Genomic DNA, 72,089 nt, shown 5'->3' on the forward strand with positions numbered 1-72,089 from the left:
AGTCATTCTGCTCGAGCTGCCAACCCTTCCCTGTGGCTATTAATGATGACAGCTCATTCATTACTTTATGAGAATACAGAAACATTTCCATCTCCATCCTACATATTTCTCCATCCCCCAAGATTGGCAATTTAGAAAGCCACTTCCACACTACCGGAGCTAACTGCCTGCATTCCCTTCCCTGGCAAGCATTTCCAACATCGCCATACAAATGCAGAATTAATGGTCATCGGTTCAATGGATTTTGATCACTTTCTCCCCTGCTCCTTACCTTTTGACATAGGTGGCGCGCGCGCGCGCACACACACACACACACACACACACACACACAGAAATCCGGGCATCGATTATGATTCATAGAACATCAAATACAACAACCCCAAACTTAATTCCTTCTTAAAAGCCACATCATGGGGATAAGTCTCGCTGTGCAAATGAGAACCCATGACGCAGAGCAGCAGCCTCTTGACATGGCCTGAGAAATCACTCAGGTCTAGAATCACAGGTGACTCACACGATAATAACCTCTCATTTTAAGGATGAGTAAAATCACCCTCTTTCTAAGCCTTTGGCTACAGTGTAAATGGAGGAAATAGTCTCCTATTTCATAAAAGGCTAGTGTCCAAGACCTATAAAGAAGTTACCAAACTTGACACCCAATAAAACAAAAAATTCAGCCAAGAAATGGGCAGAAGACATGAACAGACATTTCTCCAAAGAAGACCTGCAGATGCCCAACGGATGCATGAAAAGATGCTCAACATCACTTGCCATCAAGAAAAAGCAAATCAGCGCAGCCCCGGTGGCCCAGTGGTTTAGCACTGTTTTCAGCCCGGGGTTTCCAAATTAATAATTCAGAGAGAAAAATTGTGAGTATCGTCACAGGCTCTGAAAAGATATATGTGAATTTCATCATTATTTTTTATTTTATTTATTTATTTTTTCATCATTATTTTTTAATAAAAAAAATAAAATATGAGACATTCTCATAAAACATAACTTATTTAAAAACGTTCCCCATCACACGATGAAGATAGTTATGGATACAGTAACTAAGGCAATTTAATATAAGAAACATAAATTTTGGGATCCCTGGGTGGCGCAGCTGTTTGGCGCCTGCCTTTGGCCCAGGGCGCGATCCTGGAGACCCGGGATCAAATCCCACGTTGGGCTCCCGGTGCATGGAGCCTGCTTCTCCCTCTGCCTGTGTCTCTGCCTCTTTCTCTCTCTCTGTGACTATCTAAAAATAAAAATTAAAATTAAAAAAAAAAAGAAAGAAACATAAATTTTTAAAAAAGAAAAGAAACATAAACTAAAGCAATGTAATATAAGAAAGATGTCTGCCACTTAGGAAAATAAATATATACTTAGGTATATATATATTCATGTAGTGAAAAATTCCATAACTACCTGAAATTATCCTTTGGTGATAGCAAAGAAATTTGTGACATTTTTAACTGCAAAATTAATATATTATTCTGCATTAGTACATTCTATCTCTGTATTTATATAGTCTTAAACATAAATGAAGATGAGGTAAAATTTAATAATACAAGGATCTCATCATCATCCTTACAAGAAAAATATAAAGATACCAGTTAGTGAACATGCTATTAGGCTATTTTCCTGCTGAATTGGAGGACCCTTCTTTAATCAAAATGTATCCTCGTTTCCTCTTTTGGCCTCTTCCTCCTCTTTCAATGATCATAAATGCAAATAGGGCTTCATTGATACCCATTTATATCTCAAAGAAATGTCAATTTTTGATGGCCACAAGGACGGGCTACATACAAGGAGAGAGAAATTCAACAGATATTTAACAGGATTGGGAGAGCGGGTGTTGGGGTGGGGTCATGGCCAATGAGCCCTGTGCCTTAAGGCAAGGCACGTTGAAAGGGATATAAGTCATTCCCTCCCCATCCCACTGTGATACATGAAAACAAAGTATGGTGACATGTTGGTTCTATGGGGCCAATTATTAATCATGGCAGAGGTTGGGTGTTTGGCTTCATGGTGTCCCCTGTTTCCTGTTCCTCATCACCCCCTGCAATTCCCATCCTGGCTCTGCCTTTACACAAAGCCGCTGGGCTAGTTCTCATCGGCGTGCTTTGGGCAAGGCCATTGGGCGCCATTGGCGTGCTCTGTGGACCTGCCCTCTCCTTCATCCTGTCCAATAGCAGAATGCCAACACCCCGGGTGACCTCCCTCAACCTGCCTTGGGCAAGTTAAGCCCCTCTTCGTCTCTAAGGCAGCACCCAGTGTGGGGAACTACCCATGGTGTAGACCGTGGGGTGAGCAAGAAACCACAAGGTTAGCATGACCATGATGTCAGCAGGATTCTTGTTGGGTGAAGTTGTGGCCACTTGAGGTTGTTTCCACAGCAGACACCGCAATGGGCAGACCCACATCCATAACTCAACACTGATGTAAACCGTGTCCACATGGGAATTCAACATACCCACTGTTTTAAAGACACTGGGAGACTTCTAGCCTCTCACCTGTTGTGCGAAGCCTTTGAGACAATCTGTGACAAGGAGAGGAGGACCGTTATTTCAAAACCCTTTAACTTGCTAAATAAATAATTAGTTCCGGGGTGGACAGAGTCTTCGTCTTCTCCATGACACGACCAGGCTCTCAGTCAAATATTCTCCGACAGTTGCTTCCTGTTGACGTTTAAAACTCCTTCATTTTCCTGTGCATTTGGCCTTTTTCCTTACATGCCCAGAAGGCAAGAAAACCATAAAAAAAGGTTAAACGAATATTAAGGTGACTGTTTCACAGGATAGAATAATTTCATTTAATGAAAATAAACTCCACTGAACTTGTTTCTTTGGGCCACATAGATTAGCGCTCAGGAAAAGGTCAACTTGATATTTTTTATTGTTTAGATGACTTTTTCTTTCTGTCCCTCCAAACACCTGGCGTTTGGTTAAATGAAAACAAAGGACAGCCAGGCTCACCACTCAACATTCTTCTTCTTCCACGTTCCAGATGATTTTTTTCTTTTTCTAAAATCTAAAGTTTTTGCCACGCTTGTGAAGCAAAGCATCATTCCTGGGCTCGCATGGAAGAAACTTCTTAGCAATTTTTGTGTGCTCATGAAGCGAACACCACGTGTGGGTTTCCTCCCTCTTTTCAAACCTGGCAAAAAAAGTCTGAAGAGAACCCAAGGATACACCTGCCTTGATGGGGTCACTGAGAAATGAGATGTTCGTGGTGTGACCACTTGGTGCTATGACGTCCTTCCCAATAAAACACGTTTTTTTAGGGGATACATCTTTGTCCGGTCCTTATGATTTAAAGGAAGCAGATGTCAACCTCAAGGGAAAAAAAAATTAAAAAAGATCGAAGCACCTGCCATCACGAAAATTTAAACGTGAAAAGAAGAATACATTGTCGGTTTTCCTACCTCGAGACAGTAGTATGTGCTAATTTTTGAACATGCGAGGCAACGTTATTAAGCATTTCTCAGGCTGGTGAGCCAAGTTGTGACATACAGTCCATTGCTGAGCATGGATGTCAGCATGCAGACAGGTTTCTACTGACCACAGGTCATTTCTGTATTTCTATGGACATTCCTGAGAACACCGTCAGGCGTCCATATACTGATGGATACAGTTGTAGGCACCCTGGCTTGATCCTCCATGGAATTATGCTAAATTCCATTGATACGAAATTTCCAGAATAGGCAAATCTGAAGACAGCAGCTGAGAAAGATGGGGAAGTACGGAGCGAGGGGTTAATGTCTCTGGTGTTGCCTTCAGGACCGATACAGATATTCTGGGATTACGCAGTGGTGACGCTTGCACACCAGTGTGAACATACTCAATGCCACTGAGTTGCACGCTTTCAATGGTTAATTTTAAATGAATTCTGCTTCAATTTAAAAGAGTGCACTTGCATGTTCTGGGCTGTGAGGCAGCCAGTGTGCAGGGCTGACTCAAAGCTCCTGATTCTCCGTGAAGATGCTCAAGACCTGGCACCTGTGCATTTGTCACTTGAATGAGCTGGAAGGAAACATTGCTCGGCTCCTCATTGGCTATTGTAGCTGCTCCCTCCCTGCAGAGCTCAGCATCCCAGCCCCCCAAGCCCACAGGGCTCCCCATTCTTGAAGAAAAGAGCTGCACATGGCTGGCACGCCGCTCATCACCAACTGCGTGTGTGCTCTTCTGTTGCTCCCTCCCCAAAATGCAACATGAGGAGTGACTCTGATTGGCAGAGATGTTTGGTTCAGGGACCCTGGTTGTCTGGCAACTCCTTCCTTTTTGACCTGCATCGTGCTTGGTCAAGGAGCCTGTGTCCTTTGCACTGACATGCTGACATTTAATTTTCCACGTGCAGCTGCAATGCACAGTATGCTTTGCATACTACGGTTGATTGTGGGGAAAGCCTTGCTCTAATGGGCGTCTGCTATTTTAGAGTCTGCTGCAAGGTTCCTCTGTCTCATCAGGTCTGTCTCTAGAGTCATCACCCCCGTGGCTGGGAGCCAAGTTCCAAAGAGCGACCTTAAGGCAGCGATGGGAGACCTCCGTTGCCTGTCAATTCTGAGACAGTATCTCCCTGCTTTGGGAACTGTGCCTGGGATTATGGCAGCAAATGCATTTTTTGCATTTACATAAAGAGAAATTCTCCAAGGCCATCCATTTAAAAGGACTGATGGAGTTTTCGTACGATGTCAAATGCTTACCTGAGTGTCTCAGCATGCCCTTTTATTAGTGTCTCGACCAAAGTATAAACCGTAAACTTGGAAGCGCATCTCACTGGTTCAATTCACAGGCTCCTAATTGATTCTCAAGATTGGATTCAATGGGAAAACGTATTTGATCATTAGAAGCCCTTGCTCCTTTTGTCATCACTTTGATTGAAGTCTTGCGATGCATCTTTAGCACCAACACAACAGTTGGGGATACTGTGTGGTCTCTAAGGAGACAGATATCTGCAAACCTCATGTCCAGATGCAAATTATCTTTGATTAAAATCTTGCAATGCGTCTTTAGCCTCAACACAACAGTTGGGGGATATGGAGATGTCTGTGAACCCCAAGGTCAAAAGCAAATCATCTTTGAAATCTTGCAATGCGTCTTTAGCATCAACACAACAGTTGGGGATACTGTGTGGTCTCTAAGGAGACACATGTCTGCGAACCCCGTGTCCAAATGCAAATTATCTTTGATTAAAATCTTGCAATGCATTTTTAGCACTAACACAACAGTTGGGGGTGACAGAGATGTTTGCGAACCCCAAGATCAAATGCAAATCATCTACCCATCCTGGAGGAGAATGGCCACACATTAAGTCATTCATTTTCAATATCTCATGCACTAACTAAATTCTTTTTATTTATTTATTTTTTTTACTAACTAAATTCTGTATTTATACATAAACCTCTGGGAAGGGGCTAATTAAAAAATTATGGGGCAGCCCGAGTGGCTCAGTGGTTTAGCACTGCCTTTGGCCTAGGGCGTGACCCTGGAGACTCGGGATCGAGCCCCACATCGGGCTCCCTGCATGGAGCCTGCTTCTCCCTCTGCCTGTGTCTCTGCCTCTCTTTCTTTCTGTATCTCCCATGAATAATTAAATAAAATATTTAAAAAACTTTATGGTATCCACAATGACCAGGAGCAATGAATCGGGTGAGTCACAAAGCCAAGTTGTGCAGCCACTGGTAAAACAGGGTATGCTAACACAGTTGAGCAACCTGCTCTTGAATATTTCACGATTCACAATGGAAATAATAGCAGTGATATCTAGAGTGGAGGTCAGATAGTTTATGATACCGCATACTTTTTCTAAATGCATGGAATTTTGTAAAATTTTCCAATGCACACACTACTTCGTCATGTAATGTTTTTTATCAGCCGTATATGAAATGTCTAAAATATACCATACATGTGCTAGACACTGTAGATATGAAAACATTAAAAAAAAAAAAACCGGGATCCCTGGGTGGCTCAGCGGTTTGGCGCCTGCCTTTAGCCCAGGGCGCGATCCTGGAGTCCCGGGATCGAGTCCCGCATCGGGGTCCCGGCATGGAGCCTGCTTCTCCCTCCTCCTGTGTCTCTGCCTCTCTCTCTCTCTATGTCTATCATAATAAATAAATAAATATTAAAAAAAAAAACACCTGCCTTCAGGGCAATGACTGGTCCTATGTTTGTGTTCATTTCTCCATCTTCAAAACTAGGAATTTGATGAGATACAGTCCACGTTTGACATTTTAGGAAATGCAAAACGATGGAGATGGTTCATAGACCTGGGGTCTCTAGGGGTTGGGGGGCAGCAAGGGATGAACAGGTGGAGCACAGGATTTTCAGGGCTGTGGAACTATGCTGTACCATGCTGTTAAGGCAGATACCTGTCCTATAATTGTGCGAAGCCACATGGTGCACAGCACTGATCCCAAATCCTAAGGTAAACTGTGGACTTGGGGTAGTATCATGTGTCAATATAGGTTCATCCCTGGTTAAATAAAGAAAAGCACCATCTGGTGAGTGATGCTGTGTGTTGGGGAGGAGGGGGCATAGGGCACAGGGGGCCTGCCTCTCAATTTTTCTGTCCATCGCTTTAAAACGAAAAACTTCAGTCTTAAACACACACATATATACACAATGGGAAGACTCATTTTAAGAAATGTAGACTCCAACTTGCACAGTAGCACAGAAAGAAGATAACCTGAGGGACACCGGGGTGGCTCAGTGATTGAGCATCTGCCTTTGGCCCAGGGCGTGACCCCGGGGTCCTGGGATCGAGTCCCACAGGGAGCCTGCTTCTCCCTCTGCCTGTGTCTCTGCCCTCTCTGTGTGTCTCTCATGAATAAATAAATAAAATATTTTTTAAAAAAGAAAAAGGTAACCAGAAAACATAAGAGTGGGGAGCCCTGTCAGATTACTCACTGTCACGTCCCCAGGACCCAATAGAGCCGTTCCTCAATGGTATCTGCCCATTTTTATCTTCCTTTGAGAGAGACAGACAGTCACCGCTTCTTTTTTGAGCCTCCCGGCATGATGATGGGGGCTGGAATCAGCTCCCGGTCAGAAAGTTCCAGATCCTCACCAGTTGTTGAACATCCACTTGAGCTTGAGCCCCGCTGGGCAGCAAGTTCACAGCTATGTCCCAGGAGGAGCCTTTCCTCATCCTGAGCCTCCACACTCCTGCAAGAATTCAGGGCAGCAAGCCAAACAGGAACATATTATGCTAGCGATTCAACTGTCTTAAAGCACATCCCAATATTTTATCTTCTCGCTCTCTTTTTTTTTTTTTTTTTTAACAACCAACACAGCTAAACCTTAGCGAATGTGCAACATCGTGCCCGCAGGCAAAGACTCCTGGAGATTCAGAATAATGTCCTCCTAGCTTGCTTCACAAGGATTCTGTTTGCAAACCGAGCTGCTGGCTGTTTCTCTACACGGCGGTTTTCTTTTTCCCAAGGTAAATGTTTGTAGGTTCAAAGAACATCGCTGCGTAAAACTCTCCAAGCCATGTCCTTCCGATACCAGAGGGCTCCTTTCTTCTTACTCAAAGCGTGGCTACGACATATGCTCTTGACATATTTCAAACTGTTAATTAGTAAGGAGGATGCTTTGAAGAAAAGAGAGGGAAGAGGTTTCTTTAGGAAGGTGGAGAAATCTTTCTCCCACAGCAAATTATACACACCAAAGTGGTTATTCCATTTACACGCAACGCCAATGGATACCTTCATGAAAGGAACCACCAGCAGTGCCTGCGGGGCTCCATTAGTTAAGCCAATGCCTTTTGCTCAAGTCATGATCTTGAGGTCCTGGGATGGAGTCCAGTGTTGGGCTCCCAGCTCAACGGGGAGTCACCCCTTCTTCTGCTCATGTCTTTCTCTCTCAAACAAATAAATAAAAATTTTAAAGCAAAAAAAAAAAGAGGGGGGGAGAAAAGGAAATTTTATTTCACACCCCAGAGATGCACACGCAGCCCATGGTTCTGTTCTGATACCCTGCCAATGAAGCCGGCATGCTCACAGGTGAACACGAACTCCTTTCAGATTGAAATAAACTTATTACCATTTATATTTGAAGAGTTTTGGGTAATTTGGGAGCCATTAGGGGGAAAAAAATGTTTGTGCACAATCCACAAAATCAAAACTTAAATCTTTTGGAAGATGGGTCTTGATGCAGATGTGAGCCACAGAGCTGGGTGGCACAAAGCCCAAACCCATCCCATGCAAATGAGGTCCGGGTTACAAAAGCAGCTAAACTATCATCCCGTTCCCCCTGCCGTGGCCACATCCCACCTCCAGGACTCCCGAGTGAAAAACCCCCATTGACAGTTTCATTTTCCATTTTCCAATCCCCCGGCTGAGATGAAAATGATTTCCCACCGCAAATTGCCTGCTGGAGCAAAAACGAACGGCTTTTCAGGCAAACACGTTAACATTCCCACCTGAAGATTTGCTTCTAAAAGGTTATATTTTTCCTCTTCGCTTTAAAGATTAAAATATCCAATTGAGCACAGAGTGGCTTTGAATTATGCAGCGGCGGGGAATGTGGATATAAATTTGTTCATTGTAAACAATCTCTTAGATTTCATACATCCTGGCACCTTTGGCATGAGGATGACACCAACTTTCTGCTTCACATGACCAGTCAAGGAACCGTTCTTTTCTACCTTCTGATGACAGTGAGGCTGGTGCACATATTACAATTTAATCCTCATAAAAACTGGCAGAAATAGAAAACTACTTAGGAATGTGACTCCAAGTCTTAATTTCTTAATGGTCGCCTCATCAGCATGTTTTCTGTTTATTGGTTTTTTTCTTTGAAGATTATACTGGATTTTGGCTTATTCCCCAAACTCTTACCACTTGAAGAATAATGCATAATATACACCAAAAATTTACCTAAGGTTAATGATATTTCTGTCTAAGATTTGTCTTTATGTTTAAAATTCCCTTTTTTGTAAGTCATATTGGATTAGAGTCGACCCAAGTGGAGAAGGCATTTTAGCATCATTCAGTCTGCAAAGACCCTATTTCCAAATAAAATTGTATTCACAAGGACTGAGGGTTAAGATGTCACACACCTCTTGGAGGGAGAACGTATTCCAACTGACAACACGTCCCCCAAATTAGCATCTGTTGTAATACGCCTTCCATTAATACTCCTTTCATTATATATATCTGCATGTATCTATCCATCCATTTGGGACCATTATACACTTTTATTTTATTTTTATTTTTATTTATATATATGGGATATATATATGTCATATATAAAAATGGGATATCCGTTCACTTGGGAGCAAAGTCAGTTATAATATCTAACACATAAATGACCTCTAACAATATTCCTCAACATGGTTAGGTGTAAAAAAAAAAAATAAATAAAACCCTTTATGGAAACCGATGCTCATTAGCATACACTCAAGTGTAACATTTTAAATTTAACATGACCAAATCAAGGATGGCAACAGTGAGCACGAGCCTCAGTCCAGGGTTCGCACTTGGGTACGGAGTGGATCAGAGAGGGTGGCTGAGGACAAAGTGTCTACAAAATCTTATAAATTAACAACCACAAAAGATAAATCAATCAACAATAGCAACAGTGAACACACACACACAAAAATGTCAAGAGCATAAGCTTACTAATATTCATTATGGGTGGTGTTTGTCTTATGAGTTTGCATTTGGGGTCATTTTGAGATTTCACCAAAGAAAGCCACAAATACGGTGAGCAGTGATGATTTATTTATAAACAAGATCATAACACGATAGGCTAAGAGATTTATCTGCCAGTTTATCCAATCTGTGGTTTGGATTCCTTGCTAGAGCCAAGGAGTGTTCCCTAATACAAATTTTGATGGAACACCAGGGAGCTGTGTCACGTTAAATTCAGCGTGTGTTAGAAACTCATCCTGCATGTTTCCGCCTCTGCGATCTCCTGTCACCCCCTGCCTCTGCTTCTGGGAGTAGCCCGGGTCTTGTAGAAATCTAATTTAGAAGCTGTACGTATGCCATTCAAATTTAGGATGAAGCCATAATCCACATGTGTAAATGAGTCAGAGATCTGCCCATGTTCTTAGTCACGTGATGTAAATCTTTAATATGCTCTTCCTTCCCTGCAATTTCAGGACTTCGTTTTTTCAAGCGTGCATTTAAATTAAAACCACAATGAGATGTGACTTTGGGAAGGCAAAACTCTGATGGTAGAAGAACACCGCCAAAGATAATAGCGTCCCTTTGCACTTGGGGCACTGTATGGAGTTTGATGGAGCGCCTGTTCACTAACCTCAGTCCATATGATCTCACCTTACGTTGTGTGCCTCACGACAGCGAAGGCATGATGCTCTTGAGCTCTTCTTTTGCAGGAATGAGCTCCACGGTCTCAGGGAGCATCTACTTAGGAAGTTGGCAGGAATCCTCTTAAATTGCAGTTAGTCTAATACACTTTCAGAGGGAGATGAGATGCCAGTGCTTTTGATGGCTCATGAGGCCACACCAACTCCATCCAGCAGCTATGGACTGGCGCCAAGAGAACCTCAGAGACAAATGACTCCCGTAAAGCCTGCTGTCACATAGGCCGTCCTGGCTGAAAACCAATGTGCTGTAAAATTGGACCGCTCGGCATCCCCACTTCCCAACAGGGTGTGCTAATCGTCTATCTCTCTTGCATGTCCGGAGCAACTTGGATCATTAAATAGGCACATCAGAAAAGACTCACAGCTCAGAAAGCTGTTACCCACACAAGCAATATTACTTCTCAGTATATTTTCTGGACCATTCATGTTCTGCTTCTCTCTCCTGTTAAGAAGGTTCATCCTTCACACTGCTGGGTGCGGGTTCCAAGAGCCTGTCTGTCTCCTTTCCTTCCGGGAGGGACATTCTGGTGCACTGTTAAGCTCTGTGCATCACAGACCAAAGTTACACATGTCAAAGGTAGGGAAACCGTTTTCCACCTACCTCACCCCTGAACGATTCTCAGCCAACTTCTATAAAACACCATGATGTGATGTGCACAAGACTCGGAGCAAGGATTCCATGGTGGATGAACAAAAATGCAAGGTCAATACTCGTATGCAAAGTGATGGTCCATTTTTATTGTTAAGTTTTTGAGATTTTATTTATTTACTTATTTAGAAAGAGAGACTGTGTGAGACAAGCGGAGAGAGGGGTTGAGGGTGAGAGAGAATCTGTGCTCAGCGTGTGGAGCCTGATTCAGGGCTCAATCTCAGGACCCTTAGATCGTTATTTCAGCCAAGATTAAGAGTCTGATGGTTAGCTGACTAAGCCATCCAGGAGTCCCTGTTCATTTTTAAATAATACCATATGAGGCATCTGGATGTCTCAGTTGAGCATCAGATGCTTGGTTTCAGGTCCGGTCATGTCAGGGTCATGAGATCCAGCCTCATGTCCGGCTTCGTGTGCTGAGTGCACAGTCTGCTTGAGATTCTCTTTCTCTCTCTGCCCCTCTCCCCATTTGCCTCACACTCTCTTTCTACATAAATGAAATCTTATAAGAATGAATAATAAAAATATAAATAGAATACCATAAAATAGTCCTACATTCCAGGGTTCAAAATAGTGTTCAGTCCATGTCCAAAACATACTTTCTCACACATTATATTTCCATCCCAGGACATTCTGTAAATATGCAAGCTGGTCTCCATGGTTCTATCCATACACATCTTGATTTTGCAGCTGTGTTAATAGACTCCACAGGTCCTCATGCACAATGCCTTGGTCACTCACTCATGTACCTTGGAGATGTTTCTATACATATATACCTCAGTCTCACATTCCTTTCCTACAACTGCATGGTGCAGTAACCCCTCGATAGAAGACGAAAGTCCATTGTGTCTTCCAGATGGCAGGGCACTCATGAGTTCTCCTATCCCCAACTTCCCTTTGCCAAATCTTCCCTAAATAGTTCCCAGGCATTATAAACCCAAAGGGTTGAACATAAAAGGTTCTGATGTTTTCCATTTCAATCAAGATCAAGACCATATCAACCCAACCTGAAGACTTTGGCACCATTTGTGACTTCCCAACTTAGGCTCAGTGTTTATGTCATGTTACTTACAAGACGTGTAAATGGTTACCCTCTCCCTTGCAATTCTCTGCAAAAAATATATATTGAGGTCATAACCCCCCAGTGCTTCAGAATATGACTTTATTGGGAAATAGGGCCATTGCAGATGGGATTTAAGACGAGGTCATATCACAGTAGGGTGGGCCCCTAATCCCATATGCCTGGTACCCTTATAAGAAGAGGAGACTAGGACACCGACCCACCAGGAAGGAGGCATTCTGACATTCTGAAAACTGACTCAGGTTGGAAAGAAGCATCCACAAGCCACCAGCAGCTGGAAGAGTCAGGAAGGACCCTTTGCCTATAGGTTTCATAGGGAGCAAGGCCCTGCTGCCATCTCAATTCCAGATGTCTGGCCTCCAGAATTATAACACCATAAATTTCTTTGCACAACTTCCCAGATGCCAATCCATACTGCCAATAAACACTATGTCTTGAAATACTTATCAATGTATGTTTCCTTACTTGAAACATTCATGCACCTGCTCATTGACCAGTGAGATTATATCTATCTTATCTATCTTGCGTTGGGTGATCGGTGTTTGATTGATTGATTAACTGATTGAGAAAGCATCCGTTGAGTACTTATTAGGTACCAGGAATTGCATATGAGAACTTACCCCCAATCTTATTCCTTTCTCATCGCTGGATATCTCCCTGAATCTCACTCCAGCATATAAAGTCCTACTTCTCTGACAAATAGCTTCTTTGTTCATGCTGCCTCCTGGGCCCAATCCCCCCTGACATTCTCAATCTCCAAAATTTATGTGAAGTCACATGTCTTCTTTGCTCAGGGATGGAACAAAAGGCTCTCATGCTAGATTACTTACTGATCAGAGATACCATGAGGGAGTCTTAATCACGTTTTACTTTTTTTTTTTTTTTTTTAATGAGTGAAGATGAGATTTAGACCCAATGAAGAGCCAGGGAAGAACAACAGAGGACTATTTGGAATGTGGTTTATGCTTCTAAATCTGTTTCCGGGGCACCCGGGTGGCTCAGTGGTTGGGTGTCTGTCTTTGGCTCAGGGCATGATCTCGGGGTCCTGGGATCGAGTCCCTGCATCAGGCTTCCCACAGAGAGCCTGCTTCTCCCTCTGCCTGTGTCTCTGCCTCCCTCTGTGTCTTTCATGAATAAATAAATAAAATCTTTTAAAAATTTTAAAAAATAAATCCATTCCTGTAGTATAGCCCATGCACCTGCACAGGAGAGGTCCCTGAGCTGAGGCCCATGCCATCAAAGTGTCTCCTTCATGACAAATACAGGTCAACCAATAAACCCAGAGGGTTAATAAGGGACACATGAGGCACTCTTGTGGGATCTAGGGCTTATCTCTTGCAGAGGGGAAATGCAGCCTGAGCTATCTGTTCCCACGACTGACACCTTTCATGTCCCAAGTACTGATTTTTCATCCTGAACTCAAAGGTGACTTGTCCCAATGCCCCAAAGGTCTGTGGGTTATACCCTTGCTCTTTATGAAGTGGGTGATGCTTTGAGGTGTGGACAAATTTGAGCTGCAGAATTGTTTAGGTGAGTGAAAAAATGCATTAATTTCTCCAACCCTACCACACAGAGGAAATGCAGAATAAGGGTCTGCAAGCCATGGCTAAGAATGGCTTTTCCATGGGCGGGTGATTATACTGTAAACCAATGGATAAGCACCTATGTAATAACCTCGATTTTACGTCCAAGATTGAAGCTGACCATATTTAATGTTGGGCTCCTTGCAGAAAAAGCTTGCCAAGCCCTGATGCAGCAGATTATTGAATAAAAATTAGCCTCTCCCAGCGCTGCCAAGCTCACACTCCTCCCTGCTGCCTATTTTCTAAAATGTGGTTCCAGATGTTCTCACTGACCACATGGTGCTCACGAAAGCTGACGTGGCCACTGAGAAAGGCGTTATACTAAGCATTATATAATATTATATAATATTTTTTAAAAATCATACATATAGTCCTATATATATTACATATAAATACTTCTGTGGGCAGTACTATACATATAAAATCATGTCGATATTTTAAAGAAGTATCGTTCACATCTATAGTTTGATACATATATGTACAATACATAATGATATATATACACGTATACTTGCATAATGCTACATAAATGAACATGTGCACGATGCTACATAAGGCTACATATGTGTATTGCATAATGATACATATATGAATACGTGTATAATGCTACATATATGGACATGTGCATAAGCTACATATATATGCATGCATAATGATACATGTATGTATCAAACTATAAAATGTTTTAAAAATATTGCTTGATATATATTTAAAGCATATATTATACATAATATATAATGTATATCATGTTACAATATAGATATATAATTTACATTAATATACAAAGTGCATATTTAGTATACTGCTAATATGCCTATATATGTAGTTCAATGCATTACATTGGGATTTTGGTTATCATTTCTTATTTTAGCCACCAGGCCAATGCTCAACAGTAGATCAAATTTCATTTTGAAAGCATAGATCGGAAGCCCTAAATGTACTTAAACAATTTAGGTAATAAGATTTGATATGTAGGAACTAGAATTTGTGTTATATTCTTTTAGTTCTAGGAGATTGTTATATACTTTAGGAGAAAAGCAACTTTTTGGAAATATGAGACATATCTTAATAATTTGATATTTTCTATGTATTGTATTGTATAAACTTTTCACACAATCACATTGCATTATTTAGTCTTTTAGAACAGGGTCAAACAAAGGAGGTTTAATTGCTGAAAATCATTACTGAAAAGCCAAAGGTCAACAGCCACAGAATTCCAATGTCCTCGAATTCACTATTTTCTGATTTTAAACATATTCCTTACCTTACTTTTTAATGTATATTGTAGCAAGATGAGACCTGTAAAGCAGTCTTCAGTAGAAGAACCAGAAATAAATTTACAGATCTCTGTTTCAAGCCAACCACGGACGCACTTCTCCGGGAAATATGCTAGTTTTCTTAGTGAAATGTGATGTGTGATGTGAAACATCAACTTTTCCATTGCCTTTTTTTCTGGATAAAACTTACCAGGCTGGTCAAGGGACACTTGGGAAGTCTCACCTACTAATAAGGTTCCTGGCCACTCACTGTGAGCCATCCTTTGTTTATCTGTGAAGGAAAGTCTTGAAATACTGTGTAGAGATTCTTACAGCATGCTCCATGTGCACCATTTTATTCCCCACAGATAATTTTAACAAGTTACAATTTGGGAAGACAAGGCAAGGAAGGTTTTCTGATCTCCTGCCATCTTTCTCTCGATCCTAAGAAATTGAGCAAACCTGGCCTTCCTTAATAAGGTTTCTATTGGAAGATGAATCATACCCCACTTCCTGGTGTCCCAAAGAGGAACAGTTTGAACTGCCCTCACTGTCAATCATTTCATGCACAAGTTGGAAGTCAGGTGAGCTTACTACTAATCAGACCTTGGTCATTGTCCTTGGTCATCGATGACACAAGAATGAGTCTTTGTCCTTATTTCCACATTAGGGGCTGAGAGAGACCAAGTTCACAACTGGCCACCACAGTCCAGATGTACAAAGCAAAAGAAATGTCACCAAATAAAAAGCTAATGGAGGCAACATCTGATTATTATTTAATGTAATTTTTAAAAAAATTTTTTTATTTATTCATGATAGGCACACAGTGAGAGAGAGAGAGGCAGAGACACAGGCAGAGGGAGAAGCAGGCTCCATGCACCGGGAGCCTGACGTGGGATTTGATCCCGGATCTCCAGGATCGCGCCCTGGGCCAAAGGCAGGCGCCAAACCGCTGCGCCACCCAGGGATCCCTATTTAATGTAATTTTGATTTGAAAAACTCCATGTCTGGTTTTCTTTTTAATGTTCTTTTTTTTTTTTTTTTTTTAGAGGGTGGAGATGGAGAAAGAAAATTTTAAGCAGGTTCCACACCCAATACAGAACCTGATATAGGGCTCAATTTCATGACCCTGAGCCAAAACCAAGGGTCAGATCCTTAACTGACTGAGTCACCTAGTCCTTTTAATTTTAATTTAATATCCCTTTTAATTTAAAACAATGTTTTTCCCTGGAATTAGCAGTGATGGTTGCACAGCATTGTGAGCAGACTTAATGCTACTAAATTGTACATTCTAAAGTGTCTATTTTATCATGCTAAGAAATAAACACACAAGCAAATACTTTAATCATTAAAATCACTTCAGCATTTTCATAATTACAATTCCATAATGTTATAACTATCCATTACATACGTATTCTCTAATATGTAGACTATTATATCAAAAAGATACTTTAATTAATATCAGTGAAATGACCAAATCTGTGAAGTAATAAGATTTTAATACTATCAATAATGAATGAGATATTAAAATTAATTTCAGATCAAATAATTAAAATCATTAAATAAGAAACAAATAACTGATATTACATTACTAAAAATTAACTATATGGATAGAAATTACTATTTAAACTTTTTAAGCTCTGTATTTCTGCCTTTTGGATTTCTGACTTAGTCACTCAGTAGCATCCAAAGAACATCAGTGAAAGTAGTCAAAGAGATCTCCAAATAACCAACTAAAATAAACATTTTTTTACTGAATAAAAAGTTCCTGTCAGGGACAGTTTTGTATGTTTTTTTTTTAAGATATTATGTATTTATTTGAGTGAACACAAGTGGGGCGTGAGGGGCAGAGAGAGAAGCAGACTCTCCGCTGAGCACAAAGTGTGACCTGAGGCTTGATCCCAGGACCCAGAGATCATGACCTGAGCCAAAGACAGATGGTTCACCAACTGACCCATCTAGGTGCCCTAGTTCTGTATATTTTTTATAGAAAATAAACACTATGTACCTGAGAGTCGCCAGACCTTGCTTCACTGGTGCAGTCCATACCCAGTGTGTGCAGGTGAATGCACCTGTCCAGCAGAAGAGGGATGCCCATGTCCCCACAGTCAGCTCTTCCTGTTAGGTCAGTGTTAAAATAGTGCCAGGGCATCTTAAAAAGCTCCTGGCCCCCCAAATAAATGAGTAAATCTTTTTTAAAAGGTTTGGGGTGGGCATCGGACTCTTGATTTTAGCTCAGGTCATGATCTCGGGGTCCTGGGATCAAGCGCCACGTTGGACTCTGCTTAGAGGGAGTCTCCTGGAGATTCTCTCTCTCCCTCTGCCTTTGCCCTTCCCACTGCTTGCAAGCTCTCTTTTTCTAAAATAAGTAAATCTTAAAATAATAAATAAATAAATGAATAAATAAATAAATAAATAAATAAATAAATAAAATTTTTTTAAAAAAGAAAAAAGATATTGGCCCCATGACATACAAATAGGATCTGTCGGTACGCAGCTTGCCTGTTCACATTCATAAAATGTGATTTTGAAAGTGACATTTAAGAAATTTTAATGAAGCCCCCCCACCTGGTATCATTTTTTTTTCTCTCCGGTTTGCATGAATCATGCATTTGCTGTGCTATCTAAAGCATCTTTGCCTACATGGAGGTCACCGTTTTGCTCCTATGTTTGCTTACAGAACGTTTGTAATTCGGTGTTTAACAAGTAGACCGGCGATCCCTTCCTAATTAGCTTTTGCACACGGTCAGAGTTCATTTTTGGTCTTTGCATATATTTGACTGTTAAGAAGACAAAGGAGCAAGAGCAGGTGGCAGCTGTCAATCAAACAGGGAAAAAAGAAGAACCCTAGGTTTGGGGGACTTGGTGATGCCGGCTGCCTTTGAGAAATAAAAATGGAGACATTGCAGAGACTGTCAACCACTCACGACCAGACGTCAGAGGAGAAATTGCATTTATAAATATTGAGTCATTAGAGAAAAACACATTTCTGTGAATGAAAGAAGAGTACCTATTCCAGAATGGAAGAGCCCCAAGGACTCATGACATGATAAGGCCAGGAGAACAGGAGAAATACACCAAGAGTGTGGCTTGCACACCAGGAGCAAGCAAGGAGATGGACTTTGTAGGGAATCTGACAGAAATGTTCAGTCCAAGAACAGAATAGTCATCCACAGGTTTGATGCTGCAAAACAAAACAAAACAAAAAACAAGATGCTTGATATGCATGCATTTTTACAATAGTTTTGATTTTATTAACAGAACGCGGTAGGTTGGGGGTATTCCAAAGCCACCTGGCTTTCAGGGAGCTTCTTAAAAATGTATAAAATAGATCATGAGAAAAAAGTAAATTAAATAAATAAAATAGGGCAGCCCCGGTGGCGCAGCGGTTTAGCGCCGCCTGCAGCCGAGGGCATGATCCTGGAGTCCCGGGATGGAGTCCCACGTCAGGCTCTCTGCATGGAGCCTGCTTCTCCCTCTGCCTGTGTCTCTGTCTCTCTCTCTCTCTGCATCTCTATGAATAAATAAATAAATAAAATTAAAAAAAAAATAAAATAATATAAAACGAAATAAAATAAAAATGTATCATGGCAGTGACATACGAAGAAAAACCCCACCCCAAATTCCAAGTAGCAACCAGCCCGAAATGCCTCAGCTCTTTCAAAAAGATGTGTTGGTGTGTTTTTGGTTCAATTAAAATGTGTATGGTACGTCTACCCATTTTTTAAAATTTTATTTAAATTCAGTTTGCTGGCATCTTGTGTCTCCATTTTGAATGATGTCCTGTCCTTTGGCTCAAAATGACGCTCTCCATTAATGGAGTGATTCCGGAGTCTAGAGCATCTCCAGGTGACATCACCTTCCATCGCCCCAATCAACAAATACAACATTTCCAACGGGACACGCGTCACCCAGACTTCCATTCAACCTGACAGGAAACTCGTTCTTGGATTGACCAATCTCACTTGTATGGTGACACCGCACGCTGTCCCATCCTGACAACTGCACACATTGACCTCCTTTGGAATACCCCATACTCTTTCCTCTTGGGTGTCCTGCAAACCCTACATCCTCCATGCTTCCCCATAATTATGGGCTTATATCACTTGCTCCCTCCCTGCGGTCTCCACGTGTTTTCGACTCCTACATGTTCCTTAACAGTTTCTATTCTCTTCATTTTTGCTCTTTCCACATGAGTTATACCAATTGATCTCCCTGAGCCAGAACCAAAGTGTTGTTTGCCCTGAAAACATGCCTCATAACTCTGCTATATCAACCATAGCATGAAGGAGAGTGTCGTGCACACAGGATGTGCTCCGTAATCCATCGATTCACGCTGTTATTCATTTTATTTATTTATTTTTTTGTTAGGAAAGCACAGATTCCACAAGCAACTGTAAACATTCTATGTTCCCAGCAAGAGGCTGGAAATGATCATCCCATTCTCTGCCTTCATTATCCACTGGGACAGTTCTACCCTCTTGAATATCCCAATTTGCAGGATCTGCTGTGAATTCAAACCCTCTACTGCACCCCAGCTCCCAGCCCTACCCACCAGTCTGCTTCATAAATCATCCTTTCTTGGGGCAGAAAAGCCTTCTGCTTTTCTCCATTTTTATCAATTTGTCTGTCCATGTATGGATACCATTGATCTTATTCCAGTGACTGGATAGTATGTATTGATGCAAGCTAAAGAAAATCTTATCCATCTCCAATAAAAACAGAAAAACAAGCAGGTGAGTGGCAGTGGGCATAGAAGGTACCAATGTTCCAGAATTCCTTTGGCTGGGAAACAAATTCAGCCTCACATTTTAGGGGAACAGAGGGAATAGCCGAGAATCCATATAAAGTCACAAAACTAGACATTACACATCTACATCATGTTACTCACCATTGAATGAAAAAAAAAATGGGTTTTAACTGTGTCTCCTGCATGGATGTCCATCCTATGGCTCGGTGGAAAATTCCAACAATGTGAATTGAGCAGCCCATGCTCATGCTCTCTCTCTGAAATAAATACATAAAATCTTTTTAAAAATGAAAAAACAAACTACCGTGTATGCAGCATACATGTAAATTTGAGGTAGAGAATCGTGCCTCATAGAGTCAAGACAAGAAGAATGATTGTGTGAGAATCTGATTGTGCGCTTTGCATTTGTAATGGCAAGAATCTATTTTACAGAGCAATTAAATTTATTAAATTTAGGACAAGTTCTCGAAAAACCTTGGGGATAGTCCCGTAGATCCGTAGATCCCACGTCTGGAGTCCAGCGATGTGTTACACCTTATGCATCCCTGCAAACATTTTGCAAATGTCTAAGCTTATATTTTCTATTCATCCACTTACTTATTTAGATCTTCATATTTGGAATATTTAGTTATGTGCAAAATAGGCTTTTTAACATGCTTTGATCCCTGAATCAAGTGGGAAGTTCACGCAAAAAAAAAATAAAAATAAACATAAAAATCTGCCACCATGTGATGTATGGGTTTTCCGGAACCCTGCTCAATTCACATTGTCGGAATTTCCCACCGAGCCTTAGGATGGATCAAAAGTCGCGCAACCAGAAAAGCAAACTTCCCTGTTGATAAGAATGATTTTCTCTCCTGTGTGCACGACCAAATCAGAGGCACAGGTTACTCTTTGCTTCTTTCCTGTTTTTTTTCCACCCAGGAGGGTGGGGGGCGAAACTTGACCTCTGGAAGGTTAATTGCAGATTGTGAAATCCCTCCCTAGACAAAGCAACTAGATAAAACAAAAACTTTGTGCATATGTTGCAGTTCTGAAAATACAACATAGTAAGAGTGAGGGGGTCACATGGTCTGAGTTCCCAGGTAGAAAAATGTAACAAGTTTGCAAGAGCTGAACAGATTCCTTACACTGTTTCCACATAATGACACTTTGAATCCTGCCTGATCCCTCTTGTGTATACATGTGGAGTTAATCTACCATTAAATTTCATCCCCTGGGGATCCCTGGGTGGCTCAGCCGTTGAGCATCTGCCTTCCGCACGGGGCCTGATCCTGAGGTCCGGGGATCGAGTCCCACATCGGGCTCCCTGCATGGAGCCTGCTTCTCCCTCTGCCTGTGTCTCTGCCTCTCTCTGTGTGTCTCTCATGAATAAATAATTAAAATCTTAAAAAAAAATTTCATGCCCTGATAAGGACCATCAACATCAAAATTGCTGGAAAACATACCTAACCACTTCTGGTCCTGCTAAATGGGGTCAAATTGGAAACAGGTGCAGGCACAGAAATCGATCATTTGCACAGAGCAGATCCGTCTGTTTCTTTGAAAGGGTGTTTACGCACCTTCTGGGGTTCCCACATCTTCATTTTCTGGGACTCAGCCGGGTCACCGTTTGGCAGCAACAAGCGCATCTCTGTAAAGACTTCAGACCTGGCCGGCGGTAAAGGCATCGTACCTGGCCCAGGTTCACTAAGCATTTCCATCTGCTGTGGACACAAGGAGTTTGGGAGTGAACAACATCCGTCGCTGGGGTAATTTGCCACTGATTCATTGCATTGACTGGCAGGGCCACGGTGTTAGTGGGTTAATATCTCCAGCGGGCAAATCCCCAGCACACTTATTTGCCATCGTGAGGCTCCCATTGGAATTGCCAGCAGCGCCGAGGTGAAGGCCATCCCTAACCCGCCACAGGCCGGTCTGTGCCGCCGCGTGGCCCCATTGGCCGTGTTTTCCACGAGCCCTCCCTGCTGACTCGTCTGTCAGCAGAGGAATGGGAACTGTGGTGGGAATTTTAATAACCCCCAGCAGGCGTGTGTGTCCAAAGGCATCACTTCTCGTTTATCCTCCTATCACCAGCTATTCATCGACATCTCAGCTCCAAAGGGGGAATCCGGGATTCTCCTCCATCGGGCCGACGGCTGAGCCCACATCCTCCTGGGACAACCGCCAACCTCTGCTTTCTGAGCTGAAAGCGAAGCGATCCCCCAAATAATATTTTCCTGACCTCTCTCCGAGGGATGGTGTTCCCTTAAAAGCAGCGGCTTTACTGGTAAGAAAGAGTTGTCTCTGCTCTATTTTTTTTTTTCTGCTGCTGGAAAATATTTCCTTATTATTGAATTCACTCTTATATTTAAACGTACTGGGATCCGTGGGTGGCTCAGCGGGTTAGCACCTGCCTTAGGGCCAGGGCGTGATCCTGGAGACCCGGGATCGAATCCCACGTCAGGCTCCCTGCATGAAGCCTGCTTCTCCCTCTGCCTGTGTCTCTGCCTCTCTCTCTGTCTCTGTCTCTCATGAATAAATAAAATAAAATCTAAAAAAAAAAATTAAAATAAGAGGGAAAGCAGAGTAAAATCATCCAAGACCTTTTGCATGACACGTTTTTTAATTTAATTTTTTGACCTGTTTTTTAAAAATGTGTTATTTTAGGGACACCTGGGTGGCTCAGTGGGATAAGCATCTGCCTTTGGCTCAGGTCATAGTCTCGGGGTCCTGGGATGGAGCCCTGGGTCAGCATCCCTGCTATGCGGAGAGTCTGCTTCTTCCTCTCCCTCTGCTCCTCCCCCTGCCCATGCTGTCTTGCCACCACCACCTCTATGCGGTTCCAAAATTTGTCACCCCCCAAAAAGACCTCATCTCCATTAGCAGCCATCCCATCCCCCTCCCCAGCCCCTGGCGATCATGAATCTGCTGTGCATCCCTGTGGATTTTTTACAAGTTCTGCATCTTTTATATCAATGAGGTCACACACTGGGTATCCTTGGCCGTGTGAGTTCTCTCACTGAGCATCCCATACTCAGGGGCCTTGCATATGGTGGCAGGTGTCAGAGCTTCATTCCTTCTTCTGTGTGTACAGACCACATTTGGTGGATGCTGTCAGCCAGCCACGGGCATTTGGGTGGTTTCCAGGGTTTGGAATATCATGAATATTGCTGCTTCTGAATACATGCTCATCCAAGTTCTGGTTGGTACCTGTTCCCAGGTCTCCCTGGGCACGAACACAGTCCTGCGGTTGCCGGGTTATCCTACCACCAGAGGTTTAACATTTCCAGGAAAGGCTAAACGGTTTTCCGCAGCAGCTGACCTACTTTACATCTCTGCCAACAGTATCCAAAAGTTACAGTGTTCCCAACCCTGGAAATACTTGTTACTTTCCATTTTACTGGTTATGGCCATCCCGGTGGGTCTGGTTACATCTTAATAGAAATACTGTTGAATTGAATGATTTACAACATACTTGCTAGAAATGTGTTTTGTGCTTTTTTTTTTTTTTGAGATTTTTATTTATTTCTTCATGAGAAAGAGAGAAGCAGAGACCCAGGCAGAGGGAGAAGCAGGCTCCTTGCAGGGAGCCTGATGCGGTACTCGATTCCAGGACCCTGGGCTCATGCTCTGAACCAAAGGCAGATGCTCAACTGCTGAGCCAGCCAGGTGCCCCCAAATCTATTTTATATTAATATATCTTACAATATTCTTGCTGTTCTGGGATTTTTTAAAAAAAATTTATGGTTTAGAAATATTTTATTTTTAAGTCTTCTCTGCACCCAGGATGGGGCTCAAACTCACAACCTAGAGATCAAGCGTTGCATGCTTCACCCGCTGAGCCAATGAGGTGCCCCTGATTCTTTCTTTAATTGCAATAAATAAATAGCCTTAAACGACGTGACTCATCTACTTCTCAAAAACTCGGTTCCTTTCCGAAAGAGAAAAACTAAAATCACAAACCGTGGGACACCTGCTACAGAAGAGAGAGCAGGTCAGGACAGCAAATCCGGGAGCTCCTATCACAACTGCAAACGTGAGCATCACTTTTAAAAACTATTTCACAAGAGTCGCAGTTATTTTGAGGCATGCATCATGCCCACAATATGACCCCATGAAAAGCCCATTTTCCAATTGCAAGGATTCTCAACCACCCACTTTATTTTGTACGATAGTCTACTTTGTAACATTCACTTTCGAGAAAAATGCAACCTTTTGTCAAAAATGCAGTTGCGTCAAAACGACTTTGGCATGCTTTACTTCCCATTATTTCACTGTTAGATATTGCTTCCTTCTTCTATGCAACTACAATGATCTCAGCCCCTTCCTAATCTTTAACTTCCGTCCAGTGACTTCCGATGCTTTTTTCGCCAATGTGGACAAAATTGGCAAAATATCATCTACAACGTTTTGCCAAGTAGCAAACCTTACGTGGTTTATTTTATAGAACCTATTTCCGGAGATCATACGTTCACAGGACCACTTGGAAAAGGAAAGTCGTATAAAAAGTTTATTTCATTCAGACTTTCAAGCAGCCTGCAGGCTGGAGATGAATATTTGCAGCATCACCTGACACGATGCGGCCGAGAAAATGCGCTTCTTCCTTACCTCTGGGTTGGAAGTCACAGCCTTCCGTGGGCAATCCTGTTAAGCCTGTTTTTTTCTGTTAATTCCCACTGTAAAAACAGGGGCCAGGCTTTTATGCTTCTCCTTAAATCACGCTCAGCTCTGGTCTGCAGGCTGTATAAGTCTCATTTCTCCTCTGCACGGTATTTGACTTGTCAAACGCCATTCAGCCGGGGGATTTTCTGTTGCCTGGAAAATCCTCTTCATCTGCGCCCCTGACACCCACAGGACGTCTTTGCAAAACTGTTGAAGAGGGCCGGTGTTCAGGAATAGGAACTTTTCAAATCATGTGCTAATATTCCACCTTGACCGACCTCTCGCTGTGCTCTCGCTTGTCCTCCGGACGTGCTGACACATAGGGGAGTTTGCGGGCTCGTGCTGTCAGTATTCCCAATTTTTTTTTCTTTTTCTTTTCTTTTCTTTTTTTTTTTTTTTTTTTGCACAAGAACACAAAGTCCTGTAATACCAGGAGCTGTCCACATCTAATGGTTGGTGAAGCCAAGATTTACAGCACACGAAACCCACTCCAGATTCTACACACACGTCGCCCAGATCCACCTGCTGCTCTCGGACTCGAACCCATGCCAACCAGCCACTGGAGAATCATCCCTGTGCACACAGTAATCACCACAGAATGCAAGAACAGTAGCATCAGGAGCTCACTGTCTCAGGATTTGGTCGCAGCATGCATGGAGAAACTAAATCTTCTCACTCGAGACTTAAAGCATCATGTTCTCATTTTCTTTATTTGCGTAAATCCGTCTTTGTGTGTGTGTGTGTGTGTGTGTGTGTGTGTGTGTTTTTCCTTGTCTTTAACTCTTCTTCAAGTGCAAGGCCTGGGGATTTCACTCTTTTTTTTTTTTTTTTCCCATTCATTTCTGATTCCTAATACATGACTCAAAGCTGCTGGTATTTCCCGGAACACTTTGACCCTCACCACAGAGCTTTCCGTGAGTGATCGTTTCTATTGTTCTTTCCCTAATTGACTGAAACTATAATCACAGTTTTAATGGTTAACCTGACAGTTATTTCAGATGGGGCTATGAGCTTCCCAAGCACAGAGGGTCTTTCAGTTTCTATTTTTCTCTGATATTAAAAATGTATCACTTCGTTGCATTATAGTTGGTGGCATTTACTTTTTTTCTTTTCTTTATTTTATTTTATTTTTATTATTATTATTTTTTTTTTTTTGGAGTTGGTTAGGAAGATGCTGAGGTCCCTTTTGGTTACTGCATGGAGACAGTGCAGACAAGGAAAACTCGTGATCACTTGTCGAATGTCTACTCATACTATTTCCACAAGACTACAACTGTAAATGGCAATATCCAGTATTTTCCTTTACCATCTTAAAGGACCCAACTCCCAGCTAATCAGCCTTCATTCTTTCTTAGTTTGTGGAGAACTTTTAACCTACCTATAGATCATTAAACAGGCATGGATTCTCCAATATTTCTGAAGTGTTAATTTTCTTTCTTTTTTTCTTCTTTTTTTTTGCAGTGTTCATATCAATTTATTATTTTTTTTGTTCCTATCAATTTATACCAGAAGTGTGCCTTTGGGTCCCATTTTCCAATTAATAGATGTTTTACGGATGTTAAACTTGAAGATTTTTGATAGAGTCGCCCAGGTATGTTGACATCTGCATTCAGAAATTTGCAACCTATGGGACACCTGGGTGGCTCAGTGGGTTAAGCATCTACCCTCAGCTCAGGTCATGATCTCAGGGTCCTGGGATTGAGCCCCAAGTCAGGCTCCCTGCTCAGCAGAGAGTCTGCCTCTATATCTCTCCCTGGCCCTCCCTCTGCTCCTGTGCTCTCTCTCACATGCTTTCTCTATCTCTCAAATTAATAAAATCTTAAAAAAAAAAAAAAGAAAAAAGAAAAAATTTGCAACCTAGCAAGAACACTGAAAATAGCTCTTCCTCTTTCTGGTTTCTGCAGACCATTTACTGTAACCATTACTTTTACCATACCTATATGGTATATACGTAGCATAATATATATACAAATATTATACTAATACGTGGCATGTTTTGTACATGTCTATTATACTAACGCAAATATCTAGACTCTTCTAAATGACTTATAGTTGAAACTAGCTCTCGCTGACCTGTCACCTCTTCCTCTTGTCTTTGCTTCACTCACGAGCATTTTTCCTACAAAAGTTTTCAGATTTTCTTTTTTAAGACACACAGCAGGCACTGTAAACCTGACTATTTTGGCAAATGCATACAGACATGTACCCACCTCCAGCACCGAGATATGCAACCTTCTCATGCCCCCACAATATGCATCTTCACCCTTCTAGGTTAGACCTTCCCCACACCTCTGGTCCTGACATCACTGCCTTCCCTATGCTTTTGTCTTTTCCCAAATGTCCTGCACATGGATTTATACACTTTGCAGCCTTCGGATTGTGGCTTCTTTCACTCATCTGAGACACATCCGTCTTGTTGCCTATGGCCCCAGGATTTTGTCACCCTGTCTGGTTGTGTTGTACAGATACACTGCACGTCCTTGTGTGTTCCCCAGCTGAGGGGTAGCTGAGTTGGTGCCAGCTTTCAGTGATTCTGAGTAAAGCCACAGTAAACAGTGTGCAAAGATGTTAGTATCTCCTTTGCATAGAGGCTCAACACCCGCATGACAAAATCACATTCATAGCTTTGTAATTTCTATCAACTATTCATTTGTTGCAAATTTTCCTACAGCTAGAGCAGTGTGTAGTGCAGCTCAGAATACCAAGATCTCTAAAAATGTCACCAGAACAAATTTTTTTACATGCCTCTGGGAGGCACTTGGCTGCTTCAGTCAGAAGAGTGGGTGGTTTTTGATCTTGGGGTTGTGAATTTGAGCCCCACATTGGGTGGAGCAATCATTTAAAATCTTTAAAAAATAATAAAATTAAAAATAACAAAAAAATAAATAAATGCCTCTGGTCACAAGAGTCTTTAGTTATTACTAAGGAACAATAAAAATAGGATGGTAATATCCATATTTTACTCAATTATTCCTTTCAAAAATGTGTTCTGCTCTCAAAAAGTATTGGACAGAATGGGAAATAAACATATTCTCCCCCCCCAAAAAAAACAAAACAAAACAAAGAAAACATATTCCCAAGTTCTCAAGTAACAAAGTACATTTCTTATCGACATTCCACTCGTAGCATAAATCCTATACAACCTTTTAACTGCACAGGCAACTTTGTTTAAATATTTAATAGAGTTTAGGAGCAGGAATAATTAATGTACTATATATAATATAGATATTAAATATATTATGTATGCATTTTATACATGTTACGTGTACTTTACATATTATATATAGTAGTACATTGGTATATATAGTGTATATAGTAGTATAATATAAAATGATTACACAGAATATATTATATTGTATGTATTTTACATGTTTTATATTGTAGCACATTAGTATATACAGTAGTCTAAAATAATTACATATAATACACAATGGTACATATACTATAATGTAATTGTTACATATCACACTATATATGTACTATATCAGATATACATATATATTTTTAAATTTTTTAATTTATTTTTTCATCAGAGACATAGAGAGAGAGAGAGAGGCAGAGACACAGGCAGAGGGAGAAGCAGGCTCCATGCAGGGAGCCCGACGCAGGACTCGATCCCAGGACCTGGGGATCATGCCCTGAACTGAAGACAGACACTCAAGCACTGAGCCACCCAGGCATCCCCAGAGATATATATACTAACAATTCTTCAAACATTTGCTAAATGTGAAAACAGTATATATAGTGGTGCAATATATACTGTATATACATCTGATGTATACATATACCAACAACCCTTCAATCATTTGCTAAATCAGTGTTATCCAGCCTCATTCTCTTAGATGTACCATGGCAGGGACATTTCTAAGTCTAGTTTACAGAAAATATGGCATCTTTTAAAACATTTTGACAGCTATCAGAGCCTTTTAGGAGAATGTTTAAAAATCACAAAAATATTTCGGTGGTGTTGCTTGTTCTCTGTTCTCATTTGTAACGTGGTAGGAGGAGGATCTATATATCCAATGGCAGACGTTAACCCCAAGGTCAGTCCAAGACCTCTGCAAATCTATGGAAAATGTGGTGCTTTCAGGAGACCAATTGGGTTCAGAAAAGTTCAGCCATAGCTAAATAGAAACTATATGGCTCACTACAGTTTAAATTAGACACAGAAATAGGGCTGAAGTATTTTCTAGACTTTGGAGCTGTTTAAACCTCGCAAACTATTTGCAAATCACGGATCTGATGAGGGACTTATAGGCAGAATTTATAAAGAACTCTTACATCTCAATAATAATAAAAACAACCCCATTAAAAATGCAAAACAAAGCCACACAAAAAGCCTCATTCATGCATGGTACAATCTATCCAGAACGTCTTTTATTTTTCTCTTTACATTCATTTTTATTAAATGAATCAGAATGCTAGTGGAAACATTTTTTTAATTTAATGCATAAACATATAAAACCCTTTATTAGAGATACACCTTCTCTCTGAGTCCTGGGAGAAAGGCTGAGAGTCTGAGATCCAGGGTGGGGCTGAGCCTGGTTCCTCCTGGGGTGTAGACACCATGTTCTTCCTGTGTCCTCATGTGAGTGTCCCTCAATGTGTGTCTATGTCCTCATCCCCTCTTATAAGAACCCCAATTGTGTTGGATTAGAGTCACCTTAATGACCTCATTTTACCTTAACTCCTCTTTAGAAGACTGTATCTCCAAATATGGCCACATTCTGAGGTCTTGGAGCTTAGGACTTGACAACGTGAATCTTCGGGAAGACACAATTCCAGCCATAACATTTGAGTAGTGGTAGTCATCGTCTACTGCTGGAGTGATTGTTGGTAGAAATTTTAAGAAATAAGACATTAAGAAACTAAATACCAACACTGTTTCTATACAACCTCATTCACACATACACTAAATATGAGAATGAAGTCTCGCATTCAAGCACAGCACAGCACCACCAGTTTATGAGAAGGGCTTCATTTTAAATACAAAACATCAGGTATGGGTAACACACCTGATTTTTTGTATCTCCGAAAATCTTTTATCTCCATAAATCTTTTTTTTTAATCTTTAAAAATTTACTTTAAATTCAATTAATTCGTATACAATGTGTTATTGGTTTCAGAGGTAGAGGTCAGTGATTCATCGACATCCAGTGCTCATTCCATCACATCACGTCCTTAACTCCCATCTCCATAAATCTTAGAAACCTCCCAGCCATCCCCAATATCCTTTTATGCCAACTGGTAGACTCCTGGTTCATCCCTAATGACTTGGCGAACGATGGGGCTGAAACTTATTTCTGAGAATTCAGGTTGAAATCAGCGTTCAGGGACCTGTGGTCACAGATACACACACACCCCACTGCTCCTTACCCACGGCTTGCAAAGACCTTTCTTGCACCAGTTCCATAAAAAGATGACCTTGTATGCATCCACACACACACAGGACTACTCTCTATGGAGATAATGTCCAGTTGTTGCTATTTTGTTCAGAGGCTCTTCTGGTTAAACTCACTAGCATGCCATTTCTGTGCCCCAGATCAAATAATCCCATCCTTGAGTGAATTCCCACATGCTCATCTGCCTTCTAAGGACCCTGTATGTATCATCCCAGGCATCCTGTCGCAATTCCATGTTTTGTTACAGGCTTTTATCCTCCTGATTTGAGGTCATCGCCCACAGCCCTCAAACTGTGGTTCATCCTGGTGGGACCCCAGCTGCCATGGCTGGAATTCCAACCCTGGCACTCGGGATGGCTTCCAGGCTCTCTTGCAGATGCCTCCTCCTAGAGTCACCTGTTAGGCATTTAACTTGGTCATGACAAAGAAAACCAAACACAAGAGCAAGACGATGATAACTGGCTTTCAAAGGCATTCTGGATGGATGTTTTCCAAAAAGATCACTTGAAAGATTAAGACTATAAAAAAAAAAATAAAAACAAAATAGCAAACTTGCAGCATTTAGGAGACAAGACTTGTCATTTTAGTGACTGTTTCATCTTGGGGAAAAAAAAAAAAAAAAAACCTGGCCACAAGTTTCCAACTTGTTAAAGAAGAATGATAGTCATAGGCCTGGATAGTTCACAGGTTTTCTTGTGACACTCAAATCTGGAATAGGAGAGTAGTGAGAATTTTAAAGTGTTACACAAATGTAGATTAACATTAAGAGATTTGGGCATGGAAGACAGAATCTCATAAATTCTACAACGGTGTCGAATGCTGCCGTATAGTGTAATATGAAGAACTAGTGGATGCATTTTAAAATATTTTAGGGATCCCTGGGTGGCGCAGCGGTTTGGCGCCTGCCTTTGGCCCAGGGCGCGATCCTGGAGACCCGGGATCGAATCCCACATCGGGCTCCCTGCATGGAGCCCGCTTCTCCCTCTGCCTGTGTCTCTGCCTCTCTCTCTCTCTCTCTCTCTCTGTGACTATCATGAATAAATAAATAAAATCTTTAAAAAAATATTTTATATATTATTCAAGAGTATGTATATGTATGTATATTATAATATATTATGTTACTACATTACTATAATATGAAGTGGAGGTATTTCAAAATATTTTATATATTATTCAAGAGTATATATATGTATGTATATTATAATATGTTACTAGATTATGTAAAATATGTAACATATTATATTAATATAAAATATAGTATATGTGTATATAAATATATAATTGTATGAAATATATAGTTTTATGTATAATGTATCATTGCACTGTATATTTATATATACATCATATATATCATGTTAGAGATATATATACATATAATTCTCATTCCTTCTGAAAGGACTAATAGTCCCCTCTCTTTGGAATATATATTTTTTAAAGATTTTCTTTTATTTATTCATGAAGGACAGAGAGAGAGAGGCAGAGACACAGGCAGAGGGAGAAGCAGGCTCCAGGCAGGAGCCCGATGTGGGACTCGATCCCGGACTCCGGGATCAGGCCCTGAGCCAAAGGCAGACGCTCAACCCTTGAGTCACCCAGCCGTCCCTGGAATATATATTTTAATCAAATGAGAACTTAAGACTTTAAGGAAAAATAATACAAAATATAGCACATTAACTAAGTATCCTGAGGTCCCTATTTCCCGTTTATGAAATAATCCACTTAATGTAAAGACTACTTTTTAAATACAGCATACTAATAAAGTCAATATTAAAGAAAACCAGAATGTAGTCCTTATTTTTTGTTTGCTTTCACAAACCTATAATCTGAGGCCAAAAGGCCAAAGAATCCGAACACACAAATTACTGCCTCTGGCCTAATTTTCTGTCAAGCTCTGGAATGTTCCTCCTCTGCTCTAGCAAAGGTGAAAACACAGATTTTGCAATTCCGCTGACTTTATAAAGAATGTGAAAGCCAAGACTTTGCTTCTCCTGCCATTTTGTTGGAGGTGACAATAGGGAAGAATCAATAGATTGATCAGACCGTAAAATAAACGAGCTAGTCAAAATAGATGAATCCATTAGAAGAATGCCGCAGCATTTCAGAATACTGATTCTGGAAAACTCTGGGCCAAGAAAGTGACCCGCCCTCAGATGCAGTTTTGAAAGATGCCAGCTTGATGCTGTAATTGCAGACCTTAAAAATCAGTTCACGTATTTTTGGGGTTTTATCTTTCTTCACACAGTCTGTGGGGAGAGAGCTGGGTGGAAGTGCAATTTATCCATCACGCTTTCCTTTGAGAAGAACATCTTCCATGGATGTTTTTGGACATGGGACTGTGCACAGAAAAGCGTCCTCAGCCTCCTTTGGTTCCAGACATGGCCGTGACATTCATTTCTGGCCCATCACATGTAGGAGAGATGCTGAAGGCAGATTCAGGTCATTTCCAAACCAATCTGCTTGCCCTCCATTCTTTTTCTCTGCTCAATTGGCCAACAGGAAAACCCTCTTCCACATCTCTTCACAACAGTGTGATGGATTAGATTATGTCCCTCATGGGGAGGGGAAAAAAGATATGTTGAAGTCCTAACCCCTAGTACTTCAAATACAACTTTATTTGGAAATAGGGTCTTTGCAAATGTGATTAAGTGAAGGATCTGGAGATGAGACCATCCCAGATCAGGGTGGCCTTAAACCCAATGACAGGTGTTTTGATAAGATGCACAAGAGGAGACACATCCACGTGAGGATGGAGACAGACACGGGAGGGATGTGGCCACCAGCCCAGGGACGCCTGGGGCCCCAGACAGGAGGGCAGGAGGGACCCTCCCTGGAACCCATTGATCTCAGTGGTCCTGCCCCATGTAGACCTCAGACCTCTGGTCTCCAGAGCCAAGGGATTATGGATTCACATTGTTTTAGGCTCACCTAGTCTGTGGTCCTTTGTTACAGCATCCAGAAGACACTCATACCTGCAGTTTAGCCTGTGTTGTTCTGGTAGAAAAATGCCGATCGTGAAAGCATGTGAGATAACATATTTATCATATTTTCCAGCTAAAACTGGCCCAATACAACAACCTCATTTTACAGGCAAAACTCAGTTCTGGTGATATGAAAAAACTTTCCTTAGGAGTAATTGTCTATTTTTGAAAGATGGACTTTATCAGGTCAAAGGGGCTCTTTAAAAAAAAAAAAAAAAGAAAAGAGTTTGCTAACAGTTTCTTTTTATCATGAATTATTAAGATTTATTAAATGTTTTTTTTAAATACAAAAAAATACCAAACAAAACAAAACAAAACAAAACAAAACTTTGCCCTCTACTCTCCCACTGGATTGAGTCATGTTCATGTATTTGTGAGTCATCAACCATTCTTAAATTACTAGGATAACCACAATTTGGTTATAAGGGACAATTAAGAAAATAGTTGTCTGAATCATACACCACTTCCAAATAAACACTGTGATTTTTTTATTCCCACAACAGTGCTCACGGGAATGGAGTCTAAGAAAAGCACTAGATAGGATTTAGACTCCCCACATACATATATAGTTCTGTTTGCCTTGTTATTAGCATGATTTATTTTTTTTAATAATTTTTTAAAGATTTTAATTTATTTATTCATGAAAGACACAGAGAGAGAGAGAGACAGAGACACAGGCAGAGGGAGAAGCAGGCTCCATGCAGGGAGCCCGATGTGGGACTCTATCCCGGGACCCCACGATCATGCCCTGGCCAAAGGCAGGCACTAAACCACTGAGCCACCCTTAGCGTGATTTAAATAAAAGTGAAAAACAAAGAAAAATCCACCTAAATGTGCCAAAAAACCATAATAATTAACTAAATCATACAACAATCATCCAATGAAATAAATGATATGATTCAGATTTAAATGAATGTGCATGTTGCATACCTTCCCTATATGAAGGACCCCAAATAGTAATTTGTGATTTCTTTCTTTTGCATATATATAGGCTGTACATTTCTTTCTTTTTTTTTAAGATTTTATTTATTGATACTGTGCATTACAGGATTTGACAATGACTCGGTTCGTCTGCATTTCCTCCCAGACCACCAGCTCCAGGAGGTGGGGGCAGGTTCTGCTTTGCTCTAGTCCCCAGCTCCTAGCATGGCCTCCAGCTAAGAGCATGAGGTTGAAGAAATACTTGCGGAGCAAATGGATGTTTGTAGTGAGAAAATAGTGGAGAGTTATTACAATGGCCAAGGTGAAAATTAAGCGCTCCGACCCACAGAGCAGACACAACGAAAGACTGCAGTGGAAATGGACAGCAGGCATTCGTGCTAGCACTTAAGGTGAAAGCTGCTCCGGCTTAAAACTGCTCTTCAAACACCCTGGGATGGTGCCATGTGGGGGACCAACCTGTCCCACAGTGAGTCCAATACAACCAGTTTCCCCTCCTGTTTCAGAAAAGAAAACCACTGGGCGGTGGTGAGGGACAGAAGGAGAGAGAAATCCTAAGCAGGTTCCACACCCAGCATGGAGCCCTACAAGGGATTCGATCTCATGACCCCGAGATCAAAAGTCACATGCACGGACTGAGCCAGCCAGGCCCCTCTGTGTTTAACTTCTCGGGGAACCACTCAACTGTCTTCCACAATACTGCACCATTCTACATTTCTACCATCAATATGTGAAAGTTCTAATTTCTCCACATCCTACCAACACTAGTTTGATCTATAATATGATGTCTATGTTTTGTCTAGCCGTCCTAGTGGGTGTGAAGTGGTATTTCATTGTAGTTTTGATTTGCATTTCCCTAACGGCTAATGATGTTGAGAATCTTAAAAAAAAGATTCTATTTATTTATGATAGACACAGAGAGAGAGAGAGGCAGAGACACAGGCAGAGGGGGAAGCAGGCTCCAATGCAGGGAGCCCGACGTGGGACTCGATCCCGGGACTCCAGGATTGTGCCGTGGGCCAAAGGCAGGCGCTAAACCACTGAGCCACCCAGGCATCCCAGCCTGTACATTTCTAAATAATGCAAGTGTTATTAAAAATAGTCGATATGAAAAAAAAATAGTGGATATGAGTTTTTAAGTGTCTTTAAAAACCTCTTTCTCTTCTTCCCAGATTGAAAGACAACAAATAATAACCAGTGTTATTTGGCAGCATCACTCAAAACAACGCAGATATTGAAGAAAGTGTTATTTACCTCCTGGTGAAGAAAAAGAAGGATTATCTAGGAACTCTCAAAAAGATGCAGATACAAAAAAAAAAAAAAAAAAAAAGATGCAGAGACATCCAAATGCCAATGGCAGGCAAAAAATAAAAATAAAAAAAGCAAAATCAGAGGTGGGTTCTTACTGGCAGTGGATGGTCCATTTGTGTTGTTGAGGTTTTAGGTGCCGATGAGCAACTTGATGCATTTTTTTTTTTTTTTTTTTTGCAACTTGATGCATCTTACAAGAGACAGCCAGTGTGTGTGTGTCAGGTGTATCTGGGCGGGTGATCATCCGCACCTGTTCATTCCCTCGTGTCTTCCGAAACCCCTTAAGGACGTGACAAAATGGACCAGACAGGTGTCTTGCCTCAGGGGACAGGGATCCTGGGCTGACAGGTGTCTTGCCGCAGGGGACAAGGATGTTGAGCCCACAGGTATGCCATGAGCCATCCTGAAGCTGCCTTCATCCATCCACATCCTATTCTTCTGCAGACACGCGTGGATAAGTGGCTCCAAACATTGGCCCTATTTGATGCCTGACCTTTACGAAACCGCAGACTACACATATTTAAAAACGATCCGATATGTCATTAGAAGCATGCTACCCTTTTCAGCAGACGTGCCGTTTCCACCTGGCCCCCAAATATTTTGCCTTCGAGTTGTTGTGCGACGTCTCTGTGCCGCCGCGTGAATGTTCTGCTTGACCAGAAAAGTCCAAAGCTGATAATTTGTTTGACCTTTGTTTAAAAATAAATTGTTTTGCCTATCAGAAGATAACAGGGACATGCGGGAAAATAATGAGCCGGACTGTCGCTCGGCCAAGGTAGAAAGAAATTGGATGAGCAACCACTGAGCCTTGAAAGATCCCGAAGCTTTCCGTGACATTCCTTTAGCTCATAATGCACTATTTAATGCTGTTTGCTCTCTGGGAAGGCCAAAAAAAAAAAAAAAAAAAAAAAGGCTGAAGTGCTTTGAACAACTGATGTCAATATTGCCTGAAATCTGCTTCACTCACTTTTTTACTCCCCTCATGTCCAAGACACGGAAAATCCACCTGAACCCTTGGGTTTCTTACCAAACGGAAATGTCGCAAGGGCTGGGATTTAAGCAAGTGCCGCGTCCTAAGGACAGGGCTTGATCTCTTTGTCTACTGAAATGTCAAAAATGGTACCCAAGCGTATTCCTGAGCGTATTTATTAATGGATTTCCACTCAGTGATCTTGGGAAGGGTGGTTGACCTCAACACAAACCCTTCTTCGCCATACGAAGCCAGGTCGTTCATTAATGCGTCCCCGCTCTCCAACCAAGGGACACCATTTCTCATCCACCCACGTGGTGCTCATGCTTTGGACATTCGACGGATCGTGAAATCCTTAATTTCCACCCCTGCCCCTACCACTCCCCTGAGTCATAGGGCATGGCCCGCATTTTCTTTCCCCCCTAAATCGTATCAAACTCACTTATGTTCACACATTCATTTTCTGGGTCGTCATGCAAGGAGCCTTAAACTATGTAACTGTGATCACGCGTCCTTATTTCCTGTTGACCCCACTGTGTCTGTGTCTGTGTCTGTGTCTCACCAACCTCAGGAGATGCCCACTCTTGGTCAACATCACAGTCGCACGTGGAGGCAGAACAAAAATGCGGCAAAGCTCACTCCGGACCGCCCCGGTCCAGCCTTCTTGTTGGCCTGTGCTTCACCTATGGGAACATCATCTCTTTACCTGACCGGTGTCCCTTCATATTTTGCTTTTCTCAGCCTTCCTTCACGGTGCTCATTTTCCCTCGACCATGAACACACGGAAGAGGAAAACTCACCCGCGATTGCTGATTTGCTCCGTTCTGTTCTGAACCGATGCGTTTCTCTTCTTCCGAGCCTCGACATCTTTCCCCGAGTCGATCTCCGGTTATGTATAAAGTTATCTCTCCTGGGCAGCCCTGGGTTTCTTCATCCGTTGCAGGAAAACACTACCAGCATCTCCCTATAATGTCATAAATGAAAAGTTTTTCTATTCCCTCCACATGATTTTCCTGCAAAAAAACAAACAAACAAAAAAACAAAACAAAAAAACTCTTCTCTAGCTCTTGGCCCAGAAGCTATATGAATCCCCTAATCTGCATTAATCATCACGTTTTTCCCTTACGTTTCCACCTCTCTTTGGATATTTGAATGCAAAATGCGTCTTCAAATAATCACATACGTACATCAGGACGTGTGTTCCACAACATACATGACAAAACGCAGCCTCACACCATATAACATACGACGACCGTATTCCCATCTCTTTATGGATCCGCTTTCTTGACCTCCCCATTATCTTTCCAATACTGTTTCTACTCTGTTCCAGTAAGTTCAACGAGGCACGTACGACTGAGCAAGAACGATGGAGCAGAGATCTTGGGTCTGCACCGAGAGCAGGTCTTGGACCTAGATCCTGAGCACACCTGCCTTTTACTTTTGCAAGGAAACTGCCTAAATATTTTAGAGTGAGATATTATAAAGTCAAAGTTTTAAAAATTGGTAACGTGTATCTGTGTCTTTGCTTTTCGTATTTTAAGATGATGTAGTTTATAACAGCCTGGAGGACAGGCTCAAAGTTCTCAACACGTATGGGGCAGGGGGTGGGCTAAGGGTCTTGTGCCTGAGACCGGCCTGATTTCTTTCCACCTCTAGTTCTGGCTCTTCACTTCTTCAGTATCCCATACTCCATCCATCCCCTTCACATACGCCATGTTCCAGCCCCGCCCCCCATGGGCGTCCATCCTCCATCCACACCCCTCACATACACCATGTCCAGCCCTGCCCCCCCCAATCGGCGTCCATACTCCATCCACCCCCTCACATATGCCATATCCCAGCCCTGCCCTCCATGGGCATCTATACTCCATCCACCCTCCTCACATACACCATGTTCCAGCGCTGCCCCCCTTGGGCATCCATACTCCATCCACCCCCTTCACATTCACTATATCCCAGCCCTGCCTCCATGGGCGTCCATACTCCATCCACCCCCATCACATACACCATGTTCCAGTCCTGCCCCCCTGGGCATCCATACTCCATCCACCCCCTCACATACACCATGTTCCAGCACTGCCCCCCATGGGCATCCATACTCCATCTACCCCCTTTACATATGCCATATCCCAGCCCTGCCCTCCATGGGCGTGTATGCTCCATCCACCCCCCTCACATACACCATGTTCCAGCCCTGCCCTCCGTGGGTGTCCATGCTCCATTCACCCCTACAACAGGCTCACAATCACCTGGAAGCCCAGTAATTCTGTTGGGTGTGTGGCTCATGAAATAAGATACAAGCCCTGAATGTGGATGCAGGCAGAGCCATTGCAACAGAAATTTCCAGGGTCCCAGATACTCAGAGCGGGTTCTAAAATGGAGTGCAGGTTCTTGATCCCTTGCAGGAAGCTATGTGGGTGGAGGAGAATCAGAACTGGGTGCTTGCAAGCCGAGTTGAGGACAGAAGCCTGTGTAGCCTTGATGCTCATGCTTGCGCTGCCATCAGGCGTACTTCGGAGTCATCACATAGCCCGTCCAGCGCACAGCACCCATCCTGGGTTTTCCATCCCTGGCACCTTTGAGTGTCAGTCACCAGAATGAGAGTTGCCCAACGCTGGGCACCATTTGCAAATACCCAAGAAGGGAAGAGCTACTTCTCTTCGGCATGCTGCCCCATGCCTGGAAGGGGAGGACTTGTATTTGGCACCAGGTCTACGTTTGTACAGATGCCCTGAGCTTTAGGTATTCTAACCAACCCTTGAGGAGGGCATCACCCTTCTTTCTGAGTGACAGGTGCGCCCTGGCTAACCCACCTATAACCCACCTTCATGTGGAGCATACACTGCCCTACCTATTCCTGTAGTGGTTAGCTTGGGTTTCAGCATGAGCCACTGAGCTGGACACTTAGAACGTGTTCACGTTCCCCTACGTATGTTCTGCTCACCTGGTGGCTTTAGGAATTTCAGGTTCTTTTCTGGTTAGAGTATTTACTCCTAGCTTCTCTGTGAATGGCCGGGTCCATGCGGGCTGTCAGTCTGTCTTCATTCCTGCAGACCTTCCCACGTTCCTGTTTCCATCATATGCATTTCCGTAAGAGAGAGTGTTTACTTGACTTCCCTCCCCGCCGCTCTTCTAAACAAACTCCGGCATCTGCTGTCTATGGAGAGGGGACAAGCGCTTATCTCTGCTTCCTTGCAAAACCCCTCGTGACGCTTTGCTTTGTGTGCAGAAGCCTTGTTTTGTTTATCGCTTCGGAGGCACAAGTCCACAAGCATTAGTTTCTGTTGCCTCTCACCCTTAAAGCCTGCCCTGTCTGTGTGCGGTCGGAGCTCCTGCAGGCGGATTATGTCGAAAGTTTTCTCTTTCATCATTGCAACGGGCCCTACAGCTCTGTGTGCAATTCTCAGCTGCTTTGCCTGGTGATGCACGCTCTGTCTCCCAACCAGAGAGGCTCTCAGTGGAAGCCACTTGGACCTTCTGTACTCGCCCTTCAGAGATTCCCTCTTACTTCCCATGTACTCCTTCCCTCTTACCTTCTTTATTACTATTATCCTTTGAGACATTAAACCACCGTTCCTTCACAATAGGCCTCTAGATCTTTCTTGCATTATAGTGCCTTTCATGACATCAGTAGAAACGTGTGATCGTATACCTTAGATGCTTCCTTTGGCCTACGACAGGAGGAATATCTCCGAAGCTTATTGCCACCATTTACACATCTTCATGGATTCAATAATATCAGAGTTCTACTCTAATAAGAAGTATTGGACAAACTGCTAGACATTTTCATGTCCACATTAGACTCAGTCCCAGGATAATTTTAAAAACGGCTCTCACATGGTAGTAAGTGTCTCCCTGAATATCTGAGAAGGTAGACACAGCAGTAAGATCACACAGAAAGGATCAGGCCAGAGGAGACGGTTAACCACCCCTTAGGGCACTTGCCACCAAATTACTTTTAAACACAAAGAAAAACACCTTGCCTCAGCTTCCCAAGAAAAAACGAACACCCCAACCCAAAATTGAACAGTTCTTTATGGTTCTTCCACTCATGTTGTTTACTGCACCTTCCAGGTACCGTGTGCATCTGCTTGAGATATGGGGCAAATGGCGGCACCTACCCACAAGAGGAGGTGGGATCTCGAGACTTCGAAAGAGGCAGGTCATCTGGGAAAGTATTGGGCTTATGAAGGATGGGCCGGTGGGCAGCGTCTACCTGAGAACTTTCCTTGGGCTGCTCTATTTTGTTACAAACCGCCTTTCGTATCAGTGAGCCCCAAACAGCAATGACCAACCCTGATCACCTAACATAATATCTTCCCCGACTTGAGAATAGTCAGAATCTCACTCATCACTGAGAACCTCTCTGGATTTTGTCTGTCCCTCCTCTACTTCAGTGGCAAGCTCACGTTCATCTCCTAAATGACCTAAATGGTGGGGTTACCCTTTCAAAGGCCCTCACAAAGTTGCGGGGGAGGCAGAAACCCTACCAATACCCCATGCAAAGTTGCAGGGGAAATGGAAAGAGAGGTATCAGTAAAGGTAGTTCATCCATCATTGTAGCCAACTCTCTTCCTCAGCAAGTGGACCCCAAGGGATACACCTCGAAAATTTTCTCACTGGTGACCTTAGTTTCCTCCTTTAGTCTCCCTCCCCATTTTAGGCATCTGAAAACCACCAATGGCCCATAAGTCTGCAGCTATTTGCTTCTACTGGTGCCAACACCTCCAGTAGAGTCATCAGTAAACCAGGCGGCCATTATGCCTCCACCATCAAATGGTCATGGGAACCCCCACCCACCCCATGAGGCCACTAGGTATAGGTTTCAGAAGAACAGGCAGTGCAACAGAATGGGAATCGCAGACTGTCAGACCAAGGATCCTTCATATTTAGGTCCTGCTTCCACCCTCAGGAACTGTGAAAGCTCAGTCCCAATTATGACCAAAGGCTGATGCCCACACCAACTCCATGGTGGTGGGCATGGGCAGTTCAGGATGGGGACCTTGGGTTGTGTAGTCACTAAGTTCTAACTGAGCCTCTCTTTCTATTTGCTGGGACTCAAAAAGCAGCTCTGAAGCTGGTTTTCATTGAAAGGCTGGCTCTGTGCAGAGGGAGACTTAGTTCATAACCTTGAGAACTTGACTCTTGTCCTCGTGTAGATGCTCCCATCAGGTTCTGATTAAGCAAACTCTACAGGTGCTATTGGGTCCTCAAGGCCAAGTAGCATGGCTGCTTCCCCCGAGCTGCTAAAATTCCTCTCCTTAATGTGGTCTCTTTGGAAGCACTGAAACACAGTATGTTTGAATACCCCAAAGGAGGGCTGGAAAATACCTCTTCTTCCAATTTGGATGAAATGCTCTGACAAGTCACAGCCAGCAGACCCCACAAAAATTTCATAAGAGTGGCCAATCTCTTAATTTGTGTGTGATATTCTTCTACTACCCTTGGCTAACATTTCTCCTCCAATCCCTTCAAGGTAGTTGCTTCTTGCTTAGCAGGTGCTATCGGCACGATGTAATCAAAACTGGGTGCAAGGATGAGCCTGTCTCCTGACGTAGCATGGGCATCACAGACTCTCCTCCACTGAAGATGGCTCCTTGAGGGAAGTTGGCATAATACATGGCGCCTCCTGTTACATCCCTGCTTCTTGAACTGTCTCCTTCTGACAGTTGACCTTTGATGATAAGAAAAGTGACACAAAAGCATTTGCCATATCCATGGGTGCTTCCAGGTTCCAGAGTTGATGTTAACCACGTGTGGAACAGCAAAGAAATTAGCACCACCATATGAGTAAGCTCTCCATGATCCATGGAATCTCTACAACCCTCCAGCTTCTGGTCAAGCCCAAAAGGCTCCTTATATTGGCATTGATTTAGCTTGCTAAGGCTTCCATAACACAATACCACAGATAGGGGGGCTTAAACCACAGCCATTTATTTTTCACAGTATTGGAGGCTGGGAGTCTGAGATCTAGGCAGGGCTGAGGGTGGTTTCTCCTGTGGCCTCCTCTTTCCTGGGTGTGTAAACCCCATATTCTCCCATGTCCTCACGTGGCTGCCCCTCTATGTGTATCTTGTCCTCATCCCCTCTTTTTATGGGATCAGGGCCCACCCTAGTGACCTCATTTTACCTTAATCCCCTCTACAAAGACTCCACCTCCAAATTCAGTCTCATGCTGAGGTCCTATGGGTGAAGGCCTCAACATGTGAGTTTTGGGTAGACGCAATTCAGTTCATAACAAGCACACAGTAAGGAATACTATCCATACATTATTGACAGACTCTAAAGACAGCACTCATCTCCAGTATTTCCCAGGAACTTACTGGGTTGTTGGGTGGGTTTACGGTTTTGGTAAAAAGAGATTACCTGACAGGTCCTGCTATTATAACCCTGACTTGAATGTAAAAAGCTAATGTTGAGGTCCCTGCTAGGTATTAAGTATATGGACTCAAAATACATATGTTGAGAAACAGAAGAAATAGTGACATAGTGGCTTAGACCAATGACAAGGATTTGTATCATGACTCCATTTAAATGAACCCCTTCCCTGAAAAATCCCCTTCTCAGTTTCAAGAAAAGTGTTCTGAGCCATGGAGGATGTGTGCTAACTCAGAGCCAGTAACCCCAAATCCTCAAAAGCCTGGTCATTTTCATTCTTAACATAAAGTAACTTTTGTAAATGGCATCGACTCACTTTGGGAACACGCCTTGGATGTCATAACAGGGTCCTTCCTGGATGACTCCCAGTCTGGAAATAATGAAGCTCTGGGTACAGTTGAGGCACCACATGCCACACTAGAAGTACCCATTCATCGTAACTATATAGTTTCCCAATGTTGGAGCATAACACATGCAGCTCCTCTCCTTGGGCCCCGAAGATGTCATGATAAGTTAGCCTTCAACAGAGATCTTGGTGAGTGAAACCTGCCGGTTCCCACACTGATCCTGATCTCATCCACCACGTCTAATGATGTTGAGTGCTTAAATAATCTCACGTGGACTTCACTCACTTTCTTCTTCCCCAGTGATGACATGAGCACATTTCAGATGCCACAGGATATGACTCTCATCCCTTGTGTCTGAGTCCATTAAGGCTGCCATGGCCAAATCCCACAGACTCCCCCATTAAGAGACTCTTAATCAACAGACATTCCTTTCTCCTAATCCTGGAGGCTGGAAATCAGAGATCCAGGCATGGGCAAGGCTGGGTTCTGGTGAGATCTCTCTGCTTGGTGTGTAGACAGGGCCACTCTCCTGTATTTTCTCCTGGCCTTTTCCTTGGCCACCAGACCTTTTACATCAGAACCCTACCTCTTTATGACCTCATTGAGCTTTCATTACCTCACAAAAGCCCTATCTCCAAATCACTCTCTCCCTAAAATAAATAAGTAAATCTTAAATATGTATACTTCTTGGAGTTCTTATGAAGGGAGAGGACCTTATCATGAGTCCCCATGGAGAACACAGGTGGGTCACATGTGCCCAGAGTCTTCATATTCCTCCCTTCACATCCCTCTGGGGGCTGTGTGACATCACACCTTCTTCAGTCTTCAATCAACACACCAAACATTTAAAGGCCCTCCCAGATGCTCTTGTAGATGGAGCCGTAAAAATAAATTTAAATAATTTTTAACAATTTTCCTCCTTCCTTGACTAGCACATTCAGTATCTTTCCCCATTTCCACACATGTTCTCCTGGATTTCCTGGTTTAGAGGAAAAAAAATAAGTTTAATATTGCCTTCATTGTAGGGCATGCTTCTCTTCTTCCTGGATTCATTTAATACAAATGACCCCAAGGCCAGCTGGGATCTGACTTTTCAGATCGTTCTGGAGGTCACTGGAAAGAAAAAGAATGGGGCCTAGAGAGAAATGACAGTCCCTTGGGAGGTAACATCTCAGGTGAGCTGATATTTCAGGTGAGATGACATCTCAGGTAAGGATGTAATAGGGTGTTCCCACAAGGTCAGGACTGAAATATCCTGGGTATTTATGAGTGAGGGAACATCCATGTCAGGATGCCCTCTCTCTGTCAAATAAAGAAATAAAATATTTTTTTAAAGGATAACAACCGTTGGAGTGTCCCATCCTCCCCATCAACTTGACCAGAAACTAAGGAAACGTCCCCATGATAATTTGTTGAAACCAAGTAGCACGTCACCAACTAAATTTCACATATATCAAACCTGGGCCCATAAAAAAAAAAAAATCGAACCTATTTTAAAGGTAAGTTGGACAATCCCTTCTTTTCTAGTAATGCCAAGAAATAACATTTTGAATCAGGAATTCTTTTTTTCTTTAAGAATCCATAGATCAGGGGATCCCTGAGTGGCTCAGAGTTTGAGCATCTGCCTTCAGCCCAGGGCGTGATCCTTCGGTCCCGGGATTGAGTCTCACATGGGAGGAGCCTGCTTCTGTGAGGAGCCTGCTTCTGTAAGGAGCCTGCTTCTCCCTCTGCCTGTGTCTCTGCTCCTCCCTCTGTGTGTCTCTCATGAATAAATAAAATCTTAAAAAAGAAAATAATCCATAGATCATGGGACATCTGGCTGGCTCGGGCAGTAGAGCACATAGCTCTCGATCTCGGGGTTGTGAGTTCAAGTCCCACATTGGGCGAAGAGATTGCTTAAAAATAAAATCTTTAAAAAAACCCCATTGCACAGTAAGAAATACCTACCTGAATCTATAGCTCTTACTGCCCGTGAGCCAATTAAAATGGCTTTTTGGAGTCTTCCATATTGCACCACCGTCTTCACTAAGCCCTGCATTGAGATTAAAAATTTGAGTGCCTTTGATCATAACATTCAAGCATCGGTTCAGATAAAAATAATGTACTGGAAATCCCCTTACATTGATGGTCCATTATTGCAAGCATTTCATGAATGTGTTAATGAGGGCTCATCACTGACAATGGAACACATGGAATTGAACTCTAAGTAGAGATAACACGTTACAGATTATTGTGTGGTTCAAACTTTGTGTTTTTTTTTTTTTTTTTTTTTTTAGAGAGAGAGGAGTGAGTGCCATTTCAAGCCATCCCTTGAAATAAATATGGCACTGACCAGTGGGACAATCCACTTGCCAGCTTCAGAAGCCCCAGAATGACACAGTAGGATATGTATATTGTTATTATATTATTATATTATAGGATTCTTTCCTTTTATGTGTGTATTAAAAATGAACATCACTGGGACACATATATATATATTTATGCATGAGCATAAATGTTGAATTGAATTAACATAAGACTGATGAGGTCATAGACAGCTGTATGTGAGTGTAATGTGTATGCAGGTATACACATATACCTATGTGTCTATATATCCGTGTGTATATGCAAACAGTGTGTGCACATATATGTGTGTGAGTGTATATATATACACATATTTTCTTTTTTTTAATTTTTATTTATTTATGATAGTCACACAGAGAGAGAGAGAGAGGAGCAGAGACACAGGCAGAGGGAGAAGCAGGCTCCATGCACCGGGAGCCCGCTGTGGGACTCGATCCTGGGTCTCCAGGATCGCGCCCAGGGCCAAAGGCAGGCGCTAAACCGCTGCGCCACCCAGGGATCCCTATACACATATTTTCATGGATACACACCATATGTAATATCTATAATACACACACACACATAACACAGGTGCTTTTCATATTCAAAAAGTGCCATTGGGAAGTCATCATGAAAATCAATGTTTAGAATTTATGAATAAACCTCCAGCTTAAAGATTTTTAACTCTGTGATTCTACAATGTTCCTTCGCATTATGTCGAGGCCTTGAGTTTGGAGCCATTTCACATGGCACTTATTCGTGAAAATAAAATACAGCCCTAGCAGACATTCACCAACTAACTTTTAGAAGCCAACTCTACTTAATCTACTTGCAAAAATATAGGCTAATCAATATTGTGTTGATGAAGAGTCGGGAAGTCCATGCAAGAGTAGCCTTAGGCTCTTCCTACGTGCTTCTTGGATATATTCAACTGAAGTGAAGAATCGCACTGCTGATCTATCCTAAATTTTTGTTATTTTCATTCATGGTTGTTTATGTCCCGTTAATACTGTAAATCTTGGTTTGGAGGCATTTCCTAGGGCTACTTTGTGACACGGCACATCCCGCATTACGCTTCGCCCTCTTCAACCAACTCTGTTTAAAAGCATTTTATAGCAAGACCTGTGAAATGGAAGGGGAATAATATTAGCAGTGTTTCTGATGAAATGCTTTTAGTTGAGGTTTTAAGGATTGATTAATTCACTCGAATCGCATAAAAGCCAACATGAAACGTAAGGTTCTCAGAGTGCAAACTTCAGCGCGGCTATCTTAAAACCCGATCTTTCTGACAGCGAGGCTTAGAAATCAGGAGGATTTGATGAATTCCAATCCGGTCCTTTGTTAATGGACTACATCTGATGCAGCAGGTCCCGAGAGCATGCTATCACTTTATATTCTGTTCGGCAGGAAGAAAAGAACATTCTGTATTCAGCATTACTCTTCCTGCAAATGTAATTGTGCCTCCAAAATGTAAGTGGGGTTTCGTGCTTGTAAAATGCGACATGCATTAAAACTAGCATTTAGTGGAACTGGGCATGGTGTCGTTTCAATAAAAATACATGAATTTGTCTCAATTATCCTCTCTCCCCCCACCTTTTTTTTTTTTTTCAGAGTATCTAGCTTTGTGTTGCTTCTTTTTCTTAAGACTTTATTTACTTGAGAGAGAGAGAGAGACAGAGAGAGACAGAGAGAACGTGAGCGGGCAGGAGGGGACAGAGGGAGAAGGAGAAGCAGGCTCCCCCTGAGCAGGGAGCCGGATGCAGGGACTCAACTCCAAGACCCTGAGATCATGACCTGAACCGAAGGCAGACGCTTAACTGACTGAGCCACTAGGTGCCCCTAGTATTGCTTTTATTTGGCTAAAGTTAAACACAATATTATGCAAAAATATAAAAATAATAAAGAATCTACTTGTATAACTTTACAAATGTATTTGATGCCTTTTTGTAGGGACTGATCTCCTTGGTTATTTTTTTTTATTTTAATTGAGAAAAGTAGCCCAATTTTTTGGACCATTTTTACTTCCATGAAAAAAATATATAGTATAATTTATATAATTTTCTATTCATTCAAGTACATAACATGTGTATACACATATGTATATACGTACATATGTTTACCAGTTACAGATGTATCGTGTCATGCATCTCTCTATATCCACACGTATAAACGGACATATAGATCGATACAAAATGTTACCTGTCATCAATAATTATACCGTTCGGAAAGCTCTGAGGGTGATTAGCTATTGCACTTTAATTAACAAATACTTTATGGCCAAAAAAATAGCTCATCATCATCAGAGCTTTCTGCAAGTTATAACCACTGATGACAGATAACACTTTATATCGACTTATATGTCCATTTGTATGTGTACATAGAGAGACATGTGGGACACTATACATAATGAAGTAGTAACCGATACTGTAGTATTGTGTGAACATAATTCTAGATGCTTTATTGTGACATCAGCTTTATTGAGGTGACCTGGAACCCAACCAGCAAGCTCTCCGAGGTACGCCTATAAAGTTAAAGGACATAGGCCATATTGGTTTATTGGAAGCATATCAATAACTTTATGGTCTGGGACGTCTGGGTGGCTCAGCTGTTGAGCGTCTGCCTTTCACTCAGGGTGGATCCAGGGGTCCCAGGATCGAGTCCCACATCGGGCTCCCTGCATGGAGCCTGCTTCTCTCTCTGCCTGTGTCTCCGCCTCTCTCTGTGTCTTTCATGAATAAATAAAGTCTAAAAAATAAAATAAAATAACTTTATGGTCTTTGCTTTGCAATGTGTTAGCCCTCGCGTTTTATATGTCCAAACAAGGGCTGAAGCGTTGACACTAACTTTTGTTAAATAGGATGAATCATTACAGAAGTTTGTTTAAAAACGCTTACCCACTCAAATATGGTCAAAAGAAAGAGAGATTTGAATGTTTCAGAGTCTTTATAATAAGATATTTGACATTCCTTACCAGCTGAACAGTGGATGTAAGAAACATAGTTTCAAAGTTTAGATGCATCCCTTTTTGTTCAGATACGTGGGGACACCTGTCATCATATCCTTGGGAAGACTTTTATTAAACATGCACCATAAATCAGACACTTTAAAAATCACGCAGTGCATTCAGGCTTTTGTGCTATGGAGAGAATTGAAATCCTTGATATTTTCCTCAAAACTATAATAATTATAATGATAATTTTTCAACATCATGGCTTCATCTCGCTATGGCCATTCTGTCTCCGCTCTGCATTGCTATCTACTGACCCCAACGTTATGCCTTAACCTGATTTAATCTGGATTTCACATCGTCAAGGCATCGACACCACGTTTGCTAAGCTTTCTGATTACCTAATTTTCAAACTCAATGAACAGCAAATCATTGCTAATATTGTTGCACTTCCCTGGAATATCTTTCCTACCTGCAACCATCAACATTCTAGACGTTCCCACATGAAAGCTTCTCCTCTCACATCCTACTCTTGGCAAGAAGGACTCTATTAATTATACATAGAAAGGATTAGGAAATGCTCCCTTATCAACCACGTTGATGGGATTATTCACATCTCATGAAGACTATTTTACGGTCTTTTTTTTTTTAATTGAAAGTGGAAGTTCTATAAAACACAATGTACCTGTTGTCTTTGAAGCTTGCAAAACGAGCAAAACCATTTATCTCCATATGCCTTGTGTTAGAGCTATTTATGCGCACATCATTCTTCCCCACCTGATAATGAATTCTGGGAGAACAAAGACTATTTTTATTCGTCGATTTATTTCTGACAATCTCTAGCATAATTCAGTTGTCGCTACTTAATAAATGTTGCATTGAATTTCTTTCCCTTCAGATCACATGTTTTCTTATCAGAGAAGGTATTTAATGCACATACAAAGTATACATTCCTGGGGGGGTCTGGGTGGCTCAGGTAAGCATCCAACTCTTGATTTCTGTTCAGATTTTGATGTCAAGGTCATGAGTTCAAGCCCCATATTGGGTTCCATAGGAGTCTGTTTAAAAAAATAATAAGGGGATCCCTGGGTGGCTCAGTGCTTTGTCACCTGCCTTTGGCCCAGGGTGTGATCCTGGAGACCTGGAATCAAGTCCCACATCAGGCTCCCTGAATGGAGCCTGCTTCTCCCTCTGCCTGTGTCTCTGCCTCTCTCTCTCTCTCTCTGTGTCTCTCATGAATAAATAAATAAAATCTTTAAACAATAATAATAATAATAAAATAAAACATACATTCCATCTTTCACATTTCCATACTTCAGGAGACCTGCATAATCTTAGAATGCATAAGAATATAATATATGTGAAGTACATTGTATTCAGAGTTAATTTTTCTTAATATATTTTGAATTAGCCCAAGCATCACTGATGTGCGCCATTTAAAATGGCAGTGCGTACTACCTACCACTGGACACAGAAACAAAATTCCCCATGATTGGTATGGTGGGACTCCATACCTTAACATTTTTGGAGGAAAGAGAAGGTTTTGAAGGCGAATCCTAGGCCACTATAAATTCTCCACCTTCCAATGAGGCCAACCCGATACTTGATATTGATCTACTCACATGTTTGGGTATTTTCATATTTTTTTTTAAAGACATGGTTGTATTTATGAGAATGTGCCTGCACCCACACTGGTAGGCCCCCTCATGACCGAACACAGTGATTACGGCTCATTAGTCTGTTTTGCTACATGGCATGGAGTTAGCCAGATAAAATATGAGATGCAGTTAAATTTGAAGTGTGGATAAACAATATATGTTTTTACTGGAAAAAGTACTTGCCATATACTGCATGGACACATTAACAACAAAAATATTCACTGTGTATCTGAAATTCACATTCAACTGGAAACTTTGTACTTTTATTTGCTGAAAGTGGCAAACATTTGTTGACTCATTGGATGAATGAACAATGTAGTCAAGAGTTGGGGGTAGGGGTGGTGCTGGGTGGCTCAGTAGGTTAAGCATCTGCTTTGGGCTCAAGCCATCTCAGGGTCCTGGGATGGAGCCCTACGTTGGACTCCCTGCTCAGCAGGGCGTCGGCTTCTCCCTGTTTTTCTGCCTCTCCCTCAGCTTATGCTCTTGCTCAAATAAATAAATATTTTTTTTAAAAAACGCTTAAGGCTTTGGAATCACCCTAAAGGGAAAAATACAATAACCACCATGCAATCACACCCTTTAAAACACACACATGCACGCACACCATGTACTCTAATAAAATTCCTACAATGCATAACTTTTCTCCCAACTTAGCTGGCTTCCAATGCCAGTGTCTTTAAGGAATTTGGAAACAGTTGTTCTCTGCATGATGTTTTTTTTTTAAAGTTTAATCATTCCTCAGGTTTTATTTCTTTAGGCTAAGTTATCCAAATTCTTTGATTACTCTCCTCTGTGTCTGTTAAATATTTCAAAACAATGGTTTTCATTAATATACAATTGATGCTAAAGAAAAATTGGGGAAAGACCAGCTGGCTTAACAACTCTGTGGAAAATAAAGGCTCTTTCTTGCTACTTAATGATAATATTGCATGTTAATGTCTAATCAGAAGAGCTTCTATGAATAATGTGAAGAAGTTAGCATATTAATGAACCCGGCCCATATGCTTAAAAGTTATGAAAGTCACTGCTGGATTTTTATGTAAAATAATAGTCTGTGAAGATAAATATGTTTGGCAGGTTTTTGATAACACAGCCACTGGTCTTTATTAATCTTAGAACTGTGTCATTCAGATATTATCAATTTGGATAGGCTTAGACATCTCAAAGAAAATACTACTTCAGTTTCTTTATTGAAAGAAAGTGGAAGTCAGATAAAAGACATTATAGCTATAAAATCTCAGGAGTTTGGCAGAAGTACACAACAGCTTTGGAATGCTAATGCCACGCCACAAATAACACTCGAAGGTAATTCCACTCAGAGATTAGGAAGCGTCGAGTACCGAAAAGTCTAATTAGTACAGCTAATGTGGATGATTAAACGAAGGCTTCTCTGGAGTGAATTCTAAAACTGTGAATTTTTTTTTCTGGCAGAATTAAAAAAAAAAGAGCTAGCAAAAGAAAACAAGTCTGAAATATCATCTTTGGTACAGCCATAAAGAATACACTCGACGCCTCTCACATTTGTCTGAGTCGGTCAAATACAAAGCCTGTCTCAGATCCTGACATTAAAATATGCGTAAACTGGTAATTGTTTCGACAATCATGATAAATCTGTTGCTCGTATCATTGGCTACATGGAGGGATTACTCTTTCTGCAATATCCCCAGTGATTTCTAACTAGGATTAATGATGGGATACAGAAAGAAAGCAGCGCCCAACACATTCAAATAGGGCTCTTATAAAGAGCAAACAGGACGGGTCTTTAAAAATAAGATATTGGACACAGGATGAACAATAAACATTTCCAGATGTTGATTCTCCTGTAATAATAAATGCAATCCAGGCAACCATAAAAACATGCACATATTACATTTATGGAGCTTGGGAGGATGATATTAAATTTTCTATGGAAAAAATGTGTGAGAATAATTAGAAATACACTAAAAAGAGAAAAAAACAACAACAATGTGATTGAGAAGTAGCCCTACCAGACACTGAAATAGTACAGGATCTCTATTCTTTTTTTATATAATAAAAAATAAATAAATAAGTGGAGTCAAAGAGAAAGTTCATAACTAAGCTCAAATATAAATGTGAATGTGCATAAAACAGCATCTCAAGTTATTGAGCAGAGATTTACTTTTTACTACATAGTGTTGGGGCAACTTGTTAGACATTCGGGAAACAATTGGCATGAGTTATGTATTTCACACCAAAGGAAGGATGACACTCTGGATGAAGACACTAAATGCTAAAAGAAAAATACTAAAAAAAAAGAAGAGAGAGAAATAAAATTATTAGTGCCAAAAGATAATATGAGTAAATTCCTTTTCATAACTATGACTAAATACCCAGATATGTCAGTTTTTAAAAAATCCTATGTTCCAAGTGTTTTTGAATGACAAAACAGACAGACAAAAACCAAGCAGACAAACAAAAAACCCAAACCCAGATACTATTAACAGTCAAAACACAACTTGCAAAAATAAGGAAAATAGTCACAACATAGATCATAGATTAAGTGCTACATAAACCTAATATATAAAATTTTTCTGTAAATTGAGGAAAAAACAACTAAAATCTTTTTTTAATTGGCCAAAAATCACTAATAAGAATATATTTACAATATGGCCCTTGATTAGAGGAAAAAAATGCTCAGGCCCACTAGAATTAAACATTCACCAGAAGGCCAATTCCCTCCTAAAACTTTTCTGAAAATTTGCTGTGGCTCTGAGGAAACTTCAGTCTTCACAGGTTTCCAGGGAACCCAAATTTTTGCAACCCCTTTGAAGACAAATTTGGAGATATCTAAAAAAACATTAAAGCAAAGAAAACAGCAAACAACAATGACAAAATCATTATGAATTCCTTTACTTTTAAGCCATCAAAGGCAGTCCTCAGAATTTACCCTGAAGATATGCCTCCAACAGTATGAAAACACACACCCCAAAGGAGACTCATTGTAGCACTGTTTGAAATTACAAAATATTGAGGAAAAAGCCCTCAAATGTCCATATATATGAGGGTGTTTGAATAAACTATACACACAATTAGGAGATGGAATCAAAGAGAAGTTTTAAAAGGTTCTTTTGAGATAGCATGGAAAATTATCAGATAATATTGCTAAGTTAAAAAAGCAAAGGATGGAAGAGTAACGCAGTCTCTCTCTAGTGCACACACGCAAAATTGAAAAAGTAAAGTGGAAAATGAGAAGGTTCATTTGTAAAGAAAGTAATACAACAAGAATAAAGCAGAAAGTACTAATATATGTCATGTTTGAGGGTGAAGCTAAACAAGATGGAAAGATCGGTGAAGTGGGGATGAGTAACAAGGCATTGATGGCAGTAACCCTTGTCTGAGTATGCCTTTTTAAAATAATTATTACTTGTATTTTTTTATGTCTATATATTTATTTTTTGAATAGGCTCCATGCTCAATGTGGGGCTTGAACTCACAACCCTGAAATCAAGAGTGGGATACTCTACCTACTAAGACAGCCAGGCACCCCAAAATTGTGACTTTTAATACTGTATTATGCATTGCATCCTCAGAAATAGACATAATCAAAAGGAAAGAAGAAGATGAGGGAAAAACATAAAAGTTAATTCAAACAAACACAAATGAACCCAACTCTATTTCCGATGAGTCACATCAGCACATTGAGAGAAGGCAGACAGAAACGTACCTCTGCACAGAATGCCGACTGTCTCCCTGGGTGAATCTAAATGCATGTCCAGCTCCCTTTGATGCCACTGGTTGTCACTGGTGTGGATTGGTCATTCTGTAATGGCTTAATGGATATTCTTGGATAGAATAAGTGGGTAAAGGGCACCTCGGTGGCTCAGCCAGTTAATTGGGCAACTCTTGATTTTGACTCAGGTCATGATCTCAGGGTCCTGGGATCAAGCCCCACATCAGGCTCTCTACTCAACAGGGAGTCTTCTTTATCTTCCTCTCCTTTTGCCTCTTCCCCCATTAGTGCTATATCCCTTTTTCTCTCTAAAGTAAATAAATTAATCTTTAAAAAAAAAAAAAAAAGAACAGGGCGGCCTGGGTGGCTCAGCAGTTTAGCACCACCTTCAGCCCAGGGCCTTCTCCTGGAGTCCTGGGATCAAGTCCCATGTCAGGCTCCCTGCTTGGAGCCTACTTCTCCCTCTGCCTGTGTCTCTGCCTCTCTCTCTCTGTCTCTCTGTGTCTCTCATTAATAAATGAATAAAATCTTTTAAAAAATTAAAAAATTTAAAAAAGAACAAATGAGTCAATATCTTGTGGGTAATGGAAATCACTGTGCTCACTGCTGGAGAATAGATTTTAAAAAGATAAAAAAAGAGGAAAGCTAGGAGGAACCTATTAATTAGATTTCATATATGTTGTATATATGATACAATTTATTAATATATTATAGTATATATACATAGCTCATGTAATTATAATACAACAAATGCTACATATTTTATATATAACTTTTTTAAGGTGTTTATATGTTATAATATATAGTATTACATACTATATATAATATGTTAATATGTGTTGTGTGTAATTATCTTATACTTATTATTGTGCTTTAATTATATTTATATCATATAATTATTTGCATTAATCTATATTATGTTCTAGGAGAGGATCTACAAGAATGACATCCCCCAGACACCCCACTAGCAATGAGCACACCCATCACCTAGACCATGGTTTCTAATTACCATTCCCCACTAAAAGGAAGTGAGGCAAAAGGCTGATCCCAGTGCTGGGATTATGGAAGAAGCAGAGTACGCCCCTTCATCTTGCTGTGCCAGAAAGTAAGGAAGTGTTCAGACAATGTGTAGGACACACTTGAGGAACTTAGCAGACATCTTGCAGAGACACATACTGACCAAATCTGGGGCAGTGTAGGCATCCAAATAGGTAATAATCTACCTATTCTAGAAGGAATGAATAGGGAGAAAGGGAAAACACTTTCTTGCTAAAGAAAGTAACTGGAATAAACAGAAAAGTGATATAGTTTGAAAATGAGGAAAATAATGTCATTTGTCAACCATCTGAAAATCAATCCCTTCAGGAAAGAACCAACTTGGTGGGTAAAAGTTGGTGCAAAGAAAGATATTTGCCTTCAGAGGATCTCCCCACAAGATATCTGTTAATTGCAAAGGGAAAGTTGGTACCATTACAGAGAGAAATCCATGAACTGAGCCATTGATGCAAATGTCACCAGAAATAGGATAAACACAGGCCAGGTGTCTGTGTCTGCTGATGTGATTCACTGGAAACATCACATCTATTTTGGGGTACTATCAAAAATGCATAACTTTGCCTGATCACAAAACATCCATCATATCCAAACCAAGGGCATCCTTAAAATAAATAATTCCATCAGCATCTCAAGAGACAAAGCTCAGCAGCCCTTCCAGATCCAAGGAGATTAAAGAAACCTGAGAACAAAATAGGAGCTGGGATCCTGGATGAGAAAATATATAATCCTTCACTTCTGTCATAGAAAAGGAAATAGTGGGACAGTTGGCAAAGGTTGAACAAGGTCTGTGGATTAGAGAATCGTTCTGCACAAGTGATATATAAGGGAATTTCTGTGCCTTTAAAAAAATGCACATTAAAGTTTTTAAGAATGAGTGAAGGTCAAGGTGCCTGGGTGGCTCAGTGGTTGAGAGTGTGCCTTTGGCTCTGGTCAGGATCCGAGGGTCCTGGGAGCCTGCTTCTCCTTCTGCCTGTGTCTCTGGCTCTCTCCCTGTCTCTCATAAGTAAATATCTATAATCTTTTTAAAAAATCAAGAATGAGAGAAGGTTATGTCTACAGCATACTGTGAGTCAGTTATAAAATCACACACATACACATATAGGAAAATGCACAATAGTAAGAAGAGAGATAACTCTCTCTCAAGAAAGGAAACATCTAAGAATTTATGAAGGTCAATTGAATGTCATACATCTCAAGTCAACTACTCTGGAAGCTAGAAGACAATGAATCAAAGTCTTTAATCACTTGAAGAGAGGGAAAATATATTATTTTAACCCAGAAATGTTGTAAGAAGCCAAACATACAACAATTAATGTTTAAAAAATATATAAGAATCCAGAATGTCTCCTTTACATCCCCCCATACACGCTTTTTACATTTAAAATCTGATCATTAAGGAGACCTTCCATCTGAATGAAAAGAAATAAAAGAAATATTAAGCCAGGTCACCAGAAATTGCACCAAATCAGAAGAAGAAATGAAAGCTCAAAGAAAATTATTAGAGAATCCAGCAGACCTTGACACTGGGAAGTGTGTTTGTTTAGCAGCAAAGTTTCAGTGATGTTAAGAATACATTTTCATCTCTGTGAATCCAATTAAAATGTTTAAATGAATAATATTTACATAATATTCAAATACTTTCTTTTATTGAGTTAGAACATTTTTGGAATTCAACCAACCATGAAGCCCAAAAGACTTAATTACATTCCAAAAAAAAAAAAAAATTGAAAACGTAAAAGTGTCTTTGTAAAAAGCACAAATTGGAAGGAAGAAAAGGTAAACTAATTTTTTCCCATATTTCAGGGGGGAGAAAAATCAGAAACAGATTCCAATGTATCTTAGACTATTTGAGATCATTTGTGAGGTCTGAAATGCTAATTAGCACACACACACACACAAATATATATATAACGTTTGTGTTTTCTTTTGGAGAGTGGGTTCCCTTTTAGATTTCCCTTTAATAAGAGCATTTTGATGAGTTTCCGTGAGCTTTTGAATAATACACATCTCCCAATTTGCAGTAGCGAGGGGTATGAATAACTTATGCGTTTACATGTGTAATATTTGAAATCTCAAAACACCTGTAATTAATTGAAAAGCAGAGTGTCTCCTGCAGGGAAGGGGTGATGAGCCCTGCGATTGGGGTTGCTTACTGGCTTGCAGAAGGCTCTTCCTAGCTTCGGGGTGGGGGGTGAAGGGTAGACAGGTTCCCTAACACTTCCTGGGGCTGCTTTGTAGCCTGTAAACCATGGATGCCGCTCCCCTGAGCTTCCAAAGGTGCTGTGGATAGCCGTCAGCTGAAACCCAGCATAGACTCCACAGTGCTGCCTCAGCAATTTTTGGGGCCTTCCAACTCCAGGCCAAAGCAGATTCGTAGAGATCATGAAATATAAAGCAAGCACTAAAAGCCCTTCTAATAATAGATCAAGGATACTCAGTGGCCCCCATATGTGGCCCTTGTCTCTTGTATACTTTTAAAACAGTTTTTGCGCACTGCAAGAGCTTTGCACATGGATTTTCCCTGTCTACATTTCTACCATCGTAGAAATCAAACCTGAGCATTTGTAAGTGCACATATTAATTTATTTAAAAATAACAACCATGCCCGTGCACGGTACGAAGTATCAGATAACATGCATGAAGGCGGGTGGCATATTTTCCAAGACAATAGGAATTAGTGAAAAGAATGCCATTCTTGGGACGTTGGGGTGGCTCAGCTGGTGAAGCATCTGCCTTTGGCTCAGGTCATGACCCTGGGGTCCTGTGATGAGGTTTCCTGCTCTTTGGGGAGCCTGCTTCTTCCTCTGCCCCTCCCCTTCCTCATGCTCATTCTCTCTAATAATTTTTTTTTTTGAAGAATGCCATCCTTTCACATCTTTGCAAATGTTTTAAAGGTCTGGCTTAATGGGAGACACATGGATCCTCCAAAGCTTCTTCTGCAGCCAATCTGTTGCAACATGTTGTTGTGGTTGGCAGATGAACAAAATCTGCGCTTGCGAGGTAGGCAATTAGAATAGAGAAGGGTACTTTAAGAGCCTTTTGCAGGTTGCTGTGATTTGAAATTACACCAGAGCCCAACAAATAAATGGTAGTTCCTTAAATGTGATGTGCCATATGGGATGTCAAGTCATCATCAAGGAAGTTTTCGTAGTCTGCCCTGCTATAGTCAATAACCGCATCTAGTATGGCTGGCAGTTTAGGGGGCCCTATTATCCATGCACGATTTCATTAATAACATCACACACTGTTCATTTGGAAAACAGTGCTCCCGTGAGTCGTGCCAATTTTGCAGCTTTTGACAGATTTTACCACACGGTAGCCAAACCCACCTATGTTAATAATCACCCCCGATCTGGTCAGAAAGCATCCTTAAATAAGGGGAGGCTGTCCACGTTCCAGCGCTGCACACACGTTGTCCAAATCGCTTTTGTTCACCTGCACGTCCAAAGCGATCATTGTCAACAAATGCTGTTGGTTGTTTGCCTTGAAGGGACGGACCCATTTCATTCATTTTTGAGAAAAGGCCCGCCAGACACCAAACCCCGAAAAATGATGCTTTGTCACTCCTTGTGTTCATTCTGGTAAAAAACAAACAAACAACAAAAAACAATGCTGTTCCGTCTTAAAAAGATGGGCACTCAGGGGTCGAGATGTAATCAAGGGAGTGGTTCTGCTTCTCGAAGGACATCCTCAGGTGGAGCTCTCTGGTCACTGTGAGTGCAGGATGGCAGAGGATTTCATGACGTCGCGGATGGCTGAGGGCCACTCTTTGTTTTTCTTTTATTCTGGTAAGATCACTTAATACGAGACCTGCCCCCTTGAATTCTTGAATACGTAAGATAACATCTTTTGGAAGAAACAATAACAGGTGTCGGCCACCATGTGGAGAAACCTCTTGCAACCTCTTGCACGGTTGGTGGGAATGCAAACTGGTGCAGCCAATCTAGAAAACACTACGGATGCTCTTCAAAAAATCAAAACTAGGGATCCCTGGGTGGCGCTGTGGTTTAGCGCCTGCCTTTGGCCCGGGGCGCGATCCTGGAGACCCGGGATCGAATCCCACGTCGGGCTCCCGGTGCATGGAGCCTGCTTCTCCCTCTGCCTGTGTCTCTGCCTCTCTCTCTCTCTGTGTGTGACTATCATAAATAAATAAAAATTAAAAAAAATCAAAACTAGAGCTACCCTATGACCCAGCAATGGCACTACTAGATACAGTTGACCAATAAAACTATATATATAAAGCGTAGAACGTGATAACTTGATATATTACATACACTATGAAATAATTTACGTTATCAGGTGAATTAACACACCCATCACCTCAGACCCCAGGACACTAACTTCATTTACACTAAATCACTATTTTTTTTTCTTTTTTTTTTTTTTTGCTAAATCACTATATTTTGTGGCAATGCTGTAAATGTCAACCTGATAAAAATAAATAAATAAATAACTTCTGGGTATTGTCATGAAAATAATCCTGACCTCGCATGTCCCCTGAATGGTTCTCAGTGACCCCAGGGCTCTACGGATAGGCCACACTTTCACAGCCATTGTTCTTTAGGAAAGCCTAGTTAGGAAAAAAAAAAAAGAAAAAAAGAAACCATGCCTTAAAATCCTGCAAAAAAAAAAAAAAAAAAAAAAAAAAAAAAGATTATAGGAAACAACAAACCTTGCTGGTGATTTAATGAAGATTTTCTTTCCATATGGAAGAGTACGTTCTATTTGCTGGACATGTTGCCTCGTTGAGAAACACATCTCACTTATCCATCAAATATCGATTCAGTGCCAACTGTCCACCACAAAGGAAAGCCCCTGAAACATGCGGGGCTTTCGGGGGAAGAAAACAGCTAAATTGTAAAAACGTAGAGAGAAGTTACATTGTGCCAAGCAAATGAAATTGTTTCTGTGGACAAAGCCACGGTCGCATGTCATCCTCAAAGCCACAGCCACGGGTCCCCTAGGGATTCCCAATCATGGCTTAGATGAGGTTGCCAACATTCTCCTCCTTTGTCAACTTCCAAAGAAATGCGCTCTTTTTTTGGAGTTTCCTTATGGGCTGTATTTGGAGCGCCGCGCTTCCTGTCCAAGCCACATAAAAATGCGACATTCGAGGGTTCCATCTACCATCCCCATTCAGAGAAATGCTTCACATTTGCCCCACCGAAGACATGTTTCCTGGGTTCCATCCTTTCCTTTTTCTTCCTTCTGTATTTCTTCTCTTTTTTTCTTTGCCCTTGACTTGCCCACCGTGAAGCAGGTGTCCCAATGGCGAGCTGACCTGCTGGTGCTCTTTCTGACACCGCAACCTTCTCTTGTGACTGCTCAGAGCCCCGCCACTTCTAATTTGGATCCTGCACCACAAAACATCCCTGTGGGTGTGAGCAGACAGGTGAAGCCCCGCGAATGACTGTAGGATGGATGCCAGGAGGCGGCCAAGGGTGGGGAGCATGTACTTTGAGCAGCAAGGTGAGAATTCCTTAAAAAAAAAATCACACCTGTGTTTGCACTCCATTTAAAGGGGTTCAAAAGCAGCCAGTTTTCACAAACAAAGCCCTTTGCTGTGGCTGAACAAGAAGTGTCTGACTTGAGATGCAGCAAGCAGCCACGGCCATCGGCAGTTTCCTAGACAAGAAGACCCTGTGAGGAGGCCAAATCCTGTGCCATGGGCCTCAATTAACCCTGGAGCCCAGATTCTGCTAAGTTGTGAGACAAATACGGACAGAGTCAGCTGCATGAAAAAACAGCCTTCGCGTGAAACCTGACTGACATTCAATCCCAGTGAATGGACGCAGAGAGTCAAAATCACAGAGACCTACTAGTAGACGCATTCTCACACCACGCGTGTTCTGAAACATGGGATTTTTTTTTTTTTGGTAGGCAATGTCACTCCATGTGTGCCTCAATAACTAAAATGATTGTGTGCACATTTGTCAGGGCCCTGGAGTCACATGGTCATGGCTCCCACCTGGGTCTTCAGCTGCCTCTATGGATGAAGGCAATCATGGCAGCCCCATCTCCATCATCAACTGACCATTTTCTCCCAGAGCACCCCCAGGTCCTCTTCCAAAGAGCATGACCACATCTGTCCAGCCTCATGCACGTCGTGGTGCTGAATGTGTTCATTAGCAACCAGCCAGAGTAAAACACGCTACGTCCAAGCTTCCCTAACTCTCCCAGTGTCACACATGAATGGAGGCAAGCTTGTTGGAGGTCATGGGAAGGCTCACACACATTGTCATTGGAAGGGACAACATCAGCACAAGCACTCAACTCCACACCTACATGCAAGGTAGGCTACCCGTGCAAATATTTGTAGAGTGCAGGAGTCTGTTTGCAATTTAAAGCATCTCACATTTTCACAAGGTTTCCATAGTAGATTGTATGGTGACATAAAAACCCAGGGCTCTGGGCAGCACGGGTGGCTCAGCATTTTAGTGCTGCCTTCGGCCCAAGGCGTGATCCTGGAGACCCGGGCTTGAGTCCCACGTCGGGCTCCCTGCATGGAGCCTGCTTCTCCCTCTGCCCGTGTCTCTGCCTCTCTCTCTGTGTGTCTCATAAATAAATAAAATCTTTAAAAAAAAAAAAAAAAAAAACAACCCAGGGCTTCACTTTTGTTTCAGATGCTCAACCAACACTTGGTCATCACCCCACACTTTGGCGCCATCTTCCCCTTTCTTAATTAAAAAAAAAAAAAAAAAAGGCACGAATTTCCAAGCAGAACACTAAATTTGCAGGCTATAGAAGAAATAGGACACGGGTCCTGGAGGATAAAGGTGATCCCAAATATGAAGGAGACACGATTATCTTTTCTTTGTCCCCTCTTTCTGGCATTATCGCCTCTTATAGAAAAGGGAGCCCTACTAAATTTTGTCATGTCAAATGTATATTTAGTTTAAACACAGTTTTGTCAAGCACCTAACAATGGAAGCAGGTGCTTTTCGAAGTAGGACACGACCATTTCTGCGAGGTAAGAGACCAAAGCAGCCAGTCTGCGGTCCCTGATCCTTCAGAAAGCTGCAGGAGGCTTGCGTGTGCAAACACAAAAGGACAGATGAGCTCTCCTACCAGCAGATGTGAGCCAACCAACCCCTATCTCCATAACTGATGGATTATTGAAACACTATTTTAGGTTTGGATACCGAAACTGTGTTTGCAATGTGAGCATCGAAACTCTTTGCAATTTAAATACTTGAAAGTGATCTCAGAGACTTACCGGCTCAGAACAAACACTATTTCTGAAATTCCTACTTTGGGTTTTGCCGACGTCCGTTTTCTGGAAGCTGGCATGACAGAAGGACAGATAAAGACCTTTTCAGGATCTCTGGGTACAGACCTGGTTTAGGACGTGGGGATCCTCCCCATGGCTCATTGCACATATCAGGTGCTCAATAAATGTTTGTTGAATGACGAGTCTTTCAAACACAGAACAACCTTAGAGACAGAATGTTCTCCACCTTGAGCCTCACGCCCTTTACCATGATCAATATAATACCCACCCGTTACCCAGGGTCACTTCCATCCTTCCTCCACAGAAAGGATGCTTGTGAGCGTTAGATGCTGAAATGCCGATTTTTAAAAAAATAACTGAGTCCATGCCATTGAAGATCAAGGAAACGCATCGTGAACAATTAGTTATAATTTGCATTCTGCATGGGGATTTTTTGGTTCATCGGTCCTGTCATTTCTAATTTATATATTGTGGGGATAATGAGACCAAGTAAATTAAGAAGTCCGAGGGAGTGTGCCATTCCTAGTCTATATAAATAGACACCATTCATGGTTCGAGAGTGAACCAGAATGGATAATAGCCCTTCATTTTGCGTTAGTGGGTGCAGAGACGTGACCTCACGTAGAAAACATCATCCCCAACTACATCCATTTTAGAAAAAGCTCAGCTTGAATTTTTATCTCCCATAGTAACCAATGTGCTCCTATTCAAGCGTGACTAATATTGCCCAATGGGACAGATTTCACATCATGGAAAGAGGCAAATACACAAACGGGGTATAAGCAGATCGTCATGAACCACAATTTAATGACACACCTCCAAGGTGTGCGCCTTCATGACTCAGATAAAACTGGCCTCCCTTTTCTGCATTAAAAGTGGGGGAAAGAAAAAAAAAGTGAGGGAAAGTCTAAAGTCTATAAAAGTATGAGGTTGAAGGCGTGGTTATTATAGGAAGAAAGATCTCTGGGAAGCACACATCAGAGGCACAGATGGACATATAGGGACTGTGTGATATTTCCTTGTGGTGTGTTTGATATTTTGGCCTGTAGGGAACCCATGGCTTTCAAGCGCCCCTTTTCAAAACTGATAATCATTCGTTACCGACTATCAAAACTGCATCTGCATCTTCTGCACACATAACAGGGGTGTTTTATTCACAGCTACTCATGTGGGGAGTACCTGTACCCTATGACTGTTTTGCCGGTTTCTGTTTGGTAGTCATCCAAATGAACACAGCATGACAAATTTCATCTTGATTTCCAATTTTCTGCTAACTCGGTGCTCCGAAAACCTGAATTCATAAAACTGTGTAATAATCCCATTGCTAACTGAACACATATCGCTTTAGAGACGTCACCGGAGCCTCACTGCATCCCAGCTGGGAGACGGCACCTCACCAGCTTCCAGAAGTGAAAATCGGAATTTGCTGGATGCATCTCTGCCAGGAAAGACACCTGAAGCTCTCTCCCTTGGGCCTGCGAATTTCCCAGGCCCTTCCTTTTCCCGACAGAATTTAATGCTCCCTTCTTAATTTTGTTAATTTCCATGAATGTACTTTGCAGCGCTGGACTCTAACTCTTAGAGATCCACAGTGCCCTTTCTCAGCTCACCTAACAGGACATCACATAAAAACACACGTTTGGTTTTATCTTATGAGCCCAGGCAAAGATAGGGAAGCAGTAACGCCTCGCTTACTTCTTTTTAAAGCATTGCCCTAACAGGTATAGATGTATATAGGGGTTTATCACACAGACAGATAACTCAACACAACACAACATATGCCTCACAAATAACAGATAAGACCCTATAAGCGACCCTAGCGGGAGCATTAGCCATAATCATACATCCTACCTACAAAGAGCCAAAAACAATGCATGTGAAAAAAAGCAGGTTGGTCCTTCCCAAAACCTAAGCAAAGAATCTAAAAGTGTAAGAGTAATACCATGGCTTCTGATGAGGAATTGAAGGTGAATCGTTGATCGCATATATACATATATGCACAAGTGTGCATATACATATACACACGTGCACGTACACACATGCATAGTTTCCATATCACAGGCTAATTGTTGATATTACACGTCTATGTGTCTATATGTGGGGCAGGTCTAAAACCAATGATTACCTACAGATACATGCTACAGACCTCTAGGGGTAGACAGGCTATGGGTATTGACATGGATGGAGGCGTAGATAAATGAATGTGTATGTATAAGTGTAGGTAGCTATAGATAATCAATGATTAGCCTGAAATCTTGATGCAGTCATTGAAAATTTATCAAAGGCAGAACTAGGAGGTCAAAGAGAATAAAAATTTTTAAGGAACCATCTGAAAATATCACTATATGTCTAAGTTTCAAGTGTTTATACACAAAAATTGGAGATACGTGGACATTTCCAGAAATGTGGTTCTTTAAAAATTCTCATCTGTCTTTGTCCCCCCTCTGCCCCCACCACCGTGTTCCTCCCTTGCACGGGCTTTGATGCCTCAGTTTCTTTTCTGAGACCCTTGACTTGACCAGATAGTCAGCATCTCTGGAAGGTGCCCTTGTGTAATGCCCGCAGTCCCGGGCCGCCGGCAGTGTGATGCCTCCAGTAGAAATTCAGAGAGATGTTAAAGGGTCAGAATGGAGTGGGTGGTGCTCGCTTGCTGCTGCATGTCAAGGGCATCAGGGACCGGCTACGGCCCCAGGAAGCACAGACCCTGCATCTGCTGGGGTCAAGGGCAGAGCCCAGCCAATGGGCCGGCCCAGGGCAGCTCACGGCAACATCCAACAGTCGCTGAGCCGCTGTCCACTGCTTTCATCACCCAACATGATCCCGAGTGCAGCCCTCTGGGGGCACGGTGGACTGAGCTTGTGCAGGGAGCAAGGGTGAAATATTGGGACACATCAAGAGCACCTCTCTAGCTGCGGGAAAGCTCCAGGGCATGGGAGCCAGCAGATGTGAGCCAACCAACCCCTATTGTTGCAGTTGACAGAGAACTCAACTGCAGGTGGCCTCGTTTTGTGGGACATGTCGGCGAGGGCAGAGGTCTGTGAGCAGTAAAACCAAGGAGCTTTCTGCAACCGACATGGCTTTGGTCATCGAATTCGACAGCATGGCAGAAATGTCCCAAGGGCGGAGATTGGGAAACTGTCCGCCAATGCCCGTTCTATGGCAATGAGAACAGACCGCACGGCCACTTAGCATCATCCAAGGACTTTGTGATTTGCACTTGCTGGTGTCCATGTCCGCGCGGAGAAGTGGGCAGGTGCTATCACCACCAAGCCCGTTGTAGAGTGGAAAAGCATGCTGTGGATGTAGGCAGCACGTTCAAGGTCGTGGGCAGCAGCGGGCCTTGGTGGGGGAAGGCGTGGAGCTCTTGCATGATTGTGGATGTGGTGTTTGCTTTCTTAAGTCAACACAGGATGTGCATCTTCAAGTGCACCCCAGCTTGGCTGTAGTTCAAAGACTCGTGTCTTGAAGCGCTTAAGTGATGACCTCATGTCCCTGCCTGGTTCCTTCCATCTCAGTACCGCTCACTCTCTGCTTTTTACTGCCCTTTCCTCCCATCCCTTTCTTACCAAAAACACTCGCATAGGAATTCTCATTTCTCATCGAAACCTGAAGGTGTGGGTTCTGGGTGGACACAAAATGCCACACACTCCGTGCCTATTGAGATGGGATGCACTAGAAAATACGAGCCCTGGGTTTCCACTTCTGGTTTCGGATGTGGGAAGAAGTGAGAGACCCTCATTCCCATGGTAACATCAAGAGGGCCCCCCGAGTGATGTGAGACTCACAGATACTTGTGGAGCTACGGAGGGCCGAGGACACAATGAAGTTCTTATAAACTGAAGTGCAGAGACAGGGGAGTCTTTCACAACTAAGGCATGAGCCACATGAGTTTCCATGAGAAAGAAGAAAGAAAGAAAGAAAGAAAGAAAGAAAGAAAGAAAGAAAGAAAGAAAGAAGAAAGAAAGAAAGAGAAAGGAAGGAAGGAAGGAAGGAAGGAAGGAAGGAAGGAAGGAAGGAAGGAAGGAATAGAATTCTACATTGAAAACATACAGAAAATAGTCCGAAAATGAAGCTGACATTTCCCCAACAGCTCAAAGTTGGGGAAACTGGGCGCCAGCAGCCACATACCTGGACCATCCCCGTCCCAGTCCCGGGGGTAGCAGCGTCCTGCAGAACGCATCGTCACGGTGACCTCCGCCGTCAGCGGTCTCTGATCTGGAAACCACCTAACGATTAGTTACCCGATCTTTGTTCGAAATGAACACATGGCTGAGAGAAGTAATTAGAAATTACCCAATTAATAAAAATCACCCTCCACATGTTCGTTTGCCCATTTAATTCCTCACGGCGTCTAAATTTAAAACAGGGCAAGTCAGCCATGTCTGAGCTCCATCATTACGCTTGATTTCAAGATTGAAGACCCAGCAAGGAAGGATGGCTTTGCTCTTGGGGAAACCAGGACGCCGCCCGCAATGCATCACCTGAAATCTCAGGTTGGTCCATATCAATGCACCATTTAGTGAGAAAATAAACAAAGAGGAAATTTCAGGGCTCTTTTTTTTTTTTTTTAATGAGATAAATCACTTGAATGCATCTTATAAACATCACATCATTCAGTTTCTAGCACTTGATGCAGACAGTATTCTACATACATTAACATCATGTATTTTATAGACACACCGTCAACATCACTAACATTTCCAGCAACTTGTGAATCTCTCAAAATACCTAACGTCTTTGAACTATTGAGGCATTTCACACAGTGCTGCTTTATCTGATGACTATTCATGGATTTTCATAAATACGTGGTTTCTGGGAGTTGAGTATCTTTTTAAGGTGTATCTAATGTAGTAATGGCTAATTTAAAACTCTTGCCCAGTGTGATGTCACATCGCATTATTTGACTAAGTTTTTGCACACAGAAGGAAGCTATCACATTGCCTCCTAATGGTTTCAGACGCGTGCACTGGTTTCCCCAATGATGTTAAATATGGCGGCATGGAAGGTCAAGGTCAAGTAGGACACGCTGCCCCAAGCCACATGCCCTCATGTTCATCATGTTGGTTATACTTCTCTTTCCCTATCTCATTTCAGAGAGCACAGGTGATTACCAGCCAGGATGGAGGGTGACGCAGACGCAGGCTTTTATTTACACCTGTGAAACCAGGTGATAGTTTAAAAGTTATACACAACAGGTAAATGATTGCACATTACATGTGAAACCGAGGATGTCTTTTGTGTTGGCTAATTGCATTTTTTTAAATTTATTTTTTATTTTTATTTTTTTATTTTATTTTTATTTTTTTGTTTTTTGTTTTTGGCTAATTGCTTTTAAATTTAAAAAAAAACAGAAAAGTAATGAGTAACTAGAAATCTCTATTTCCATCTTCTATTCAATCTTCAATTTTCTGGAGTAGAATGTGGTCATTTTCTGCACACAAGTGTGCAGTCATCAAAACTTCCTGTGGCCACATTACTTTTCCCTTTCTCCCCAAAATAAGAGCTTACGATTTACATAGGAAAACCGTGTTCCGTGCGTCACAGTATATTGACTTTCTTAGCTCACCTAATATGGAAACAGCAAACCTTCCTCATTCATCAAGACATGAGAGCGTAAAAAAAAGAAAAGAAAAAGAAATGAGAGCGTAGAGCATTCATGGCTTATCCAAACACTGGACACCTTGGTGTCGACAGGTTTAATCTGGGTTCTAATTGCAGCCTCAAGGGCCACACGGTCTTTTTAGGAGGGATCTATCTCTCTTCTGCATTATTTTGTAGACTAACGTCCAAGAATTTTCTGTGGACAGTGTCTTTAAGAGGGCAGATAACACACTGTATTTCAAGCATAAATATTTCCCCAGATATTTTTCTGGGGGAAAAATGGGAGGCAGAAAATATCATTTAATGGCACATAAGTACCATACGATTTTTTTTTCTTTTGAGATCCCAGAAGCAAGTTAATTTGTTTTGTAGATGGCAGGTTGGGGTAATTGCTACAGAGAAATGGATTTTCAGGTCCCCCCGGCTCTTTAAACAGCCCTATTGAATTTTTGTCATCTCTTTACTCTCACATTGACTGACTTTTCACTGTGCACAAGTCCATACCCAGAGAGGGTGTTGTTCAGAGAAATGCACCCATCCATGCACAATCTCCATGTGATTTGCAGCAGTACATCCTCTGAAGGACAGATCACATTCACGTATCACACAGAGCATAGGACTGTGTAGAAGTCGTGAGGAAGTTCTACAACGGTGCATCCCCATGGTTCTGGAATTCCTGTAGACGGTTTGCTCGGTAATGTGATTCCAGGGAACAATGAGAGACTAGCAAGGGGAAGATGGATGGCAAGAAGATCGATTAACAGCCTTTCTGAAGGCTGAACGGTATTCATTGTATGTGTAAACCCCATTTTCTTCATCCACTCACTCATCGATGCACACTTGGGTTGTCTCCATGCTTTGCTACTGTGAGCAACGATGCAATGGACTGGGGGTGCAGAGATCTCTCCAACATCCTGATTTCAGGATATTAACCCAGAAGTGGAGTTGAGTTGTTGGATCACGTGATAGTTCTAGGTCTAGCTTTTTTGAGAACTTCCATATTGTTTCCATAGTGGCTGCATCATGTACCTTCCCATCAACAGTGTAAATGGGTTCCAATTTCTGCACACCCTGGACAGCAATTGTTACCCTTAAGAAAAATAATAGCCACTCCAACTGGTATGAGTTTATATCTCACCGAGCTTTTCATTTGCATTTCCATGGTGATTGGTGATTTTGAACATCTTTTCATGTACCTACTGGTCATTCTGTTGTTTTTGGAGAAATTCCTATTTAAGTTTTTGCCCATTTTTATTTTTTTAAAGATTTTACTTATTTATTCACGAGAGACCCAGAGAGAGGCAGAGAGACACGGGCAGAGGGAGAAGCAGGGAGCCCGATGTGGGACTCGATCCCAGGACCCCGGGGTCATGACCTGAGCCAAAGGCAGACGCTCAATCACTGAGCCACCCAGGTGCCCCTTTTAGCCCATTTTTAAATCAAGTTATTTGTTCTTTTGCAATTGAGTTGTATAATATTCTTTGGATATTAAATCCTCCGATAGAGAAAGTTTCTGTTATGCAAGATGAACACATTCTAGAGATTTGATATACAACACAGTGTCTGTAGTTAACAGTATGGTATTGTGCACTTTGAAATGAGTGAAGATGATAAATCTCATGTTAAATGCTCTTACCACATACACTGAAAAAAAAAAAAAGAGAAAACCAGGAATCTTTTGGAGGTGGTGGACATTTTTAGTACCTTGATAGTGGTGATGGTATCATGGGCGTCCACCTGTGTCCAAACTCATCAAGAAACGTGTGCAATTTTTGTGCATCAATTATACCTAAGTAAAGATTTAAAAATTTAGTGCAAAAAATAAAGAAGCTGCAAGAAGTTCACCAATCAACAGGGGCTCTATGAGGTATATTTCAGAGCTGCAGATGCTCATGGCAGATGGGGGAATCATGTACCCATTTATCCTTTGGGTTCTGTCTCCTGTTCATCAGGCACCTCTAGGTACGTCTCCCTAGATGGACAAACCCTAGAAGGAAGTAAAATATGGAAGGTCAGGCATTGTAGGAACATACCTGCATAAAGCTGCTAAACCCTCATGGATGGCTCAATATCCATGTACATTTTAGAATAAGTAGGAAAAGTATATGAAGAAACCCCAAAAGGTATCTCTACACACATCTACACTTTTACTTCCTCTTCATCAACTAACTTACATTTAGCTGATTTTATTTTCATTTAGCTGATATTTATTGACCACGTACTATGTGGAAAGGTCCATCTCTTAAATTCTTTTTATCTCAAGCAACTTTATCAAACAAATAAAAACCACAGGTTCTTCCTGGACAAATATAATAAGCACACAATTATCCGTCTTCAAAGGATGGAAAGCCACGTAGCTCCCAAGTAAAAACCCATCTGTATAACAGCACGTGTAGTACCCAGAAGTTAAAAGGATGAACAAAACCTTAATTCTGTCATTAACAACATCTGAATGAGTGGGATAGACAGGTAAGGTCCACTAATGTTGTAAGAGAAGTTGAAATAAGAGCCATACTAGAATTATAAATAAAACTTCAGGGAAACCCCAAGGAAAGGATATGACTATTTCTAAGCCCATTTAGGGTCTTAAAGACTTCTTGGATTTGGTGAAAAATAGAGGGTTTCACCTCAAAGCCACAGGATAACTGCACAGGTACATGTACCCTCTTGCTACTTACGAAACATTATCTATGCAACGCCGATAAGTACTTTTAGAATCTCGGTCTTGGTATATGATAAGGGAGACCAACGGCAATTTCTTTGCCCAAAGAAACAAAGCGGCATTTCAAAAAGTTATTGTAAATCAATGCAGGACTAAGATAAGCTTTTAGGACAAGGCAATGGGAAGGAGATTCAGGGAAAACGAAACTCATTAAGGGGAAATTAGTCATGAAAATGGAATTTAGGGGAACCCAGAACTCAATAAATAATCTTACTACAAAGTTCACTAAAAAAAGAATAAATAGGTGTTGAGTGAATTAGTTAGGATCCAAGCCTGGCTCTGGGAACTGATTCAAAATAAAGCCTGTGAAAATGGAGATGTCCTGTCTTGTGCAGGTAGGTTTAATGATGGCTCCAGGGCGTGAAGGATTTGGGATATTTTCATCTTATGTTTCTATTCTTAGATATTGCTTTTGTCTGAAAATCCAAGGAGGCTTACCACAATGGCCACAGTCTAGCCAGAGAGAAGAGAATTTGCTCCCTCAGGGCAAGAAAGAGGGGGAGGACTGCCTTACTTCCTTGCACATCCTATGTACTGGAACTTCACAGGATCACACCCGGCTTCAACAGATACTAGGACATGGACACCATTCTGTGCACCCAGGGACCCCGTAAATAGAGAACATTTTCTTGTTATGAAAGGAGTGTGTTAATGCCAGACTCTGCCACATTGAGATAATATGAAAGGAAATCTGTAGTGTGTGTGTATATGCAAGTGTGTGTGTAGTATGTGTTTAAGTTCAGGACGATGTGCATAATTTCCATGCACAGTGGGAAGCTCATTAGTTCAAACACGTGCATACGTGTGCATAGTTAATAATCAAACTAGATTCAGGATGGACTCACTGGGTACTCCTGAATTTGCATATATGTATTATTTTTAAAATAATATTTGATGAGCACTGGGTGTTACACCCAACTGGTGAATTATTGAAAACTGCATCTGAAACTAATGCTGTCCTGGAGGTTCATTAATTGAATTTAATTAAAAAAATTTTGTCCTACCTTAGGAAAAGGTACATGGGTGTTGTATCCAAACTTACAAATTCACTTTCCAAGCCAGTGGAGAGGCTCTAAATCATATGATCACATCCCAATCCCCACTGTGTTTAAAGATTATTGTTTCTGGACATATATATGTTACATACTTTTTATTATTTTAAATATATTTAATACATTGTGTATTGTATGTAATATATTAAATAATGTAAATATTTATATATTATAAATGCATATACATATATATTTATATGAAACTATACATATATATCTATATATGTATTTTTTTAAGTGAAGAAGAATTCTATTTCAACAGATCAGTGATTATATTTCATTATTTCAAGTAAATGTCTACCTATCCCAAGATGTCCTTCTGCCTGCTGCACGTAAGTAGACAGAGGGAGATACTGAAAGACACAGACAGTGAAAATGAATAGACTGGATGGTTCACACTGCTAATTCTACATTGGTGTGATTATATGTGATTTGTGGTTTTTATAACATCCTGATTTTCTTTACAAAAGTTTCCTCAAGTGGTTGATTTCTTTTGAAATATGGAGGGTTAGTCATTAAAAAATGACAAGTACAAAAATGTGAATATTTTAGATGAGAAAACATATATATTGTTCAATAAATCTTTGTTTTGCCCTCCTTCAGTGCCCCAAAACTCTTGCCAATGAATGAGCTTGGTTCATTTTGTTTTCTTCCCACTAAGGAACTAAGAGAGAAGTTACATTTTCTGCAAGCCAGTGGGATGAAGTGAACACACTGAAATGATGTATTTGCCTCTACAACAGTCTTAGCAGGAAACATTGGCCCTCACACAGACTCTTTACAAGTTGGAGGATAGAATATTAGAAGATGAGAGTCTTTATAAATCAATATAATGTGAGACTCAAGAATAAGAAATAGCCCTGGAAGGAAAGGCTTGCTACTAGGGCATGCAGCATGTTGATTGTGGAAACTTTGTGAGAGCTCACGGAGGAGCTTTGTTACTCAGCTACTTCTCAGAAGAGAAGGGGGAGACATGGAAAAGACACAAGTGTGCCACTCCAGGGCCTCAGAAAATCTTGTTTTCCCAAGAAGGTCATTGACCCTTCTGTTCCATCCAAGGGGTGTGAGACCTTCTCTAAGGAAGTTGGCAGAGAACTTCTGAAAATACTAGTAACTGAATCCATTTCTGAGTTAAAAAGTTTAATGGAGTGTCAAGAATTAAACCACCAGCCAGAAGTAATGAAGACTCTCCCACCCCAAT

The 72,089-nt window shown here is 41.6% G+C and overlaps 1 long non-coding RNA gene across 3 annotated transcripts; it reads right to left on the minus strand.

Moving 5' to 3' along the window:
- Positions 1 to 19,692: 19,692 nt before the first annotated feature.
- LOC144307778 (uncharacterized) lies at positions 19,693 to 43,163 on the minus strand. 3 transcript variants are annotated; one of them, XR_013374495.1, is made up of 5 exons: positions 42,578 to 43,163; positions 36,684 to 36,847; positions 28,966 to 29,104; positions 21,202 to 21,342; positions 19,693 to 19,896 (listed from the first exon to the last, which is right to left on the minus strand). It is a non-coding gene; the product is annotated as an uncharacterized LOC144307778 (long non-coding RNA). The 3 variants fall into 3 exon arrangements; XR_013374494.1 differs by having other exon boundaries at positions 19,695 to 19,896; positions 21,202 to 21,345; positions 28,966 to 29,101; XR_013374493.1 differs by having other exon boundaries at positions 19,695 to 19,896; positions 21,202 to 21,345.
- Positions 43,164 to 72,089: the final 28,926 nt, after the last annotated feature.

Source organism: Canis aureus, chromosome X (genome assembly GCF_053574225.1).
Source record: "Canis aureus isolate CA01 chromosome X, VMU_Caureus_v.1.0, whole genome shotgun sequence".
NCBI lineage: Eukaryota > Metazoa > Chordata > Mammalia > Carnivora > Canidae > Canis > Canis aureus.